This window comes from Lotus japonicus, chromosome 6, assembly GCF_012489685.1.
Source record: "Lotus japonicus ecotype B-129 chromosome 6, LjGifu_v1.2".
In the NCBI taxonomy this organism is placed as follows: Eukaryota; Viridiplantae; Streptophyta; class Magnoliopsida; order Fabales; family Fabaceae; genus Lotus; species Lotus japonicus.
This window is the reverse complement of record NC_080046.1, coordinates 46,095,238-46,167,326: the sequence shown is the minus strand read 5'-3', so window position 1 is coordinate 46,167,326 and position 72,089 is coordinate 46,095,238. Positions and strand designations below refer to the sequence as shown.

At 37.1% G+C, this 72,089-nt stretch overlaps 3 protein-coding genes, 1 long non-coding RNA gene and 1 pseudogene across 4 annotated transcripts; 3 read left to right on the top strand and 2 right to left on the bottom strand.

Annotated features, from left to right (window-relative positions):
- The first annotated feature begins 9,324 nt into the window (after positions 1–9,324).
- On the top strand, positions 9,325–11,691 carry LOC130726477 (GDSL esterase/lipase At4g10955-like; annotated as a pseudogene).
- Positions 11,692–16,574: 4,883 nt separating this feature from the next.
- On the bottom strand, positions 16,575–18,714 carry LOC130724422 (probable glycosyltransferase At3g07620). The gene is made up of 4 exons (XM_057575645.1): positions 18,235–18,714; positions 17,983–18,113; positions 17,506–17,863; positions 16,575–17,402 (listed from the first exon to the last, which is right to left on the bottom strand). Exons 1-4 carry the CDS (start codon positions 18,712–18,714, stop codon positions 16,734–16,736), a joined length of 1,638 nt encoding a protein of 545 aa, XP_057431628.1. The 3' UTR covers positions 16,575–16,733.
- Positions 18,715–45,344: 26,630 nt separating this feature from the next.
- LOC130723898 (uncharacterized) lies at positions 45,345–48,918 on the bottom strand. The gene is made up of 2 exons (XR_009014389.1): positions 48,779–48,918; positions 45,345–46,274 (listed from the first exon to the last, which is right to left on the bottom strand). It is a non-coding gene; the product is annotated as an uncharacterized LOC130723898 (long non-coding RNA).
- A 781-nt stretch (positions 48,919–49,699) lies between these two features.
- On the top strand, positions 49,700–52,165 carry LOC130723897 (geraniol 8-hydroxylase-like). The gene is made up of 2 exons (XM_057575042.1): positions 49,700–50,259; positions 51,481–52,165. Exons 1-2 carry the CDS (start codon positions 49,738–49,740, stop codon positions 52,090–52,092), a joined length of 1,134 nt encoding a protein of 377 aa, XP_057431025.1. The 5' UTR covers positions 49,700–49,737; the 3' UTR covers positions 52,093–52,165.
- Positions 52,166–54,765: 2,600 nt separating this feature from the next.
- Positions 54,766–55,790, top strand: LOC130725417 (protein FAR1-RELATED SEQUENCE 4-like). The gene is made up of 2 exons (XM_057576649.1): positions 54,766–54,771; positions 54,861–55,790. The coding sequence occupies exons 1-2, from the start codon at positions 54,766–54,768 to the stop codon at positions 55,788–55,790; spliced, it is 936 nt and encodes a 311-aa protein (XP_057432632.1).
- The last annotated feature ends 16,299 nt before the right edge of the window (positions 55,791–72,089 follow it).

Sequence of the window (72,089 nt, the reverse complement as noted above, 5' to 3'; positions counted from 1 at the left end):
ACATTTTTTATGAATGATCCATGGCTTTAGAAGATAAATAACTTACTTTATCTTGTCATAATATTTCCTTATGTTACTTGTCATGGTTTTCTTGTTTCAAACAACTGAATTTATAGTGCTGGTCTAATCGTTCTTCAAATGGTAAGTATCAAATAGTATTGAAACTGATAGCAAGCTTCTATTTCTGTTATTCGAACTAATTGGTCAATTTCCATAATAAGTCCCCTTGATATTCCGTAAATTAATATTAGTAATTTCGAAGTTAAAATGAGTTTGGTAATGTATTACACCCTTAGATTTGATTGTGTTGATCTATTAAGAACTTCTATTTAATGAAAACCTTTCTACAGGTATGTCTAGATTTTCTACAACCCAACTGACTTTGCACTTAATCAACTCCGAAGTTTCTTTTGCAAAATGCAAATGGTGTGTCTATGTATCTATCTGTACATTCATGGTTTGTGTTTCTCATACCTTTGCAGTGTCAATAGTTTTTTTTCTTTTGCAATTCAGTGATCGGATTCTTAATTTCTTTGTCAATGCTGATATGCTTCTCGTTAGTTTTCTATTTGCTTACTAATATTCAGTTTATGTGCAGTAACTTAGCATCTCCGGCAACCCTCCAGACTTTATTTTCTATTCGTTTTCAGTAAGCTCTTCACTTCTTGCACTCGTTTCCATGCTCTAATCACACACGCACGGCGGCACGGGAGAGTTCAAGTTCAAGTTCTTCTTATTGAGAACCAGGTTTAGATAGCAAAAGAAAAGTAAACTGAATTGAGTTTTGTTACTGATATTCTAACCAAATACTAGAGGTGTCTCTTAATATATAGGTACTAGAGAGTGAGAGAAGCTAAATACAGGAACTAAAAAATCTAACTAAAAAATCAGTTACAAAGAGTAAACTGACTCATCAACTAACAGCTCGTAACATCCAGTTGACACTATAACTAACTAGCTCTATTCTCTAATAGTACCCCTCAAACTCAAGGTGGGAGAGAAAGAGTTTGTTGACCACATTGAGTTTGTCCCTTACAGCCTCATACCGAGTTGGAGATAGTGACTTAGTGAAAATATATGTCTAGGGTATGTGATGCAAACAGTGTATTGTTGAGAACCTTTTCTCGAAAGGAAGAACATGTCTAACTCCATGTGTTTTTTTGTTTGTTGGCTTCTTGGTAGTTTTATTGCACTTTTTCATCTTTGGGTAGTCCTTGTTGAGCTTTTCTTGATTGTCTTTGTGCTACCCATTGTTTTGTCATATGTTTGTTTTCTATTTTACCTCTGAAGTTTGTAAAGTGTTTGAAGGGACTCCATAAGACCACCTTTAATCTCACACTTCGTTACATCTTCAAGTGTGGTTTTCTTTTGAGAAAAGGTGGAAAAGAGATAAGAAGCGGAACAAAGTCATAAAAAGTATGATACAAGAGTGAGGGGCAGGTGAGTGAGAGGAAATTAAAAAGAAAAAAGTGAGATTCTCATGTTGAATATTCACTAGTTTGCCACTTTTTCCATTTATTTTATTTTCTCTTATTTTCTCCTTTTACAATTGTATTGTTTGTTATAGTACGTTTGTATTAGGAATTCTCATTGTAATTTTTCTTGCTAGATTGTATCTAGGATCAAATCTTTGTACTTTATAGTTCCTTTGTATTATGATATAGTTTTGTACTTTTCTTTTTCTCTCTTGTAAGAGGACTTTGGACATTCTTTTGGGATCATATGGTTGATCCCTACATGTTTGCTTTGTTTGTGTGTGGGTGAGTAAATACATTGGACATTGGTCCTCTAGGCTGAAATATTATTCTTTGCGATGTTTCTTTAGGGTTGATTTTGATTGTTTTTGTTTTTTGTATTTCCTTTGGCATTTTGTATGCTCTTGTGATGGCCAGTTTGTTTAGGAGCTATTCTTTTCTGTCTACTAGTCAAGCCATATTCATGGACTTGCAGCATCAAGTCCAAAAGTTGACCATGCATTTAGATGCAAAAGAAAAAGGTGACAATGGGAAAAATGAGAGATTGTTGAATATGCTTTAAAGCACATTATAAGACTCTTAAGAGATTATTAGCTACTATAATGGTTAGGATTGTTAGAAATCCTTAGTTAGAACCACACAACACCACAAAACCTTAGGCTTAAGGCAATGGGTGTGTGTGTTCTTTATTATATATGCACTTGTGCACTTGCTAATCTTGGCAATGTGGGACTTCTTTGAGTTACCACTTCATTATCTCTATTACTCCCCCTCAATTGGGACTCCAATTTTTTTTTTTTTTTTTGCCTGTGCCTTGAACTCCAGCGGGAACATCAGTGGTCGTCGGACTTGTGCTCCTTCGTCTGAGTCTGCCTTTCGACTTTCTTTGTCTGGGCTAGTACTCTAGCGGGAACATCGGAGTTCCTTGGACTTGTGCTCCTTCATCTGAGTCTGAGGTCTTGGCTTGCGCAAATGGGACTGCCATTTTTGCTTTTTTTTTTCAATCTTTTTTTTTTTTACTTTTTTTTTACGTTTTTTTTTTTTTTGAAAGCGGAAGTCATGGCTTGGATCAGACCAGCTCTGATACCATGTTATAAATCCTTAGTTAGAACCACACAACCCCACAAAACCTTAGGCTTAAGGCAATGGGTGTGTGTGTTCTTTATTATATATGCACTTGTGCACTTGCTAATCTTGGCAATGTGGGACTTCTTTGAGTTACCACTTCATTATCTCTATTATGTTAGAAATCCTTAGTTAGAACTACACAACACCACAAAACCTTAGGCTTAAGGCAATGGGTGTGTGTGTTCTTTATTATATATGCACTTGTGCACTTGCTAATCTTGGCAATGTGGGACTTCTTTGAGTTACCACTTCATTATCTCTATTACTCCCCCTCAATTGGGACTCCATTTTTTTTTTTTTGCCTGTGCCTTGCACTCCAGCGGGAACATCAGTGGCCGTCGGACTTGTGCTCCTTCGTCTGAGTCTGCCTTTCGACTTTCTTTGTCTGGGCTAGTACTCTAGCGGGAGCATCGGAGTTCCTTGGACTTGTGCTCCTTCGTCTGAGTCTGAGGCCTTGGCTTGCGCAAATGGGACTGCCATTTTTGCTTCTTTTTTTTTTTCGGATTTTTTTTACTTTTTTTTTTGTTTTTTTTTTTTTTTTGAAGCGGAAGTCATGGCTTGGATCAGACCAGCTCTGATACCATGTTAGAAATTAGGAGGCCTATACTCAACCACAAAAGCTAGCTCAAGAGTTGAGGTTTGCACTACCTTTATAAAGCTTATCTTGGCTCTATCTCTAGCCAATGTGGGACTTCTAACACACCCCCTCACGTCCAGGATTGAACAGACTGGAACGTGGGATCAACGGGTGGCCCAAATATGGGTGGTCTCCACAACAAAGGATCTAGGATAGGCTCTGATACCATGTTAGAAATCCTTAGTTAGAACCACACAACACCACAAAACCTTAGGCTTAAGGCAATGGGTGTGTGTGTTCTTTATTATATATGCACTTGTGCACTTGCTAATCTTGGCAATGTGGGACTTCTTTGAGTTACCACTTCATTATCTCTATTAAGGATAATCAAATAAAGAATATATTTCATACAAGATTCTAATTAGTGGGTACTCTTATTCCCTCATCAGTTGCTTTTGAGCAAAAATTATTCCCTCACTAGTATTAGTAGTTGCATAGTTGCACTAATTTAAAGCCATGACTTGTTTGGTAGTAATCAAGTCATATTTTCCTTGTCCATTGGAATTGTCTTGATGATGTCTTGTATAATGTTGTAGCCATGGAAGCAAGTCATGTCTTGCTTGGACATAAACCAAGTTATTCTTTTCTTTAATAAGACTTTAACCTTTTAGGTGTCTTTCACTAGTGAGGTTTGTATAGACATTAACCTTCTAAGGGAAAGAGGGAGGAATATAAGAAAAGTCTAATTAAGGGCATGAAAAAAATGATAAAAAGAAAGAGGAAGATACATTTGACCTCCTTGTGGAAAAAAAAGGGCAAACGTCCTACATGCTTTCGTGCATGAATTCTTACAAAGATACTTTGCCCATTTATGATAATTCTTTTCCCCAAGTATTTTACACATGTGCCCTTATCGTTACATAATATGCGGGCATCTATTGGACGCTTTTCTCATACTAGTGCCTCTTTAGCTCTTATTTCTTCATTTGATCTTATTAGTTGGATGAAACTTATATACTTTATTTTGAATTTATTTTCAATCCCTTAAACAAACACTACCTTGCTTACCAATATACCAACATCTTATTAGTATTTTTCTTTTAAATTTCATTTTTTCTTAGGGCTTCATTTGGATTGGGGGGAGGGGATGGAGTGGAGCGGAAGGGAGAGAGGGGGATGAAAGATCAATTGTTTGTGTAATTAAAAAAAGGATGGAATCAGATGGAAACCAATGGTATCAATTCCATTATGTTCCATTACTTCCCCCACTTTTGCTCCCTCCCAATTTGGGAGGAATGTAATGGAGCAAAAGAATTGATGTCTTATAAAATTATAAAAATACTACTATACCCCTCATTAATCCCTTACTCTCCCACGTTGAGAAAAAAACCCTCTCCCACGTTCTGATTTTCTGTTCCCACTGCTTTTTCTTTTTGGCTATCTGCTACGTTCTACTTACCTGCTAAGTTTGTTGCAGTTATTTAGTAATATTGGAGTATAAACAACCATAAGAAATGAACACGTAATTGTAAAATTGGGATGGATCTAAGTAAGAAAATAAGGGTGGCACAATTTCTACTCGGAAAAAAGAAAAGATGAGTGAAGAATTTTTTTTGAAATAGTGCAATTAATAGTTAATAATTTTATAGTAGGGGTAATATAGGAAAAAAGTAATAATAACTCGTACCACTCCATCCAACACCCAAACAATAGAGTGGTAATTTTCCTCCGCTCCATCATAAAATACTCAAACCAATGGAATAAGAATTTTACTCTGTTCCATTCCACTCCATTCCGTTCCTTCGTGTTCTATTCCGCTCCGTTCCATTATGTTCCATCAATCCAAACATAGCCTAGAATGTTATATTTTAAATTAGTCTAACATCCTAACTTGAATCAAACAACAACTAATCGAGTAGGTCAAGAACTCAATATTGAAAAAAAAATGAACCTTGAACCTGTACCAACGCAATTAACACGAACGTGTTTTTGTTAGTTTAGATTCATTTTACTCTTAAAAATCACTCTATGTTTGCCTCATGCATAACCGTCCCGTGGTAGCTTTAGTGCTTGTATATGGGTGGGTCTTATAAGCATACGACTCACCCAGTCCACCAGCCCATAGACATTGTGCTCGAAGTATGAGAGCAAAGATGTCTTTATATTCTTGTGCTAAATTCAAGTAACGTGAATACATGCTTTGAGGATAACCCTTTGCCTGGCGGTCACGACCAATACCCCAGAGTATCCATACATATAGATAGGATTCTTCTTTAGAATCAACTTTCACCCCGTTGTCGTGGCGCCTCTTCAGTCAATCTCTCGGTCTTACACTCTCATTTTCCTACACAAATTTTATGTAAACATCAATTAATTAAATTTAAATGATCAAGTTATACCTGCTAGTCGCCTCATGCCCTTCATTCAGGTTTCATATGTGAATCAATCGACAGATCCTTTCAACCCAAATGTCATCTTAATCGTTGACACATGCGACGCGAGCCCCGAGACTTTGCCATCATTAGCATTGATGGCAGTTACTTTATCATGTGTGACCTAAGGAATCACCTCGTTTGGTGAAACCCCATGGGTTACATGACGGTTCGCCCCCTTCTCGCTCTTTAATCCCTCTCTCTATAAAAGCCAAGTCATCTTCATTTCAAACCCGATTCCTTGACCGCCACGATAGTTTGTTTTCCTTTCTCCCCTGTCAAGCATGATTCATCACCGTCCTTTCTTCCCATCTCCAGTTTGTTTACTCCATCTTCTCTACTTTTCTTTCCATTTGAATCGTATGTTCATCTTTTCTTTCATCTGTTCATCTTCTTTTTCTTAAAACCCCCTAGAAACTTTCCTGAGATTTGACTGGTAGACTTAAATCAATGTCAGTCTATAAGGGGTCTCTCCGATGCTAGACTGCACTATTGTGTTATAAACGCACATAACTCTTGGTAATTCTTCAGCCCACAAAACCTTTGCCTAAGAGGAACATTTGTTTTAACTAGAACATGAAAGCTTTGCAAGTAAGGTTGTAGAAGCCTTGCTGTTATCAGCATAACCAATGAGACCTTTTCAATCTTCTGATATCGAATTTGAGAACCTAGATCTTTACTTTAGATAATCTTCTTGACTTGAACCTTGTATATGATATGATTTTAAGGATTCTTTTATTCCATTATTTTCTTCAATAAATAATCTTTCATATAGGCTTGATAGTCTTATGTGAATGAACTTGGCTCATCGTCACAGAATAAATCCTTTATATGACTTTGAGTGCTTATGGTTGCTTTGTATGATAGATATTGTAGCTTGTATCTTCATCTGTATGACATGTGATATTTCGTACCTATTATCGATTAAGATTTTGAGTGACTCGTTAGCTTTTATAACTTTGCCTTCTGTCATCATTAAAACTAATAACAAGGCTTTTTCCATAACAAATATTTCATGTAGCTCAATATTGTAATTGTGTTTATAAATAATTTTCAAACAATATGAAACATTGTACATATAATAGGCTAGTTGTGGAGCCACCCTGGGTTTTGGTCGTGACTGCCAGTGGAAGGGTTATCTCCATAACGAGTCATCTAAGGGAGTGTTGGGTTCATTGAGACTTGAGACAATTTAGGCAGACTTTTCCCTCATGCTTCGGGCACGGTGACTTGTGGGCTTTGTCATTTCTTGTGGACTGGGTGACACACTTTGGGATTAAGGTACGCGAGACCGCCGAGTACAGAGTAAAGACGCACTTCGTTCTCATGATTCGAACTTGACGTCTTGCGAGCATCTGGACTTAAGGCGGCGAGTCCTCCAGTTGACTTGCGCCTTATGGAAACTCTTGCAGCACGAAGGGTCTAGCCTGTCAAAGTCTAAAACGCGCTCCGTCTTCATGGTTCAGATTTGGCGTCTTGCAGGCATGTGGATCGGTCTCGCCTTAAGTTGGTCGGCTTAACCTGCACGAGAAAGGGCTAACGTCTTAGGCAGGTCCACCTCTTAGGACTTAAGGTTGAATCCTAGCGAGTTGGGCTAATCTTGACTAAAGGCCCATTAAGCTGTTGTAAGGCCCATGATGTAATAGACTTGGGTTAGGGTCATTGCTCCTCTATAAAAGGAAAGACCCCATTCATAATAAGGGAAGTTCTCTATTCAGCTAAACCATGGTTGCTGCACAAATCCTAGGATCTCTAGGTCCATGTAAGAACAGTTGTAAATATTGTTTATTTTATTCAATATTACCTTTTATAATATATATTTATTTTAAAATACTAATATTTAATTTATAACAACAATACTAGTTCAATTACAGTTGAACAAGTGAACATTGAATTAGTGGCCTCACCGATTTGATCAGTAGTCCGACTTTAATAACCTTAATGCATTATTAACTAACGTGTGACGCAATACGTAATCACTCAAACTTGGAATTTCCAACGGAATATACTAAAGGTGCAATAGGAACTAGAAGTCTATGAAATTAACGATAAATCAAAAGTAAATCAATAGTTACATGTTTAAGGGTTAAATATGTTTGGGGTTCCTAAATTTTAGCGAGAAATTTGTTTTCGTCCCTGAACTAAAATTTCGTGGCTTTCCATCCCTTAACTTGTAAAACCGTTTGGTTTTCGTCCTTTTACCGGATTGGGAGCTGAGTTGGAACTAGTGGTCCTTTTTAAGGTTGGATGGTAAGAGTGCGGTGGAAGAAGAAAAGAGAGGGTTTGAGATGGGATTGGTGGGGGTGGGCATTTGGAGAAGGAGATGGAGAGTCTGAACAAACCTAAATTTCTAATTATTTATTTTTAATAAGTTTTTAGTTTTAGTCCCTTTGTATCTTACAATGTAATTATTTATTTACTTACATGCTGGCATGCTAACCTAATTTTACAAGTTAAAGGATGATGGAAAACCACGAAATTTTAGTTCGGGGACGAAAACCAATTTCTTGTATAGTTCAGGGATGAAAACCAATTTCTCGCTATAGGTCAGGGACCCCAAATTTATTTAACCCTATGTTTTTCTAATACACTTCAAGAACCGATTCTTAGGCTGGTCTTAAGCCAACCATTGCTTTCAATGAAGCTAAAACTTGTCATCCAATTAATTGTTGATAAACCCAATTTCCCAGTCCATTTGATTCGCTGGGAAGAGCTAGAACCTGGTCCAAAATTGTTATACTTTGCGAATGTTGTGTGACCCCTGTAAAATTAAAATTATTCATATAGATCAAAATCTGAATACCCAAGTAAGCAAATAAAACAAAATGATAAAAATATAAAAAATGAAAGCTAAAATATTCGCATACTTGTATATCTGAAGGAATTTAAATTGGTTTTATGCGTTTTCTAGTTTTGAAAGAAATAGAAACTATTTGTCTTCATATTTTCTTTGGTGTTGGAGCATGGTCAACTTTATTAACAATGCAATAGGAATGTATGTGAGGAAGAAAATAAAAGGAAGGGAAGAAATTGGTTTCAATGTACTTTATTGGAAAAGTAAATCTTCTGAGCATTCTACGGGGAGTGCCTCCCCCGTCCCCATCCCCGCGTCTCTTTCATGTCCCCATCCCCACTCCCCATCCCCGTGGCGGGGTGAATTTTCTCCCCATCCCCAATCCTCACCTCCCCACGGGTCCCCGCAGATCTCCATGGGGACCATTAACACAACATTAAAAATAAAATAAAACTAAATTAAATATAAAAATACTTAAATTTCCACGTGGACTACAAATAGTTAAATATGAAAATCACAAATGAGAATGGAACATGTCAAGTTCTATGAAAATATATAATGAAGTTCAAATAACATTTAATTTACTATTAAGGGTATTATTGATTTTTTACCTATGTATACAGGGCGGATATTTATCTCGGGGGAATTTTTGTCCCCATCCCCATCCCCATAGGGAAAAATTCCCCAAGATCGGGGCCCAAACGGGGCAGTTCCCACGGGAATCCCCATATGCAGGTAGAAATTGTCATCCCTAATTCTATGTGGAGAACCTGTTTGGATACATACTCATTAGAATTTTAGAATTTATCTACTAAAAAAACATTATAAGCTAACCAATTTTTTTACTAATCCACCATAATGACATTATAAATCCTCATGGAGTAAGTTTAACAAAATGCCTAAACTTACAGTTCAAGTGTTTATATTGCATATTGTAGGTTAAGTTTTTACAGATTAGTAAAATATATTATGATAAGTTGTGCCAGTTCCATCGATAACACAATTCTCACTGATTCTCATGGGGTGAATTATCAATGCTCTGACTCTGATTCATTTTTTACGTTGATAGCATAATGGGGTTTCGGATTTGAGCAACTAGTTGCAAAGTTGGTCAACTGGGGATACAGGGTATTTGAATTTAGGGTTTCTGGATGAAGGAGGTGACATGAAATTAAGAAGATATATAGCTAGATGTACCAACTGGGTTTTGTTAATTGTGGATAATCTTTGGTTTGTTGCTAGGATCTTAGAGATATAAATGATAGAATTAGATGGTGGCTTCATTTACTGGTTTGTGATCATCTATATTAGGCAACAACGTTGGACCGGACCCCCTTTGTGTTTTAGTTATTTATTGAATAATTTTGGTGGCTGTATTGAAATTGAAGTATGAACTATAATTGATATGCATCTTCTTTGTAAGTTCCTTATGTATTAATCATTTATTTGCCTTGTGTGCTGTCAATCACAGACCCCTTTTTCTGGGTTTTGATTGGAAGGTTTAATTTTGGTAATTCTTGATTTGGTATATTTATATGCTGGAATCTCCATTCTGATAGCCAAATTCTTAGTTGTTTTAATTATTATGCAATTGGAATTGAATTTCGGGAATCCTGATTTCCTGATTAACAGCATTTCCTTAAATATTGACAAATGATATAAGCCAATATGATTCTGGTCTACTAGGATGTCTTGGATAGGGGTGGGAAAATATGATTTTTAATTAGTTTTGTGATCTGAAACTTCAGTATGACAAAATGCTTTAAAGATACTGATTAATCATTTCTAATGATATAGAACACCCCTATAATCATGGATCTTGTATTGTTTTGAACTTCGCTACCCATTTCTTTTCTTAATATTAACATAAACCTTCTCAGGAACCCGGATGTGTAAATATAGATATGCAAGTATTTTTTATAAAATTTCTCGCAAGAGTGCCTTATTCTTGATTTGTGTATCATGGCTGTTCGTCATACATTCTTCCAATGTAAGTGTACTAATATAAAAAACTATTTTGTTATATGCAGGAAGGATGCAAATTATAAGAGAACAGTCATTGCTTGCTTCATACAGGCAGTGTACTTGCTTGAACTTGACAGACAAGAGAACAAAACACAAGAAAATGCTCTGGCCCCAAATTGGTGGATTCCCTTCAAGTACAAGCTCACACAAACACTGATTGATGAACGAGACCTAGTGGTGCTAATGAGACCTAGTACTGCGGCAATGGCTGACTTAGTACTAATGAGACCTAGTGGTGCCCCCAGAGCTGTCTGTCTTAGCACTGAGGGGAACATTGCTCAAAAGCCCTACAATGCAAAGAGACATTGAAGATGACCTTCGGTTCCTTGCTTGGGAAAGCTTGAAGGGCTCTGTGAGGTTCAAAGTAGGGCATTCATTAGGAGCTGGTTTTGCTTTTCAAGTGGGAAAGGCATTAGCAAAAGAAGGTGTTTATGTGGAGACACATTTGTTCAATCCACCTTCTGTTTCAATAGCTATGAGTCTCAGAAATATTGGAGAAAAGGCTGAGTTAGCTTGGAAGAGAGTTAAGTCCATGCTTCCTTCAAGTAGAGAAGAAGCTGCTCATGACAGCATTGATGGAGACAACAAGAGTTTGAAGAGTTGGATACCGCGACTACCGAGCTTGAAGAATCCTGGTTTTGGAGTGGGAAAATGGGTGCCTCATCTGTATGTAAACAACAGTGACTATATTTGTTGCTCTTATACCGACACTGAGAGCACCTCAGGAGGAAAAGATGATGGTGACAAGGAGAATATTGGTCCCGCAAATAGTCAAGTTGCTGCGAAGCTGTTTGTTGTCACCAAGGAAAAGCAGAAGTTTCATGAAGCTCATGGCCTGGAACAATGGTGGTCAGGTGATGCACCTCTTCAGCAGGCTATCCATAGTGGCAAACTCATAAGCAGGCAGCTTAAGTCTTTATATACCAGTGGTGCTCCTTCCCAAGTACTGCAGGGAAAGCCTCGGTAACAATGGAGTCATGGCATGTTTGGATCAGTTTTTCGTTACTCATAATTCTGGCATCTGGAAGTTACTCACGGAAGCTTCTCCACAGAATTGATTTTGACTTCAGAATCGATTGTAAAACGATTGTCGAACATGCACTTACTCCTCTTGTTTGCAAAATCAGTGTGCTGATTCTTGATTTTTACTTTTGCTTGTGTTGATATCTAGTTATACCTTTGGTTTTTTTCTCATTTTTTCGAGCAAATTGTATCAATTTTTGACATTATAATATATAAAGTGATTCTTTTGTGATTTCACTTTTAGTGTCTCAAACACAACCCTTATTGTTACTTCCTAATTAGCTTCTCATGTCTATTGCTTCGGCAACCAGCAAATGACATTGAGTTCTGATTCCTACTATCAAATGTAAAGAATTTTGAATTTTCCTTTAACAATGACATGACAGAGACCGATGAACAATTATAAAAAACTTGTCTCATTAACACAACGATTTTTATCCTAGTTTTACATCTTTTAATCTTTTCGATGACAAATTAGTTCAATTCCTGCACAATATATGTTTCTTCAATCATGAGTAATACTCTTCTATCACAAAATCAGACTTGGTGCAGTTCTCTATTTCTTCTACTCTACTTGAATCCTATGGTTTTGACATCTCCATCAATTTCCTTGTCATTTTGTAGGCAAACATGCATGCAACTTGTGATATGATATTTTCTCTTAATTTCCCTCTAAACACACTGCTAAAATAGTAGTACTATTTGCAGCCTACTTATTCTTCAATTTGTTTGTATCATTAGTTAACTTAAAAGCAGATTCATCTCAATCTATATGAAAAGTTTCATTCCCTGTTTTCCTCAAAGTTTCTTCCACCATGAGCTCTTCTATCACAAAATCAGACTTGGTGTATTTCTTCTACTCTACTTGAATCCTATGGTTTTGACATCTCCATCAATTTCCTTGTCATTTTGTAAGCAAACATGCAACTTGTGATATGATATTTTATCTTAATTTCCCTCTAAACACACTGCTAAAATAGTAGTACTATTTTCAGCATACTTATTCTTCAATTTGTTTGTATCGTTAGTTAACTTAAAAACACATTCATCTTAATCTATATGAAAAGTTTCAATCCTTTCGCCCGTGAGCACATGTGCTAATAGGTATCCAAACGGGGCAGTCCCCACGGGGATCCCCATATGCAGGTAGAAATTGTCATCCCTAATCCAAACATACCCTAAAAAATAAATATGATATGTTCTTTTCGTGGGTCCTCTTTTATTGGCCACATTTAGAACATACACTTCTACACGTATTCGAAGGTAATGGAAGTCAATTTATGAAGCTAATTGTAGAAGTAGAAATTGTAAAAAAATATCATAGCATAAACTCTTAAGTGTTTGCTGGCCTCTTGGAGGCAGGGGAGAAGACAAGACAAAGGAAAATGTATACAAGGTAGAAGGACTTTGTAGGCACGATATCAATGATAAAATTATTTTCCTGCTATCTACCTCATTTAGTTTATTTGGAGACTAAATTAAATCAACGTTTACAATATATAAAGTACTAAAGAGTGTGACATCATAATAAACAAGTTATTTATCATCTCCACATAGCTCCAATTATTAAGATAGCTCCAATTAAGACATCATTATTTTTAAAAAAAAAAGTTGCTTTCACTTTTGATTGATAGACCAAGAGTGCTGATTTCACTTTTTTTCTTCATGAGATAGCCAAATTTGGCTTTTCTATACAAGTTAAAAGTGTGTTTTGATGTGTTCTGAAGATAAGACTAGTATGATTTTACATTGGCTTCAACCAAACGTGAACGGAGCATGAGATTCTCTTCACGTTTCCCACTCTAAATTTTCAATCACACATCCAAAGACCAGCAAACCAACGTTGAGATAAAATTCTAAACACACATTGAGTGCGTCTTATGTTTCAAATCACGTTAGACCTTAAAATCATGTTAACTGCAACTTAAAGCTTCTCTAGTAACATGCTTTAGAGCGTGGATTCAACATACTTCCAAACATGCACTAAATGTGTATGGTAGTTATCTCAACCCTAAATCTAGCATTGGAATGATAAATTTCACAGAATCAAACATAGCCATATATATTTGATGAGACTCCAAGTTAATATACATTTTAAGATGTGAGGTAATATTGAAAAGTACCATTATATTTTGTATGCAGTATGTTAGTAATGAATCTACTCCTGTTCAAGAGAATAAAATTGTGAGCACACAATGATGGAAAAGCTTTTAAAGCTTTTGGCTAGATGAAAATGGTTACAACTTACATCTATAAGGTTCAATAGAATCATATGAAACTAGTCATTTTCTTTGTTTTAAACTATTACAGAGGTGACATGAATTAAGAGTGACAATTGTGAGAAGTCAAACATTGTCTTTATGTTTGCTAAATTTCATCTCCTAAACATCATTTTGAGAAAATAGAGAGACAATCACCAGTGCAATGTCCTTCTTTGTTAGCAGAAAGATGGAACACATTGCTCAATAAGCAACCAGGACAAAGCATTAACATTTAGGCTCTCTGAAGATTAGTCCATGGGAAACAAAATCAACTACCAATTTTAGAAAGCAAAATCTTTTGTAGCAATAAACACAAAGACCTTCTATACATCTATACAGTATATACAAAAGAATACTTATACACATTGGAGCTAATACACATTCTGCTACACATTATACATCACATGAACACGAAACGTAAATGAAGAAACAACATCGTGCTTTGGATACACAGTGGAAAACCGCAGTGCACAGTCACATAAGCTAAATGAAGTTGCTTTTGTTCACCGTGATTTTGGCTCACTATGATGTTCCACTGTGCATCCAAACACGCAGGATATCATTGATGGTCTACCATAAAAGATAGACATGTCTTTATAGCAGTCCTGATAACTCATAGTCGAATATACTGATCTCAGGCTGCGCCATCTGTTCATAACAACAGTTGTAGAAGAATGGATCTAGTTGTGGTTCAACATCAAAAAGTAGTGACTCAAGATTCTGATATGCCAACATTTGATCTAGATTACTTTGGTTGGTCACTGAGTCTTGGAAGACCAAATCATCTAAACATAACTGGTCACAAACTTGGTTAAACTCTTCATTCATCAATTCAGCATAATAGCATGACTCAGATGAGTTATTGCTTGTTGCTTCAGTGGAAACTGAAGCATCAACACTACTTTCAGGGCTCCTCTGAAACTCTGTTCCAATAAGGGGGAAATTGTGAACCATGTTTTGTTGTTCCAAAGGAGGTGGAGACAAAGTGGTTGAGCTTCCATTTCCAGTTAGCTCTTGAACTAGATTCTTGAAGCTTGAGCTGTCAGTGATGTAGACTTTAGGCCTTAAAACCTTGATCAAGCTGTTGAACTTTTGTTTCTCATCCTTAGATATCTTCACCGAGGCTTGGTTTACTACCTTCTTTCCCATTTTTTTGATGATTTCTATGTGTTTACACAACTGGCACTTTGTAATCTACTCCCACATCCAAGGATACAAGGAGAGCTAATGTATAAATATTCATTAGAAGTAGAAGAAGATATATGTGACTATGTGAGGGAGTGGATAATGAAACCAATTAAGGTATAAAGTACTAGATGCTGAAAATGATATTGATTCATTTTTTTAAAGAAAGCTTGTTTTATTAGGAGTTCTTTCCTACCAATCTACCTCTCAAATGTTTTTAAATATGTTAATTCTCTCTCTACATGTCCCTTTTGAAGCATGACTAACCATCAAAGGAAAATATGCTGAGTTTTGTATCTACATGGAGATGTGGATGTTGGTCACTTTAGTGTATATTTGGTTTGACATTGATGCAAATACAAACGTGATTTCATGTATCTTTAGGTATCAATGGACAATTTAAAATTTGTCATTTTGAGTTTTAACATGAATCGGAAAACAAGATTTTTCCATGTTAAGTTCAACTTAAATTCAACGGAAATCCAAACATAAACTCAATCAGATGGTTTTCAAGAATAAAAATTACTAGTCATAACAGGAGATGTTGATGTAGAAGGGCATTGAGGGCACGCAGCTTAATATTCTAGCAACATGATTTATTAATTAGTATACTTTGTAGTATCTGTGCAGTGACATAATCAGACACAAAGAAAAAATTAGATATATAGAATGAGGCTAATTACTGAGATCATTGAGGTATTAATTATTACACCCAAATCTCATTTCTGAATTGCCTTTTGCCAAATTACATCAATGAATTCAAATCATTATCCTAAATGTTGTTGTTAACTAGTTCATTTGAGTATGGAGCATCCATATCTGAGGTCTTTCAAACCTTCTAATAGATAGCTAAGGATAGTTTGCAAGAATTCTTTTATTTGTTTTGTTGTTTATTTTCATTTATACTCAAAATTGAGTGCACTCTCACCGATGGAAATAAGTGGTTTCAAATGTTACATGCTTGACTCTCCTTAAATAATGCTTCAGGATTGAGTATGGAAATAACTTCCACTGATCAAGTTAGCCCCATCAGAATGTAGATATTCCCGGTTTACCAGCTGTGATAGGAAAAAACTGAGTGCACCCTCATCTACTGTTTGGTTTTTCTATAAAATATTATGGTGGAATTGATTGCTTTTAATGCACAAATCAGTTTGAAAACGAAACATTCTTTCAATGTGTATTCATTACGCTGTATGAATGCTCTCGCACACCATGTCATTGTCATGCTGTCATATTAAAATCTGTAATTTTGGCATTGGCTGTCGATGGTGCAACTGAAAGGCACTCCTAACTGCATATGCCTAACATCAAGTGGAGACTATTTAGCATCCTCAACATTCAATCATTTAAGTAAAACAATAATTAAGCAATAGGGATTTTGACGTTTAGACTTTAGACCACATAAAAACCATAGCTTGAGCCACCTTCTCTTTATGATGTTGTGTCTTTCCTTGATTCTGGCGGCCCAAATGACTACTAGGCCCAAGGGCCAAGTTATGAGCATAATATTCATGTATAACTTCCATACCAAGGTTAGCTATATAGAACCAGAATGGATGATTTTATGTCTCTTACAGGTACTTCTTTCCAAAGGGAGACCTATTATTCAAATATTGGGGTAAACTAACTATGAGTTGGGATATTAATGAATTCTATAGAAGAGTTATTTATTGGAACAATAAGTTTATCAATCTATTGACAACAAGTAGATTTACGCCGAGAAAATTAGTAATGTGACCAGAAAAATTGGTACAAGAAGCCGTCGATACACTTCTCTAAAGAAGAAGAAGATAAAAAAAGCTATGAATCTATTCCTACCATATATCCATGTTATCTACCCGTGGCAGAGAAGACTCTATTGTACCATATAGAATGAAGTATCATGTGAAATACATCATACTTGACAGGGACGTGCTTATGCCAAAGGAAATGCTGTTGTACCTTTTTCACCCTCTTGAGCATTGTAAGATACCTCTTATCAGGGATAGAAAGTAGTATATTTTTCAAATTTGGAATGTCCTTCTCCAAAACAATAACAGCAAAGGACTCCCAATTCAAAACCTCAAAAAAGGGTGGCACAAAATCATCAGATATAATAACTGGAACACACTCAAAGGAAATGGCTTCCACAACTCGCGGACTGTTCACCTCATACCCTTTGGCACAAATGCAGTACTTGCTGCTCTTCATGTACTCAATGTAGTTCCTGTTTCCCTGAACCTTTGGCAATTTCCCAAAGATTTTCATGTCAGGATCTTTATTCTCCCAGTGTTGCAGCAATATCGGCCTCACATAACCGTGCATTCTCCCCGCGAAGAAGGCCAGTGTTGTCCTCTGTGTAGGTGGATATCCACCAATGTCCCTAGCAGGGTGCGAAGCAGTGTGGACCAACGTTTCAGGAAGTGATACGTCCTTACCAAACACAAAACCTTGTTTCACATCAGCATTGCACAGGGCCCTTATGCAGTTAGATAGGCGCTCCTTTGTTTCTGCTGGGACCTGCAGAGTGACGGATTCAGAAATTTTATGTAATGGGGGCAATATATGGCAGAGACATATATGTTACCTTATATATCGTTCAATGTGAGACTTCTTTACGTACCCAATCATGGCATCCAACAAGGAAATGATCAGCACCTCCAGTTCGGTTCCAGAAAGGATGTTTCCGGGAAATCCGGTCGACGTAATCATGAAGATATTGAACCATGATGTCAAAACTATGTGATTCTTCTCCCTTTACATACAAAGTTTGCAATAGCCTACGAGAACTGAAAGGTAAGTAAAAGAGGTGAGCCTTGTTTGGGTCTTGAGTTGCAAATGTTTGATAATCAGCTTCCATATGCCTCATGAACCATCCCTCAGAAGCATATATTCCTGTCAGAGATGGTGAATGCAATATGGGTTTATCTCCTTCTCTGTACACATACACTTTGAGAGTCTCTTCCATTAATTCATAGCTCCTGCAGCAAATTAATTAGCTAGAGACTAGTCAGTTACATGACATTGAATTGGAAAATTCACGCTAAGGTGATATATATTTATGTGAGTCCTGTCCTGTTTTTAACTAACTAGCTAGTACCTCTTGAACATGGAAACATTTTGATAAATGGGAGCATAAAGATCTGGATCATTCTCTATGATTGGAGCATTTTCAATCTCTAATCTGGCCTGCACTAACTCTTGATCAACAGCTGAAAACCACCTTGGCCTCTAAAAACAAATCAACAACATAACACATACAAGACTATCAAAATTAAAGGCCAAAATCTCCTATATATTCAATGTAATAATGAATTATATATGATCTTTAATTCCACACTTAGTCACATACCATAGAACGATTGGAAGCATGAGTTTGAAGCAATAACTTGGTCATTTCAGATACAGATGTGACCTTAGAAGGCTCTTTGTCATCATTTGTTGATAACACTGCAGAAGTGGTCTCATTTGTTGCAGGACTAGAAGGTGGAGGAGTTAAATGTGCTGGTGCCTTTTCAGGTGTAATGTTTATTGCTCCAGAACCATTTGTCAAATTACTAAAACCTGTCCTAGTAATGTTATCAGACTCATCAAATAGTATAGATTTGTTTGGTAGGCTTCCAATTGTTGTTGCATTGCTAACAATTTCCAATTTAGGTGATGGAGATGTAGATGTTGGTATCTTATCCGCAGAGAATAGAGAGAGTACAGCATTACCATATGGAATTATCTCAAGATACTGAAAAGTAATGATCACAGCAAAAGTAAAACCAATAAGCCATAGTAATCTCTTTGTTTCCAGATGAAACAAGGACAAAAATTCTTGACCCATATGTGAACACGGGCATAGAGCTAATTTGTTGGAAAGAAAATGTCAAGTCTATTGAAAATTGAAATCATTGATTTGTTTCTGATGAAGAGAAAATTACGTAATCTATTTATAGTATAGTGCATAATGTCATTATAAATTAGAAGCTTCATCCTGTGCTCTTTAATGATTCAAATCACAAAGCATACTCTTCTCCTGGATTACTAGAGAGAAAAATTAATATTGTTTCTCATGTGAGGTAAGTTCTCCTATATAGTTAGTATACTATCCTATTTAGGCAGAGATGCTGTAATTTTTTCCATTTAGTAAAAATATTTTTCTATTGTTACTCTGTTAGCCTGGTTTTCCCCTTTATTTTGAGGGATTTTTCACATAAATATTGGATCTCAATTCCTACTCTTATTTAAATTTTCTTCCGTTTAGAGTTTATGCTTTGCACTATCATCAACTCATGTACTGCCTATCCAAAAAACAAAATCAACTCGTGTACCAAATAATATTTTTAATTAGAAATAATGAAAATTATATCGCTTATAACGCCTTAAACACAATTTACATTAGTTACATGATATCTATATCTATATATATACGAAAATAATGTTTCCTTCTAGAAGCCTATGCCACATGGCACCCCCAAATTCTTCCAATTTCCCTCCAAGAAAAAAAAAGACATCCCACTTTTTTGTTACAACATATTTCATCTCTCACCTATTTAATTTCATTTATTATTCATAATTCCTTATCCTATATGATACACTTGAATGTATATTTTTAAATATTATATTTTTGAAAGTTTTTTTTTTTTTTTGAAAACGAAAGGTATATTATTAATAAAGCCTAAGCCAAAATGAGCTAAAGGCAAGAACCAAGTACAAACTGAATCTGATAAGACTAAAGCATGAAAATACATCTTGAGCTGTGCTAAAAACCTTCCACTACCCCACAGAATGACGAAACGAAAACCCAAGAGAGAGCTTCATTAAAACCTTACTTGGAAAAACCCAGTGGGATAAAAATCAAGCAAGGAAAAAGAGTACCACAATCTTGGGGAAGTCATTCTGCACTAACAAGAATTTGGTCGATCCGCCTAGACCTTGAACATTCCAGGTTAGTCATGGTCCTGACATGTCAGTTTAGATGAGGATGATTTTGTCGAATTTGAGCCTCTAAGCCTCGAAGCATCAGCGCTTCCGAGCCTCTCGGTTTCAACCCCAACTGTTTACCAAGTAACCAAGTTCTCTGAGCCCGTGTCGACACTCCATCCTCCCCTTGCACTGGTTCTAAATAATCCGCTGGTAAAGGTTTAGGTTTATTCTTGCTGCCTTTTGGACGCCCACGCTGCGAACTTTTTTTAGAGGAATTTGTTTTTGGTGATTGTTCCAATCCCGGCGACACAGAAACGGGTGAAGTTTCACAACCGGGGGAGCTTGCAGGTTGGATTCGATTCTGAACTGGTGTCATATGAAGGGATTCATCACGCATGAGAGAAGAAGTAGAAACTTTCTTTCTAACTATCTGATTAGGCGTCGTATGAACGAACTCGCTGCAAGTTTCATGTTGCTTCAGAGAAATTGAACTTGAAACGGGACCCACTAGGCTCAAAAACGAATTTTGATTAATAACTTGTGGTGGCAAACATGTCCTAGTCCCTGGGAGCTGATTATTTGGTCGTGGGTCCCTGCAATCAAAATTAAAATGCCAAGGATAATTGTTGTTTTGAATCAAATCTTTGGAATTAAAGGAAAAACCCGTAACTGAATATCTCTTCTCCTGATTTTGAATGTTTTTATCCATGATTTGTTTATCTTTGCTCAATATTTCATCAGCTTTTAAATTCTCCATCCATCCCTCAATCTCCTCCAAAGAATAGCCTGCATCAATGATATCACGTAACTGTTCCTTTTGTTTCGCCATAGAATTGAGTGCAGCCATTAACGACAATGAATTTGAATTTGAATTTGGCCCGATTCCTTCTTCTCCGGCTGGTTGTTCTTCACGGCCACCTCCTCTGGTGAGATACCGTCGCCGCCTTGCACCGCTACAATTCTTGCGTCTCCGCCGCTCCTCAAACCCTCCAAACCGCCATCCCTGTAAATTTCATCTACTTCGTCAGGATCAATAGTTGTTGCCGAGCCAAGATCCTTGTTATCATCTTCTTGAGCTTCATCTTCCTGTACCTCATCATCTGCTTCAACCTCCTCCTCTTCAGAATTATACACCTTTACCGGAGTGGACGGCATATCCTCAACTACGCCATAGTCATGTGCTTCCACATCCTTCTCAACCAGGATTATAAAGGATGTGCCCCCAACATCAACAGCCATCGTGAAACAATGTAAAAGTGGATGGTTCATGCGAACTAACACTCGAGCGAAATCCGCGCGATGTCGTAGCACAGTTGGAGTGTCGGCTAAAACAAACGTTCCTAACTTGTTTCCTATTGCAGCGAAGAAAGCTTCGTTCCATAAGCCCAACGGAACTTGCCATAAGCGAATCCAGACAAAGTGCGACGTGCCGAACGTAAACACAGAACATGGTTTTACATCCGTAAGCAACTGTTCCAGGAAGAAAGCACATTCTGTGATAGTGCTGTCCATCTCTTCCTTATTTTCAAACTCCAATATCACTTCACTAGCTCCAAGCGGGATTAATCTGAAATTGAACAAGCCAATTTGACTAAACTCCTCCTGTAGAATCTCAACTGGCTTAAGTGAAAGTGTGCGAGCCTGAGCACACCTTTGAACCCACGTTTCATCCATGTCTGTTGCAAGAAATTGTAATTGACTTGATTCTTTTTTCCCAGAAGGCCAATCTGTTTCATGCTGTTTCTGAGCTACAACATCTTGGTTATTCGCTATATTTTCCTCCTTCAAATTCCAGCCACGAATTTCATATTGATGCTTCCCTGGCGGCGGAACTCTATCAGTTTGAAGAGTTCTTTGGAATCTCGCTTTTTGAACTACCAAATAGTTTCCTTCAAGTCTCAGTCCATTGAACTTACGTATTGCTGCTCTGGCTTCATCATCACAAGTAAAACGGACAAATCCGAATCGAAAGCGACGATGGGGTTTCTTTTTTTGCTGAATAAAAACCTCACGTAATCTTCCTGCTTTCGCAAATATTGCTCTCAATTTTGCATGAGTAATCCTATCTCCCAATCCATCAACAAAAATTGAAAAGGATCCTGGTAGCAGATTTAAACGCTGCTGGTTATTTCCTTGGCTTTGGGAACGTCGAAACTGGTACCGTAGTGAAGCAGATTTGGAACCTTCCCCTTGGATATGCGCCGGTGAGATCTGCCTTTGCTGAACTCGTTCATTGTTTCTTCTAGTCTCGCAACTGCGCTCTGCCAATAACACATCCCTATAGGTTCTTCGTCCATGAAACCTTTCACTCCAGTATCTTCCTTGCTCCAAGTTCGTGCCACCGGGCCTCCGCTGGTGATTGTTGTTCTGCATAGGAAGCCGCCATTCATTGGACTGCCGTGAATGGCGACGGAGCTCTGGCCACCACCGGCTGCCCCAACGCCACCTATCCGGCGGCTCCACTCTCCTAGGGTGGAAAACCCTAGCAGAGCCCATTGGAACATATATATTTTTGAAAGTTTGTGACAATTCAAGTAATATTACGAAATCTATTTCAAAAAAAAATGATTATTTCGAAATCTTTTTCTCACTTTTTAAATTTTAAATATAAAATTACTTGAAATTATTTTAAAAATAAATTATTTTAAAAATAAATCTAACATTAGTTTTTTTTATTACAAATTAAAAAATATAATACACAACAAAAATTGGAATCCTTTGTTTGTTCAACTCCAACAGCAATGTTGATAATAAATATTGAAACTTTTAATTTAAACTATCATTATTTCCTAGAGTACCGCTATATGGTACGAAGATTTCCAAGCACGAGACGCACGACTGACTGCTCCACTTTTTTAAAATATTTTATGTTAAAGGCTGAGATGAAATGAATGCAAAGACAAAATTACCCTTTCCAACCTAATTCCTTCTCCCATCATCAACAAAGCCGCTTCACCTCTCTCACTGCTCCATGAACACCGACCTCCGTCACCAACCTCCTTTCTGGATCTGCCGATAGCCTCTTCCCCATCCTTAACCCATCAAGCTCTTTTTCCTTCTCAGAGCCAAACAACACTGTTATTAATCTTTCATGAGGTAGTTAAACAAATCAATTTTGGTTTGAAAGTTCTTTTCTTCTTCTACAACTGGGTGATACAGACGATTATGAATCTATGAAAATAACTTTTTACACTTTTTACTTTCAGAGCTGTGAAAGCTAAAGAACTTGACTGCCTTTGTTTTTCTTGATAGAATTGCAAAGGAAGGAATCAATTGCATCTAGAAATTATGATTTTATTGGAAAAATCAAGGAAAAGGAAAAATTGAGAAAGAAGCTTGTGAATCTCAGGATGTCAAAGCAAGTTCCGTTTTATATTGATTTTTTGTTATTTAAGAAAATTTAAAAAAGAAACAGATTGTACATTCTTGTGCGTTCTCGTGGGGGAGACCCTCGTTGTAACACCCCGATTTCGGTGGCGTCACTTTAGTAACCAAAAAGAAAGTTTAAGCGGAAAAACGTGAATATATTTTTTCTTTGATAATAATAGAACCAAAGGCTGAAAGAAGTGAAACTCGACAACGAAAGATAACGGAACTAATATATAATAATAAATACAGCCCCCGCTGTAGTACCAAACCTTGTCACGAGTAACCTCCAGTGACGGAAAGTAAAGAAAGTAACGCCCGTAGGCAAAATGTACCATCCAAAAGAAAGGTCAAGTGTTCGCAACACTATCCCTCAAAAATGAGAATAAGTTAGCCCAAACGGCCTAAAAGAAGACCTCCTAAGTCCAACCAACTCTCTGTGATCCCCGTAGAGGAACCACACAAAAACTAATAGGTGGGAAACTACCCTGTCCCCAAGGAAACAAATGATGTTCAGAGCTAAGACTCTACTCCTACACTAATCCTATCTCGAGGAGTTCACACCAGCACTAAAACCTACATGCTAGCATGATCGTCGTCTGAATCTGAATCCAGAACGACCAAGTCTATGTACACTACCCGTCCTCCTCTCGCAACCGCGATGCGCTCCTGTTCCAGCATCTCAACCCTAGTTCCCCCCGAAGGGTGAACCATCGTGAATCAGTCCGCCATGGACATCTGACAAAGGGCGTAGTCCGCCAAAGCACACACAGAAGACGCGAGGGTCAACTCCAAAGAATTATGTAAATAATAAATCCAATAGATACAGATAGAGATAGCTACTTAGGCTTATAAGTTAGAGATAGCATCCTAGGGTTGTACAGTTCACAATGAATATAAAAGACGATAATAACAATTAACATGCATCAGATAAGATTAACAATTATCAATCACACTCAGCAACTAAGTCAGTATGCATGTTGCATGAAATGCAATGCTGGTTAACAAATGCATTCCGGAACGGATGGGCACTAACGAGTCAATCCTAGCACCAGCAACGGTGGGACCATTTCCGCTCGCGTGTCTCTTACACCACACAAAGTGTAGTCAGATCAGCAGTGAACCCGAAGGTCTGCCATTTCCGTCTGCTACTAAGAATCACCGTAGTGTTCTTACGTGGAAATCCGGGTCTTATGACCATTTTGGAATCCACTGAGGTCCGGTATCACGCCGTGTATTAACCTCAAAATGTGTGCATGAATGCAAAGTGATTAGTCAAACAACGTCTCCGACCTCACTCGACACGTCGCCACGTGTTCTAACTAACCTATTGTCTCTAAAAAGAATACCCTAAGGTAAAAGTCGATTCTGCGACAAAATACAATTAATCGTAAAAAGAGTGCAAACACTCACGATAACTCTTCGAGTCATCAATGCTCTCACGAAGTCTCACGCTTCAGTGGAGTCTTACACATTCACAAAGTCTCACGCTTCAGTGAAGTTTTATGCTTTCACGGGGTCTCACGCCCCAGTGAATTTACACACTTGCACGAAGTCTCACGCTTCAATGAAGTTTCATGCTGTTCACGAGGTCTCACGCCTCAGTGAAGATCCATGCTTTCCACGAGGTCTCACGCCTCAGTGAAGATTCACGCTTTCACAAGGTCTCACGCCTCAGTGAAGCTTCTCGGCTCATCCCTTGGATGGCTAAACAAACTGCTCAAAGAGCGAAGGAGTATCAACATACTCATAAACTTATTAGTTTTCTCAACTCTTGGACTCGACGACACTTCTCATTTTCAAAACTTAATGTTCGAGCCCTAAACTTTCGTCTGAGTCTTTTATCATTATATTAAGGGTTTTGAGGTTGTTTAATACATTATGGAGGTTCATTATGAAATTGTTTTAAGTTTCGTCTCTAATCCTATTAGTGTCCAAGATCCTATAATTCCAATGATTCCCTGGAGAAGGTCTCAAAACAAATGGTCCATCATCACCCAAGTAATGGCCCGAGAAGTTCCCAGGTAAGCTGGCCGGGCATAATGCCTCATTAAAAGCCCTTCTTGCCTTAGACAGAACAACCCAAGTTCTTACGTGAATTCAAATGGGGTTTTTCCAATATCATTTTCAAACTCAATTTTCCTTTGAGAAGGTCTCGATCCATAAAACAATAATAGGGTACGAACCTCGGCCCGTCCCATCAAACTTCCCCAACATCTCAAAATAAAATCGGCATGACATGCCCGTTATCCTCACTCTGAAGCATAACAGATATAGGTGTAATAGCATAGTTAAGTTAGCACAGTCCAACAATCATAGCACATATATTAACACATCCTAGATTAACCATGTAGCACTTAGCATATAGAGCAGATATCACACATCCTAAATTAACCATTTAGCACATGGCATATGATTCAAACTCAAAAGAACAGTCAGTAGATGAATAATCTACATTGTCAGCCGAAGCCTCAGAAAACATTTTTCCAGTCAAACACAAACAAGTGCATAAACAGTAAATCAAGTCGAATTCGTCGACACCTAAAGCATTAACTAATAGTTCAGTGAGTAGCCCTCACCTGTAGATTCTCCAGGGTTCTCTTCAAACGCTCCTTCACAATCCTCTTTTCCTGCTCCAAGTGTTCCTCCAAACGAATCTTTGAGCAAACGAAGCGAAGGTCAATCAAAACAAGTCAATTCGGTCAATACAACACTAACTAGCGTTAGACAAAGCTTAAGAAGCTTCAGAGTACAATATTTAAGCATGGATAGACGACAGAACCTCGTTCGCTAAAACGAGCATAACTCGAGCTACAGAACTCGGAATGACACGAAACCAGCGCCAAAATTTCGACAATCGAAAGAGCTACGCAATGGCTCAGGTCATAGAGACCCAAAATTATTTTTGGACACGGTACCCAAGCAAATAGGTTTCGGCCACTATGGAAAATAGGGTTTTCGAACTTTTTCTTCGATCTAAATCAATTCCTAGGTATTCTTAGGCGATATCTAGGCCAGGGAAACTCTCAGAAAAATTATCGGGTCGAAAACTGTCGCAGAGGTATTTTGGTCATTATTTTCAGCTCAGAATTTCAAAATCAGAGTTTCGAAAACAAATTAGATGGGGTTGATACTAACGAGGATTATGACGACTAATCTTACTAACGCTAAGCTCAGTCGAGGGTTTTAAGCCCAAAGGTTGGAACTTTAGCCAAAAATGGGTATTATGAGCATAATTGAAACTCGGCGGCATTTCGGCGAGAATCGGCGAAATGTAATCCGCTAAACATGCTCAGGGGCACGCAGGGAATAAGTTTAGATAAAAAGATGAAGTTATCTAGATAGTTTTGCAAAAACCTCAAAACTAAGAGTACAGAAAAGTATAGAGAAAAGCGGCAGAATTTACTATCAGAAGTAAGGAAAAGCGTCAGTACCTTGAGGTCTATGCGTAGCAACGAACTATGGAACGATCAGGCAAGAATCGGCGAAAAACTCTTCTCCTCCTTCTCCTCTTGTGGCCGTGGGTTTGGGTGGGTGTGTTAGTGAGTTTTTTTGTTTCAAGCTTCAACATATATATAGGGAATGAAATGGAAGATATTTATCAAGGATCGGATAAGTATGAATAGATATTTATCAAAGATTGGATAAGGATGAATAGATATTTTGAGAAGATATTTTGTGAAGATATTTTTGAAAAGATATTTTGTAAACCGGTACAGATTTGTTTAGATATCGGAGGATTTAGCTCATAGAGTTAAGATAAAAATATGAGAGTGATTCCGATTCTTTCCTACTGATTCCATCGTATTTTAGACACGATATTCTCCCCGCCGAATCTTCTAATTCTTCAAATAAATATCGGTATGATTTTTGGTTTTCGAGGCTTGTGTTTAATGCTATATATAGAGGTTGGAAAAACGCGGGAAAATGAAAGTTTCGTGATTCCGATTTTTCCGGCTTCATTCTCCGTGAATTCTAAGATAGGTTTTGGCGACATAATACCAAAACTCAAAAGAGGTTTCCTTGTATTTTAGGTGACTAACGCAAAATCGGTGTAAAACTATTTTACCCGATAAGTTACTTTTTGCAGTGGATGTCGGAAGAGAAAACTTCCTTCTGAAGAAAGATGAGAAACATCAAGAGAAATGGGTGTACGCGTGTGGAATCTTCATTTGAAGCTCCGAATAGAAAAAGTCTTCATCGTCGGTTGGTTCTAGGGTTTTTGAACTATCAGGGTTTTAGTTTCGGCAAACTTCCGATGATTGGAATCGGACGTTCGTAGATCCTAGAGTTTCGCCTCGAAACGCTTGTTATATATGGATTAAGAGAAGTTCTAACATTTCTCTGAAGATTTTTGGAATTAGTTTCCATCGTGACTTTAAGTGGAAAATAGCTATTTACCAGGGTTTCTGCCCTAGGTTTAAGCGTATATCGATCGTGCTATACCTTTTATTGACTTTGATGCAATCCTTAGACTTTTCCTGAACTTTCTCCTTCATAAATTTATTTCATCCGATAAACTCTTGTTCAGGTTTTTCCTTCACGATACATCAAGCCTAATCGTAAATGGAAATCTCTTCCACTTATTCTAAGCTTAAAAACTTGGGTCTTACACTCGTGCCTAATAGCATTTTCCTATTTCCTAACCTATAATTTATGTCTTTAACATGTTTTTAAAAAATATATTTAAATTTTTTAAAAAATATATTGGAAGGAAATATTATATTAATTTTACATTTGAAATTTAACTTTCTTCATTATAATAATTGTTGAAAATCTAATTAATATTATTGGTTGTTGGTTTACTTAGATGAGAAAATGAATGTTTTCAAATCAAATAAATATTTTTTTTCCAGCATCATGATTTTTTGGTAAATTGGAAAATAAGCATCATGTTTTTATTAAGTTTGATTTATTCTTCCGAAATTTTAATCTATATTAAACATTTTATCCTTATAATTGTTATTAGTGACTCTAATTAATATTTAAAGTCAATGGATATAATTAATTACCTTTTTTAAATTCAAAAATGAAAAAAAATCAATTTTTTAAGAATTTTGCTTTTTTTTTTGCTAAAACTTCTACAAATCAAACAAATAATTTATATGTGAGACACACATCATTAATAAACATTTCATTACTAAACAAATTTCCAAGGATTTTTCCATTAGCGGACCTTATTATCCTATTTGATCCAAAAAGCTAGAGCATATTCTGGAATTTTTTCTCCAAGAAATGGAATATTCCAAAAATCTATATATATGTGAAAATAAGGTTTATTCTAGAAGATCTATAACACATGGCACCTCCATATTCATCCATTTTCTCTCCAAGAAAAAAATATTCATTCTACTTTTTTGTCACAACATACAATCATGACTCACCCTATTTAATATCATTTAATGTAATTCCAATTTTTATGTAACCTTTATTTAAAAGTTCAAAAATATTTTAAATCCTTTTTAATTGAATTATCACAACAATTAATGTTTTAATTTTTTAATATTTAATATTTAATTTCGATTTTTTATATAACCTTTACTTTGAATTATATTTGAAAACATTACAAATATGATAAGAAAAATTAAATTCGAAGATAAAAAATAATAATCACAAATCGGAAAAAATACTTCTTAATTTAATTTTCAACGTAATTATTATTTTAATTTTTCATCTGTTTCGAAAGTACAGATTTTCAATATTTAATATTGATTTTAATTTCAATTTTTAATGTAACCTTTACTAGGAATTTTATTTGAAAATATATCTAATATAATAAAAAAAATTGAATTCTAAAATAGAACAAAAATAATAAAAAATCATAAAATAAAATTAATTTAAATCCTTTTTAATTTAATTTTCAACGTAAATGTTATTTCAATTTTTCAATCTATATTTATATATATATGAAAAGAAGGTTTTCTTCTAGAAGACCTATGCCACATGTCTCCTCTTAAGTAATTCATTTTCCTTCCAAAACAAAAAAATATATTTCCACTTTTTTGTCACATTAATTGCTAAGTTTAATATAGGTAAAATATTTATTAAGAATAAAACATAAGTAATACTTATAAAAACTATCAAAGTAAGGATATAATTCCAAATAATATTATTTTCTTCCCCTCCATATTTTCGAAAACATGATACAATACATGAACATCTCTAAACCTATTTCATTTCATCCATTATTAAAAATTCATAATTAGATTTAAACTTTTTGAAAATAATCAATTCTGATTAAAAAAAATTAAATTTTTATTTTCCCTGAAATTATTTTTTAAGATAAATCAAATATTTTAAAAAAATATTACAAATTTGAAAATACGATTCATAAAAATAATTGCAATCCCTTTATTTTAATTATCAATATTCTAAATAGTTATAATAAATATTCGTAATTATTTCAAATAGAAATAAATATTGGATGTTTTAATTTTTATTTTTCTAAAATTCATTTATTTGTTTTTCTTTAATATTATGGTTAAAATGATTTTAAAATATAAATTAATTTTTTTGAAATTCGAATTTCCTTTACTATAGTAATCGTTTAAAATCTAATTATTACTAGATTAGTTGTAAAATGAGTGTGATGAGCAAATAATTTTTTGAAAATAAAATAAATATATTTTTTAAAAATTTTTAGCATCATTTTTCTTTTTCTTTTTTAAGTTTTCAAAAAATTTGCAATTGAATAAATATTCCTATTTTAGATACTACAATTTTGATTTCTTATAATTGAAATTAATGGCTCTAATTAATTCCTACAATTAATGAGTATAATTAATTGTCTTTTGAAATTCAATTTTTAAAAACCTTGATGCTCAAGAATTGATAATTTATTGGAACAATGAAATAATTTGTAAGAAATAACGAAAAAATTTAATTAAATTAGACAAGATTAATTAAAGAATTGAAATTTCAACATTTTCAAAATTAAATTGTTAGAACATTTAATACAAATAATTTTGTTGATATTTTTAATTTCTGATTAATTTTTCACTGACCAATAATGAATATTTTATTTTAGAAAAAAATTAAGCATAAATAAATCAAAATATTTCAGCATCATTTTGTGCATACCTCCTCGAAAACAAGGTAAAGACTTTCATTTTCCTCCATTTCCTATTCAACTTATATTTCTTCCTCCCATCTTTGGAATTTCTTATGAAAAAAACTCATCATGTTTTTCTCTCCGTTCGTCTGCTCCATGGTAAGTATTTTCAGCTTTCTTCCATATTTTTCATACTCCTCTCTTTTCTCCCTTTCATTTTTCTGTTTCTCAATTCTTTATTCAATTTCATGTTAAGCAACTTTCACCTTCAATTTTTCTTTCATTTGAAACAACTATAGAGAAAAATAATTTATCAATCATGTGCTAGGTAATGCTTTAATTTTATCTTAATGCAAAAATAATTAATTTTGCTATACATGTGCATTGGTTAGAGAATTCATTTGCTCTTTTGAGACATTTCTCACATTATTTATTTAATCTATAACATTTTGATATAATTTAATTAATGAATCCTTAGAACATTTAATACAAATAATTTTGTTGATATGTTTAATTTCTGATTAATTTTTCATTGACCAATAATGAGTATTTTATTTTAGGAAAAAATTAAACATTAATAAATCAAAATATTTCAGCATCCTTTTGTGCATACCTCCTCGAAAACAAGGCAAGGACTTTCATTTTCCTCCATTTCCTATTCATCTTATACTTCTTCCTCCCATCTTTGAAATTTCTTATGAAAAAAACCCATCCTGTTTTTTTCTCCGTTCGTCTACTCCATGGTAAGTATTTTCAACTTTCTTCCATATTTTTCATACCCCTCTATTTCCTCCCTTTCATTTTTCTGCTTCTCAATTTTTTATTCAATTTCATGATAAGGAACTTTCACCTTCAATTTTTCTTTCATTTGAAACAACTATAGAGAAAAATAATTTATCAATCGTTTCGGTTTTATAATTTAATTACCCAATTTTTTTTTTCAAATCCGATCCAATTTTTATCGGTTTGGATTGGATTGGATTTCAGTTTTTCAAAGAAAGTAAAAATCTTGAAATACATAACAAAATAGAAAATAAAATCATAAAACAAGAAGCATTGTAAAAGTTACAGAGACAAGATATCATGCTTAACACTAACATCAATACTGTAAGAAATGAATTATGTACGCACTGATATGTTTCACTTTCGCTGAATGAAAAGAAGACATATGTCTCCTAACTTGGAAAATGTTAAACACATTACTGTAAAGGTTTGGGTATACATGGAATAAAATATTATAAGTATGGTTAAATGGGTAATTATGTATGTCAAAATTTAAATAAATAAATACTTTCGGTTTGGTTTGGATCGGTACGATTTAGAACATTATGGGAACTGAAAACCAATCCGATCCATTAGCGTAAATATTGGTTTTTGCTATTTTCGGTTTTTCAGTTTTTGGTTTTTTTGGATCGATTTGAGCGGTTTTAATTGGTTTGGTTCGGTTATGAACACCCCTATTTCATGATCCTATTATTTACTTATTCATCCATTTTTTATTCACCATCATATATTGTTTCACCCCTTTTTTAAATCATGAAGGGGAAAGACGAACATCCTTCAATTTATCTGCTTGGATTGATAAAATGAATTTTTCCTCCATCGTCCCTGGTAGGCGGTGGTTACCAAAGGTATGATCAAAGAGCGCCAAGGACAAAAAAGAGGAACGAGTTCAAACTTAAAAATAATAGTCACATGAGAGTTTATTCAAAAATAAGAGAAGCCTCTGGATCTAAATAATTTTCGTAAATTATCTATTATTTTGGTTTATTTAATCTGGCGATTTTCTCCTATGATTTGATTTGAGTTTTATTAGAAGTGGGGTTTCATTTTGTTGTTACATGTTTTTTTTTTGTCCTTTAGCCACCGGTCACCACGGGGGAAAAGAGCCTCACGTGACTAATCTGGCTCGGGATACGGTAGTAATGTCCCTGAACACAAATGTATTATATTTTTCCTTAGAGGGGATCGAACCCGGACCAAAAGCCTAGGCGAAATCCCTTAAGGAAATGCACATTCACCAAACATTTTGAATCAAAATATTTATATTATTATTAGTGTTATTGCTGTTATAAATAGAAACATTGATATGAAAAATAATCAATCAAATATTAATAATTAAACATGTATAAAAAAATTAAAATACTGATTTAATGCATATATAAAAATTTGAGTGAATTTAAGTCTTATAATTTAAAATATTTAATTTTTTTCATATTAAAAATTTATAAGTAAAAAGTTGTGGTAGATTAATACATAATTTTCACTATTAAGAACATATAGTTGAAACAATTGTTAAAATATATTTACTAAAAAGATACAAAACATAATATTACATGAAATTTAAATTGTAAATAACAAAAGTCACCCGTGCAGGGCGCACGGGTAATCCCGCTAGTTTTTTTAATAAAAATAATGTGTAGTAGTAATTTTCAACCTAAGTTATATACATTTTTTGTAAATAAAATCAGGGTATGTGCACGTATTCTTTGTCAAAATAGATCCTATGCATTGGAATTCTCTCCAATCTCTGTAGCGTGACTCGGATTTTTTGTTATTTGATGTAATCCGGGATTTTCAGTCATTTGATAAAGATTCAATGACTCAGATTTAAAGAATTTACTATATACTTACTTTAAAAAAATACTACATACTTAAAATAATTTCATTAAATCAGAATCGTCTAATTTGATCGGAGTGCTATAAATCCATAACTTTAATGAATTCAGGACTCCTTGAATATGACTAAAAGGAATTCCTTTATAGCATAACTAGTGTGATGACCCAATTTTAGGTTGTTCAGCTTTTTTTTATATATGAATTAATTAATTTAAATTCATTTAATTGAATTGAGATAGTATGTATTTTTTTTTGTTGTTGAAGAAATCGTGATATTATATATCTTACATGTTAGTTATGTTGTTTATTAGTAAAAAAAGAAAAGTAAATACATGTTTCTTCAATACAATAAACGTTAATTTTCCTATGCACCAAAAGACATACAATAAACATTACAAAAAACTTCCTTATACACTACATCCAAGGTAGAAGTATGTATGTTTCTTACATCATACGATATACAAATTGTAAGACCCCTCTTTGGTCGTACTCTATAGAGCATGGGCGGATTTAGCGCCCGGCTTGCCTGGGCACTTGCCCAGGTTCCATGGCAAAAAATAATTTTTTTATTTGGGTTGCAGAGGGAAAAAAATGGGTTTATTGTTGGTTCAACCTGGGCAGAAAACAAATGATGACAGTGATTTTTTTTTATCTTCAATTGTCCAAATGGAAGGAGGAGAAATCATAGGAGAAGAAAGCTAAAGACACACTAATTGTCACTTTGCAGTGGAAGGGATTGTGTGAGCCTCTTTGCTTGTAGCAAATTCATCTTCCTCCCCTCAACCCCACTAATCTCAATTCTCCACTTCTCCCACACCCGCTCCTCTTTCATGCATGACCAGAGGCCCTCTTTTCTACCGCTGTGAAAACCCCCCACCGAGAACTTGCAGATATCGTCATCATCTTCCCCATTCTCCATTCTTCCTCATCTTCTTTCTCTACTTTTTGTTTCTCTCTTAGTTTAGATCTGATGTTCCCACATAGTAGTGTGGTGAGCATGTGAGATGAACATTCTAGAGTAGATATTTTCATCTTTTCTATTATTTACTTTATTGTTTACTCTCCAGACACGTGCAAGCCTTAAAAGTAGTCTTGGACAGCTAGTGATTAGCATACTAAAGGCCTAAATGAGTAAATGCAATAAAAATACTAAATGATTAAACTCTCGGTTAACCTTTTACTAAATCTGCATCATTCTTATCTCAAGTATATGATATATAGTTTCAAAAAAAAGTATATAATATATAATTTTGTAATGTGATAAAACTCTCTCCGACATTCCTCTACTGCACAACATCTTCAAATTTTTAAAGTAAAGTTTAAGTTTAAGTTAAATTATATATACAACCGATTCTGTATACCCTTCGTACAACATCTTTACAAATCGCCTACCGCGTAACATGTACCGGAGCGTATGGTGAACCTGGTAACTATGGACTATAACTATATGTTTGGGTTGAGTGTTTCATTGAGAATGAGACATATTTACCACTACAATAGGCTATTCACGCGGTAACAGCGTAATGCCCGCAACCGCGACGACAACCGCAATTTAAACCATGGATCAGACGTCAGATGTGGGTCGTTAAGCTTAGGATGAACTTTGCCCAGGCTCCATAAAATTCCTGGTTCCGCCACTGCTATAGAGTGCTATGTACAACTAACCGTGAAGAAGAGAAAGAGGAGAATATACAAATTTTAAGACCTGTCTTTGATTTTACTCTAGAGAGTCATACGTACAACTGACTATGAAGAAGAGAAAGAGGAGAATGCTACGTACAACTTCTAAATTACTTTACTAATGAATTTATTAAAATAACTGACTATAAATTTGTTTAACTACTTCCACCAACGGTGAAAAAAGGTAATATCATGTGATCCAACTATAATCCATCAATTTGGCATGACATACTTAAATTTGAACTTAAAAATACTTCAATAATGTTCTCATCATATTCATTATCATTGTAGTTTCTTACATCAAATTCATAGGTGTAATTTTATTGCTTTAGCAAGACAATCACTCTCTCGACTTGTATAAGGCTCATAGACTCAAAAGGTTCTCTGGGGTTCAAAAGGCTCATAGATTATGTCCAAGCATTTGCCTCGTCCCATTTCTCCATTTGAAATCATATGTATAAAGTTAAAAGAATAAGCATGATGGGATGCAAGAATTTTGGAGTCTAAAAATTCCATTTTGGAATTTTTTTTGAAAATCTACATAAATTATATGAAAAATTGTATGTGTTAGTTTTGTCAGGAAAAATATTTTCATGTAAAATGGATCTCCCGTTGAAATTTTTTACCTTTAAAATTTGTACAAAAATAACAGTAGATTATGTTGCTTATGTTGATTGATAAATTTATTTTCAATTTAAATGATTATTTAATCAATGAATATTTATTTTCCTAACCATTTTTTTCTTTATGCTTTTCTACTTTTAGTTCATGAAAGTGAAAATTTTATTTTTTTCACTTCTAGAATTTCTCGTGGGTGGTGAAGAGAGTGATGGTGTAGAAAATAAAAATGAAAAGCTTGCAAATTAAAAGAAGAGCATCATTTAAGGGAAGATGGGTACACCACACTACTTCTTCAACCCTTCACAGTCTCCATCTAATCACCGTCTTCTCTTCCACGCTCCCATATCTGGAGAACCACTTTTCATATCACCACCCATCAAGAACATTACCCAACTATATCCTTTTATTTCAATTCAAAATAAACATGAATCAAATATGACGATGATAAGGGGGACCATGTTTATCATTATATAGTTTTAGGGAGAAGTAGAGAAGCATAGAAAGGGATTAATGCAAATTATTGGTTTTTATTTTCCTCACCAAGGTCCGCATTGGGAGGAAAAATAATAATGTTACAAAATTAGTAAAATATTAAAAGTTATATGAAATATTCATGAAAAAGGAACAATAAATAATTAAATATGATTTTTGTATTAATGAAAAATGAAAGTATCATCCAGCTATAGCAAGAGAAAGAGGCGCATCGCCAATAAATGGCTCTTTTCTATTAGCTTGCTCCAATATCTTTATTACAATTGCTCTTTGTTGGCAGGAAATGTTGATTTGAAGAGTTGAGCTTTGTTGAACACAAATTTTGTTGCTTCTAAGCTAGAAATCTTCACTCAAGGACAGCCCATAATGTAGGAATTAAACATAGATTGATACTTATGGGGAAAAAAAATTCACACTTTAAACCAAGTACAATAAATAATACATGTGCTAAAACTCTGCTTTGTGGGACTCAAACACTTGATCATTAATTTCCATGAACTAATTTGAAAAGATTAATGAGAGTCAAAAGAATCAAGATGAGCCTTCCTGTGTAGATATAGTATGAAAGGTATTTCTACCCTCCAAAGTAAGCCAAGAAGGTTGAACTCCTTTTGTTAAAAGAGACAGCAGAATCATGCAGCTCACTATAAGCAACAGTATGTGAAGAGTATAAACCTCATCCTAAAAACTATTGCAACATCCTAACAACCAGCAAAATATAAATACTTAAAAGCAGTAAGCTAAGCATATTATGTACAATCTCTTTTACCCTAAAACTGTATCAATAATTATATCGAATTGAACCAAGTCAAATATCGTCCAATTGCTCAAAATACCATGTCTGACACTCATTAATTACAAAAGCTCTTAGGTGCATTTCTGGCATCAACATGGCCATATACCAAAGATAGAAAGCTCCATATGTTGATGTCAGCAGATAACTCAAATTTAGGTGGCCTCAATGAAAATCCAACCCGAATTAACGGCAAGCAACACAGAAAGCACAAAACCATCCTAAAAAATGTAATATGAGCTAAAGCAAACCAATATAATAAAGTGAAATCATGAATCTTATCATTGAAAACAATATTCTCTATTATTCTATCGAAAGGAACTGTATTTTTATTTTATAAATAAGTAAAATCTAAGTAGAAGTATCATCCGCGTCATCCTTTGGTATTTGATCACAATGAAAAAAAAAATTCCCTCCCATTCTTCCTTTTACACTTTGTTACTATGAAAAACATCCACTTAAATAGTACACAATGCTCAAGAAGAAAATCACCTATATTTCTGTCAATTACTCTTATGTTGCTTTGAACTACACATGTGACTGGTGTTTTAGCTTTCACCTCACACTTTTCTTTAGTACCTAATACCAGCTGCAATTCCAAATGCATCTGCGTAAATGTCCCTGAAGCCACAATCCCGACACATATAACTATAAAGGGTTGTCGAGGCTTCCAGATATCTTACTCTTCCCAGAGATTTCTTGTCTGTGCTCCGATTTGGGTGGTGATGCGGGGGAAGGAGAAGGGTTTTCTGATGTCATTGTTGGTAGGTTGGCGTTGGATTTGGCTCGGGAGGAGTATTGGCACAGAGACGGTTTAGTTGTTGATGAGGCGGTGGACGCGGATGTAGCTCAGTGGGGTGTTGCAAATTTTTCAGACGTGTGCGGATTTTGGGAGAATGGCTTGTCTTTTCTTCTCCGTGGCCTCTCGGCTGGGAGATGGGAATGAAACCTCTCTTCTGGTCTTCGCTTAAGATTGCCTCCTGCTCCCTCTCTTCTGTCGGTGTCTTTGGCTTCTTGGAGTTTGGCGGCTATGAGGTCTTTCCCTCTCTTGCTTCTGCCTCCGGCTGGTTGGTGTGATGGTTGTTGGGTTAGCCCCAAGCCTGTCTTATCCGTCTCCTCAGATTCTGGTTCAGTTGCTGTTGGGACCCCTGCTCTTCAGGAGTTCTTGCTGGCTATGCCAGAGCCTCTTCCTCCCCCGGCTGTGCCCTTTGCTAGGGGGGCGGAGGGCGCTGGCTCTGTGTCTGTCGAGGACTTGTCTGCTGTGGATCCTGCTCTGCAGCCCCGTCGGCGTGGGCGTCCCAAAAGGATTCCCCCTTCCTGCGTGAGTGCTGCTCAGCCTCTGGCTTGCGTGGAGGTGCGGGATGATGTTGAGGGCTTGTCTCTCTTGGCAGCGTCGGCTTCTCTTCCGGCGAGCGGTGGCCCGTACTTCACGCGGTCGAAAAAGACGTGGCTTCTCAGCAAAGTCTTGGGGCTTGAGTTTGAGGGATACGACCTTGAGGCTATTCGAGGTTTGGAAAAGGTGTACGAGGATCATTTCAATGCTTGATCTTTTCAAGGCTTGATCTGTGTAGTTTCCGGGCTATATTTTGGGCTTCCTAGGGTGTGCTGTTGGTTTTTCCTTTGCTGTCCGGATTGGTTTTTAACCCGGTTTTGTTCCTTTTCTCGGCCTAGTGGGTTCTCTTTTGATCGTTGAGATAACTCGTTTTTTTTTTTGGGTTATCTTTTCTCCCTAAGGGTGCTGTCCTTAGGGGTTTTTTGTGGATATTAATAGATATTCCTTCATCTTTCAAAAAAAAACTATAAAATGAGCTTAAGCTTTCACTCAAAAGTTCAAATACATGTAGTTGTGAATGTTAATTTTTTTCTCTCACCCGTGATAACATGTACCTTTATTTGATACCCTACAATGTCATAATATGCTAAATAAACAATTAGCCTAGATTTAGAAGTGTATTGCGAAACACTATTTGATGCATCTATTATAATAGAGAATAATTCTCTCAAACTCATTCTCATTTAAGCAACTTGAGAAAGAATTCCTAATCAGTCCCTTTTCCAGTAAACTTTAGAGTGGAAGGTAACTAAAGGATATTTCCTATGGGGAGTCTTTCGCCATAAAAATACAGATTAAGTTGTTTAAAGACTACCTAACATGGAGCCTGATGATGTCGATGTTGTTATGATTGGAGGAAGGATGTGGTTGGAAAGATTGAATGGGTTTGAGAGAAACCGAGGTGTACCATGTACAAAATGGATGTTCCACCAGGAATTGAAAGCATATATATGTAAGAAGTGTTCATTGTAAAACTTCAGTCAATGAAGTAAATAGTGGAAAATAGTGTTCTAACAGCTAAATTTTGGGAGACTCTCTGGACGTAGAAGTGTACAAACTTGGAAATATGAGGCTTCACAACTTAAATTAGATCATGATTGATATACACTAAAATGGACAAAAATTTAAGTTATCTTAGGTACAACTATGAACATTTATCTACGACTCTGTAGAATTTCCTTTGAATATATTAGAAAAAGAATAAAATATGCTCAAAAAAACAATTGTATTCAAACTGAGAAGCTCATCTTACCTCTTAAATCAACTTCGTCCTCATACCCGCCACACCTCACGCCGAAGTCTCCCACCACCGCCTGAATCCATAATCATCTCCGAAAACACCTGCACTTAAATAAGTCATTCTACAATTTAACAAATTTAAATAGATACAGATCTCTCATAATGTTTTTTGGACTCGTAGCCTTCTCATCCTTTAATTTTTCTTTGGCACAGTCTAGTCTCTGGCTCTCTGCACTTACTGTTTTCTACAGCAATACATTCTGCTTTTAAACGGGCTATGCTATGAGATATCACATTAATGTAACAATCAGTATATTATATATTTATCAACTCAATCAATAAGAAAAATCATACCTTCCATTAAAGAATAAGTAAAATTTTCTTTCAAAAAAAAAAAGTAAAATTTAATTGCAACATCAAGAATTGGAAAACTCTAATAAGGCTAATTTCATTCACAGATCAATACAAATGTTGCAATTTCGATACAATAGATTCAAGATATTACCTTGTTTTTCATTGACTTTGCTTCCTCCTCCTACCACATAAATTAAACAGTCATAAAAAAAATGAAACTCATAATAGAAGCAATGAACAACACCGTATTAATAAACTCATTTCAGAAAGATAAAATATGATAAGACCAAATAGGGGAAGAAAACCGTGGAGATTGAGAACAAAACAGAAGATATGGGGTTGCAATTTACTTTAAAGCTGATCGTATTTTGAAGTTGTTGCATAATCAATTTTGCATTTGAATTTTGAACTCAAATTTGAACTTGAATTGTAGGTCATGGATATTTTTGGCTAATCATAATTTTCGCAACAAAAATAATGCAAATTAAAATCATATGCTTCTTTTCGAAGCTGCTAGACTTCCTTTCTTTCAAGTACCAATCATGAATTTTACTATCTTGCATTCATAGATAAATCTTTTTAATACAAATCTCTAATAATTATACCTCTTATTGGCCAATATGCTTCTCATTTCAAAAAAATGTATATGCTTCTTTTTTGAGTTTTAATTTGTTTGAACGGTTAATTGAAAAAAAATCATATATCTTTCGAGTTCAAAAACAAAATATAGTATATAGTATATGTTCATCAATTTTTTTTATTGTGATACATTCATCAAATTTTTTTTTGAAGATTTAAAAAAATTCTCAAATTATAAGCGATCTTTAGATGTTTAAGACAACTTGTTCATGATCTATATCAATAATTTTACAGCACTCATACAAAAACTAAACTCATCTTAATCATCTTCATATATAGAGTCACTTTCAAAAAAAAAATCTTCATATATAGAGCCTATTAAACTAGTTTCAAAAAAAGAACAAAGAGAATCAAAATTAGTTTACATTCAAAGTCATGGTCCATGATTCATATTAACTCTGTCAATGACCTTGCATATCAAGCATTTCATCCATAAGTATAATGAATTCAGGACTCCTTGAATATGACTAAAAGGAATTCCTTTATAGCATAATAGCAACCATTGATCTATATTTTAAATGGTTTAGATTTATTTAAGTAATAAATTAAGTGGCTATTAAAATATTTCAAATGATTGTTTATATGGGCGCAGTCGATTAAGTGCCGCTATTTAGCGTTGGACACAACAAATGTTAATGGCAGGTGAGCCGTCGCTAAGTAGTATCGGTCTGATCAACTCTACCCTTAAATATTAGAACACAACTTCAAAACGTCGCTTTGTGTTGACTTAACGAACGCCACAATGACGTAAATTAGCATCGGTGTGGAACTCACACTAATATTTTACTCTACCACAGATTTTTCTTAAGTCCGGCCCTCGTTCATATTATATATGATCATGTTAAAAGTATACAAATAAGAAGAAAAGTGACGTTTCTTCGAAAGGGACAAAGGTAAACAAGAAAATTAATAGAAACGTATAGGGAAACAAATGTCTTCAAAACTTGTTGCAAATGAAATGAAGATAAACATCCCAGAAAGAGTTTTTTTGTTGCAAGTTATTCCGAGATTTAAAAATGGAAATTAGATCATATATTATAGATACTCTGCCTTCACCTGTCTGAAAAAGTAGCTTTGGAAAAGTGATAAAACAGAACACCACCAGACTGATCAAGGTAACTATATAAGGAGTAAGGACTATAGTTAATTAAGATCATACATATATAAATTAAACTCAAGAGTTTTATTGACTATGATCTGGTACCAAAAATAATGAACAAATAATTAAATAAATGAATATGAAGTTCACATACATATACAATAATAACTTAATAATATATAATAATTGATCAGAAATTGCAGCCACAGCAGAGGTAGAAGAAGCAAAGAGTGGAGACAAGTACAACACCCTCTACCACAGAGACAATCTTGAAAACGACGGTGTCCATGATGGTTGTATGCAGATGAAGTCGTTTCAAAGACAACCTCCTCCGTGGCCACAAGTATTCCTTGCTAAACCTCTTCAAGGACAACCAGCTTGTCTTCCTCTCCATCATATGATGAAACCTTCTCAAATACTACTCACCTTAATTTCTCTCTCAGTAAATTTGCTTTGGTTTGGTCGTTTTTTGGTTTAATATATCGAGAAAGAGAGTGTGTGGTGTTTTATATATATACATGTAGAAAGTGAAGGAATATGATATGGTAGTGCCTTGGACGCTTCAATGAAAAGAGTGTTTGCTGGCTCTGGCTGGCCTAAGATTACACGTAAAAACACCACTTTTGATCTGGACTGGTACACCTGCAGATTCCTAATGTTTTTCATACCAATAATAAATTTAGAAATCAGAAAACATCATTTCTAAATTTCTTTATACCACCTGGTGGTTTATTCATGTGGTACATATTTAATTATCTTTGGATAAAACTTTGGGTTCGAGTCTTGTGAATGGAAAAACATCCATAGAAAAAGTTAGCCAAACCATGATGTATGTTATTGGAAAAATGGATGACCAACGCCAACTTGAACATTATCAAGTCGACACCAGAGGCAATTGCAGTGTTGTTCATTGTTCGATTCCATTTGATTTTGTTTTGTTGGTTTTGAAGGTATGGGGACCAACGGTTAGGACAAGGAAGATAGTTGAAAAGATAGTTCGTTCTTCATTGATTGATGGAACTAACCAAACAAGTCTGGGCCGGGTACATGAAATTTAGTTCAGCGCCCCATCAAGATGAGGACTAACCTCACAAATTTTTAATGTACTAAATTTTAAATTCTATTAAAATTTTGAATCAATTGATTTTAATGTTTTTGTTCTGTGATGGAATGTGGCAGGTAGGATCATATATAGGAGGTAGCTAGAAAAATTGATAACATATTCTCCTTTCGATCATTCTTTCCGAGTTTGATTTGTTGTGGAAAAAAATTTATTTGATGTATTCGGTCGAATGTGAATATTTGATTCAAGCTTTGATTGAGATTTAAAGCTTTGTTTTATAACAGCTTTTGAGAAATTGTTTATTTGAGGTCATGCCCTGTGAAATGTGATATTTCAGTTTTTTCAAATATCACACTCTAGGTTTGCTTTTGGGTGATATTTAAGCTTAACTAACCCCCCTTATTTCCAACTCTAGGAGGTATGGCTCAATCTTTGTCGCATTGGGGAAAATTGGTTCGGCCAATAAGAATTTGGTGGATTCTTCACCAAAGGGAAAACTTTGCCATTTTTCAATATTGACCAATGGAGCTGCTTTAAAAGGGTCTTGAAGGTGGGGCCCTCCTTGAGACACCAAGAGAGGCTCTTGACTATTCAAACAAGAACTTGAAGAGCAAATATATATGAACTATAAATTTACAAAAAGCTCTTCAAACGAGACACTTTAGTTCTGTGGGAAAGGGTAGAATAGAAAGAAACGGAACAGAACACCTCTTAAAAAATTTATACGGTAAAAAATGTCCTTAATTTATATTTGAAATATTTTATATTCAAATAGTTTAAAATCTCTTCTGAAAATCACTTATTATATTTGTTTAGAAACTTAAATAAATTTATGCTTTACAAAAAGATCATTTAAAATGTAATCAATTAGTTTTTCAAAAAATCACATGCATTTTTTAAGGGATGACAAAAGAGACTACTTGAGTACATTTGTTTCAGCTTATTTTAAGAAAAATCATTTTTTCATTTAAAAATTATTTTTATATTTGTTTCAGCTTTTCAAAAAATTATTATTTAAAAAAAAATGAAAGTGGATTATTTGGAAAAAGCTACTTTAGTGTGTGTCTGTTTCAGCTTATTTAGAAAAATCACATTTTTCAATTAAAATATCATTTTTATGTTTTTTTTTCAACTTTTGAAAAAATTATTATTATACAAAAAGTTGAAAGAATATTATTTGAAAAAACTACTTTAGATAATTATAAGCATGAGACAGATGAATTAAATTTTGTTCACAATCCAATATAAGTGGAAATGAAATTGAGAGAAGAGAGATGAGAAGAAAATTTTCAAATGACTCAAATGTATGATTTTATATTATATTCTAACACGCAAGACTAAGCTGTTGGGTAAGAAATCGACTCAAATGAATAATTTTATATTATATTCTAATATGCCCTCACATTGACTAAACATAAACATAATAGAAAGAGGTTGGTTAAATGTGGCCATGTTTCTATTTGAAATCTAATAAACATAAACAAAAATTTTCAGTGAAATATTTCGTATGAGGAAGAGAAATATAATATATACTCAAAAGAATGAAAAATTTATGGTGAAATTATGTCATTCGGGAATAGTAATATTTTTTTTAGAGAATGAAATTAGAAAAAATAGACTATATTTATTTGTTTTTAAGTTAAGGGTGAAAAGCTCATTTAGGATGAACAATTTACATGATAATTCTTAAAATTAATAAATTTTTTATTATTTCAGTACATTTTACATAATTTTTGAATGAGTAAATATATATAAATAATTAAAATTTAATAGGGAAAGTATGTTACACGAGGAGGAGAAAATCAATCGATACATATGCTAAAAGATCACACAGGAAGAAATATTTTACGTAAAAATATTTTCATGTAAAAATTAATAGGAAAAAATTTAATATAGTTTTAGCATTTTTATCATAATCCAAAAAAAAAAATTAAAAGCGTACAAATATATAAAATTTTAAAAATTAGCTAATGAAAATATGTCGTAGATTAAAATTTTAAAATGTTTCCTCTAGTCATCTAATAAATTTTATTTTAGTTTTTATAATTACGATAGATATTTTCACAACAAATATGTTGTCTGGTCCGGAAAAACAAATAAAACTGATAGCTATGTTTCAATTGTTGGTCCACAACATAATAGATCCTAATATATGTATTTTTTTCTAAACAAAATTTTTTTGTACCTCACATGTGTATAAATTGGTGTATGATTACAAAATACTATTGAGTTTCACAATTTATATTTTGAAAATATCTTCATTATTGTTATGATTGTTTTCCTTTTTAGTATCTCAACTTTTTCATAATCAAAATACTGATTGATATCTCAAATACAGTAGCAAATTTTGTTGCATGGGTAAAAATTTATAGGACAAAAAGTTTTCATGGGAAAAACATTTTAACATAAAAATGCTTTCATGTTAAATCTAATAAGATAATAAAATTTCATGAGTTAAGTACATTTTCATTTAAATCTAATCAAGAAAGGGTTTCAATTTATGTGTTTTTGACCACTTTCCTTTTGTTGTTATTTTTTTTTAAATAATCAAGGAAATGATGATGAATTAAATACGATTGCCAAATTCTCCGTGCATTATGCACGGGTAAAAAACACTAGTTCCAACAAAAGGAATATTACTACTGTTTCCTTGTTAAGGAATTAGGTGAGTAAGGAACAAAATCCGGCTAGCCCAAAATCAATTTCAGTACTCTTTTATTCCTTTACTATTGATTATTGAGTATTAGAATTAGGGAGATCTAACTCAACCTAAAAGTTAGTTTAACAGTTGATGATTGCTCTACCTTTTATAAACACTTATTAATTTGGTCACATCTTGTCAATGTGAGACTTCTAACACACCACCTCACGCCCAGGGCTAGACATCTAAAGCGTGAGTGAGTGTGTTAGAAGTCTCACATTAGCTAGAGATATGGCCAAAAATGTATTTATAGAAGGTAGAACAACCATTAACTCTTGAACTAACTTCTGAGTTGAGTTAAAACTCCCTAATTTTAATATTGAGAGCTCTTTCACCCACCCAAAGTCCTCCGAAATATATAAAGCCATCTCCACTGAAAGCACCTATCTGTAAGGAAGGAAATGGAATGTCGCATGAAAATTGAGCATTGCACGAGGCTTTTCTTTTGTTAGATATTGCAGGTTTTCTTTTTGGTAGATTTAGAAATACTCTACCAGGTACACTACAACACATTCAATAGTATTCTTAATTAAGTGTTGAGAAGTTCAACATTGACAAATTATTAAACCGAGATGACCGTAATATATGAGAAGAGTCACCTCTTGATCTTGCTTTTCAGGTAGAGTTAGACCTCACAAATTCTAATATCACTTTATTTGATGGATTCAGGTGGATCAAAACATGAAGTTCCTAAGTTGTATGCTCCAGCTCCTTGCGTTGACATTCACCCTTACACAAGCTTTGTATTCAAGAGTATTCAGAGGCAGCACAAAACCAAAGTACAAGCTTCCACCAGGACCTGACCCTCTCCCCATAATTGGAAACCTTCTTGCACTTGGCGAAATGCCTCACCAATCCTTGGCCAACCTGGCCAAGGTTCACGGCCCCATCATGACCCTAAAGCTTGGTCAAGTAACCACCATAGTTGTCTCTTCACCTGACCTTGCCAAAGAGGTGCTCCTAACCCATGATCACTCCTTGTCTGACCGAGCCACTTCTGAAGCAGTTCAAGTTCATGACAACCACAAATACAGCATGGCCTTTATGCCTGTGTCGCCTCGCAGGCGAGTGTAACGCCTCGAATTTCAAGGGGTTACGGTAACAATCTGATAAGGTGAATATGCAATATTTTCCAAAAGAATGTATAAACACGAGTATATTTTTTTCTTTTCAAATGTATTTCCAAAACATGTCATGCATACTCCCAACTACAAAGGGATTTACATCAAGCCTTGAACAAGGCGAGTACCCGAAACCCCAAATATAAATTTCTAAAATCGTTATGCCAGCTTAAACCAATAACTGTTAGCTCTCTAACTCAAGGCTTTAACTCTACACCCGACTCTATTCTTCAAGTCTTCCACAGTTCTTCAAGTTCTCCTCTCCGACTCGTACGAAGGTCAAGCTCCATCGAAGATTCTCCATCGCCTAATAGCGTTAAGCGCCCAAACAATAAGTAGCAAACAGAAAGGGTTAACTCCATGCAATTACCACGTATAAAAGAGAAAAGCATGTTATTCAAATCTAATACATGCCATGGTAAGTAAGCTACCAATTTAATTCAGGATAGATGACAACTCACCCTATCGATCATGAAATCGAATCATATATTTAACAGAATTAAACATATCAGCATATCAGCAAAATTAACGATATGGTTTTAAAACAAATACCAACAAAACTTAACAACATAAACTAACTCAGGAATCAATAACTTAACAGCATAGGTTAATTCAGATAACAATAACTTCAACAACATAACATCAAATAAGATATCATCAATCCTCAACAATATAACAACAAATCAGATATCAATGATCCTCAACAATATAACATCAAATCAGATATCGACAATCCTCAACAATATCAATCAAACAATAACGTCTCGCAAGACGGGACAGTCCTGAGAAAATATCCACTCCACTGTCACTAAGTAACGCCTCGAAGGACGGGATAGTCATGTGAAAATATCCACTCCACTACCATTTGATAACGTCTCGCAAGACGGGACAATCCTGTGAAAATATCCACTCCACTGTCACTAAGTAACGCCTCAAAAGACAGGATAGTCATGTGAAAATATTCACTCCACTACCACTAAGTAACGCCCTGAAAGACGGGATAGTCATGTGAAAATATCCACTCCACTACCACTTGATAACGCCTCGAAAGACGGGACAGTCATGTGAAAATATCCACTCCACCGCCACTTCAAGCAAGTCAAAATATCTCATCCAACTCAGTAATCACTCAAACAACAATCTCAAATTCAATAATCAAATCAGCATAATCACATGTTATTCATAATCACAACATTCGCACAAACACATCAAGCTCTATTGACGATGACACAATAATTCAGTGCTATAAAACATAATCATGTCCTATCCACTAGAAAGCAATAATGACAGAAATCAGTAAACGGCTGAAGCCTCTCAGAAAACGGAGACACACGTCTCAATAAGTTCACTCAGCTGAAGCCTCCAGAAAACATTTTCCCAGTTCAGTACAACAGTCATAATCAAATGCCAATCAAACTTAAACATCTTCATCTCAAACGCATGCAGTGTGATAAAAACATGCAAGACTCAAAGACGCGCTAAATCGAGTTACCCTTACCTTAGCCAATTCCCTTCCTAAACTGCAACTACAATCCAATCACATCCTTGCTTTCCGGTGCCGGCTCGCTTCCTTTTTAGTTCTTTGGTTTCGTCGCCAAGCGATCCCGTTGTCCGTACCCTTCATAAGTACATATGCTAAACCTTAGCCTCTAAGATCATATCTAAAGTTTCAAAATAAGTTTAGCTAATCATTCTAACTCACTTAGGTTAATGCATATGCTTTATGTTTCAAGGACTAAAGTCCAAAGAGAAGATATTTGCGAGTTAAAGAACGGTCCTTCAAAAGCCCATTAGGAAAACAACTCCTCAACTTTTAAGTAATTCAACCCTAGTCCCTTGACAAACACATAATCACGCAAAGGTCCTCATCTAAGAGTAAGTTCTTTTTCAACCCTCAATCTTTAATAAATTTATCAAACAAACCCCAAAACTTTTAAAACTCAAGTTTAACCCAAAACTCTTCAACCTCTTGTGTCTTAAGTCCAAAGTTTTCCCACAATAAACTTTTAGTCCTCAAACTTAACTTAGGATTTTCATTAAAGAAAAACAAGTTCAGAAGTAATTTTCCAAACCCAAAGCACGTACCATAGTCTCGGCCACACCTACATAACCATGTACAAATTTTCCTTTTTCGCCAAATCTATTTCAAAGCTATTTTTAGCACTTAAAACAACTAATTAAGGCTTAAAACAAAATCCTTAAAACCCCAAAACCACTTAACTCAAAGAAAACAACTTTTTAGAAAACTTAATACATTAACATGAAACTCTACTCAAGCACAACAACCTTTGTAAAGAGATTAGTAAAACATACTACGTTAGAAATATATATTTACTTCAGCCAATTAGCAGTAGAAAGAGTTTCAAATATACTTTATATTAAAGTAGACTCTTGAGGCTTTCTAAAAAGTGGTCATATACCTAAAACGGATAAAAAATGAGAGAGTTATGCAGTTTTCAAGTTGGAGAACCGAAACAGGAAATTGTCCCCTGCAGGTTCTGTTAGTGACGGAAAAACAGAGCTTTGTGACGGAAAAACTGATGTTTGTGACGGAATTCATAACAGAACGTGGTTTTGAAATTTCCAACATGTTCTCAGCACCATAACACTATCTCAAACACCAGATAAATTTTGAAATCAAATATACAGACATACTAATCAAGAAATTAAGGCTTTTACCAAGGAAAATGAGAAGATGATGGTGAAGGAGCTTAAATCCCTATTTCATGAAATGATCAGATCTTGTTCTAAGAATTTTGAAGCATGTAAATGAAGTTTATCAATCAGAGATAGCAAAGAAAAAGGTTTTACCACATGAGGAAGTAAAGTGGCATGGTGATGGTGTCTCCTTGTCATGATATGGATGATGAAGCTTGATTAATGGGGCTGTACGTGTTCCTTGTGGTGCTGGCCTCCTCGTGGTGGCCTCTTGGCTGGACATAACAGCCATGGTGAGGAGGAAAACGTGAAGGTGGTGGCTCATGTGGTGAGTGTGGGTGCTGCAACGTGATGGGAAGAAGGAAAAAAAAGAGGAAGATGGTGCTGCAATCATGCAACTAAGGAAGAGGAAGAAGTGGGTTTTAGTCAGGGGAAAGTAAGAAGAAAGTGATGTTGAGGAGAACGTGAGGATGCTGCAGAAAATGAAAAAGTGAAGGGAATATAAAAATGGAGAGGAACGTGAATTGCAAGTGGGAGAACAAGTGGTGAGATATTTGTTAAAGATATTTTAAGATATTTTGATAAGATATTTTTAAAACCGTACGAATCGATTTAAACATCGAATGATTTAACTCATAGAGTTAAGAGAAAAATATAAGGATGATATATTACTATATAAAAAATTATGAGGAACTCTATGGAATAATGGAATATAAATTTGAATCACTTTGAGCAAAATAAAATGATCAATGAACAAGAAAATTAGTAAGAACTGAGCTAAAGAATAATTGTGAGACAATTAGAACAAATATGACGTTGTCATATTATGCATCTAGCTAAGTATAAATGATAAGAAAATGACAATATTACTTATCATCATTTGAGAGGAAAAGACAACTGTCAGATAGCTAACGGAGCGTTGAATTGAGCTTATTGAATAAAACAAAAGTTATGGTTTATTAAAAATAAGAAGACTAATAATATTATCATTTAAATAATTTCCTTGATTCGTAATTAAAATCAAGTCAGAAAAGTAACTTAAAAATAATATAATATAAACACACAATTAATTTACATAACGAATATAAATAAATAATCTAGTTATTTAATTCATGGTCTTACAGCGAACACTGAGGAAAATATGCAACAACGTGTTGTTCTCACCCAAGAGTCTTGACACGAGCCAAGACCTCAGACGTGAGAAGCTGCAAGAACTCCTCCACGATATCCACCACTGCAGCCTTGAAGGTGAAGCAGTGGGTATCGGAAAAGTGGCTTTCAAGAGTGCTATAAATATGTTGTCAAACACTTTTTTCTCTTTGGATTTGGCTCGCTCTGCAGGTTCAGCTGAAGATTTCAAGGAGCTGGTGATGAGTATCATGGAGGATTTAGGGAAGCCGAACTTGGCTGATTTCTTCCCTGTGCTGAAGAGTGTTGATCCGCAGGGTTTCAAGAGTCGAATATCTCATTCTACTGGGAAGATCATTGATATCTTTAATTGTTTGGTTAATCAACGCTTGAAGATTCGGGATGTCCAAGGCTTTGACACGAATAAGGACATGTTAAATACCTTGCTCAATATTGCTCAAGGGAATAACGAAATGAAAGGAACCCAAATTGAACATTTATCTCTGGTATATGTTCTTTGCCCCCTATTTTTTTAATTTCAATTCCCTTTTTCATTAATAGAACAAGATCCTCCACCCGGCAATATCCGTATCTTACTAATGAAATTGTGACATGTTAATTGACATGATATAATTTTATAAGTAATGATTCATTCCCACTTCACATCACAAATCATATCTGCAATTTCTCTCTTTTCTCTTCTTTACCTAGGATGGACGTGAAAATGGAATGTCAAGAGAACATTATTCTATTTTTTTTGATTGAGACCGGAAATGAGACAACATACCAGGGTTGTCTAAACGACGATGAACTAATCATATTTAAAATAAGTGGGTTAGAACTTTCATATTTTATTTCTTAATTAATTTACTAATAATTATATTGATCCACTAGGGTGAGGTTAAGTAATCCCCATAGGTCATTTATCTTACAGACCTCATTCTTCATTAGTCCCTATTTATATAATATAAATATAGGTTTTTTTGGATAGTGAGCTAAGAAAATATGGTTACTTTCATTAACACCAGAAGTTTAATTTGTACTAAGTCTAAGGGAGGAACCCTAAAATGAAGGAGTGTTGGTGGACCAATCACAGCTAAAACTGGGTTAGAATTTTCATATTTTATTAACTAATTTATTTATTAATAATCTTATTTGTTCTATAGGATGAGGTTAAGTAACTTTTATGGGTCATTTAACCAACCTCTTACAAACTTCATCCTTCAATATTAGTCCCCATTTATATAATATAAGTTTGAGATGTTTTTGGACGGTGAAGAATAAAATGCTTTTGGTTTCATTGACACCAGAAGTACAATTTATGCTAAGTGAGGAACTCAAAAATGAAGGTTTTGACACACTCCATTTATGGTTAAAATTGTTTCCTCTTGTAGTACTAATAACTAGTCAGAATATGATATAAGGTTTTGAAATACTCCATTTTTTTATTTCATCTCATCATCAACTGAATTCTATTCCTATTTCTCTTTTCTTTTTATATCTATCACTCATTTATCTCTCTTTTATTCCAATCTCTCCCTTAACATGGGTGTATTAACAAAGCTTTTTACTGCTATAGTAGTTTTGCTCTATGATGTTATATAGATTATGACCTGTGTTGTGTAATTTTCTAATATATAGTTTATGAACATTGAATTTCAATTACCCATTTTGAAGTAGTGTAATGATTGATTTTTTTTTTGTGCTCAATGATTGTGACTTAATAGACTCTATTTGTTGCTGGAACGGAAACAATTACAACTATGCTAGAATGGGCAATGGCAGAACTACTCCAAAATGAAAAGGCAATGTCAAAAGCAAAACAAGAGATGAAGAAAATCATTGGCAAAGGTAAACCCGTTGAGGAATCAGATATTGCTAGGCTTCCTTATTTACAAGCAGTGATAAAGGAAACCTTCCGTTTGCACCCTCCAGTCCCATTTTTAATCCCTCGGAAGGCCAATGCAAACGTGGAAATTTGTGGCTACACAATCCCCAAAGATGCACATGTTCTATTCAATGTGTGGGCTATTGGAAGAAACTCAAGCATTTGGGAAAATGCAAATTTGTTTTCACCAGAAAGGTTCTTAAGCTCTGAAATTGATATCAAAGGTCACCATTATGAGCTTACACCATTTGGTGCTGGGCGGCGAATTTGTCCTGGAGTACCATTAGCTATGAGGACATTGTATTTGATGTTGGGTTCACTAATTAACTGTTTCAATTGGAAACTTGAAGATGGAGTGACAATAGATGATATGAACATGGAAGACAAATTTGGCATAACCTTAGTAAAGGCGCAACCAGTGAGAGTCATTCCAGAGAAAATAAACAATTAGAAAAGTCCAAAAATTAAGTTTCAGATTGTGGAATAAAGTTATGATTGGAGTGTATTGGTCATTTCCTCTAGTACTCAATGTTTTTTATGAATCTTTTATTTATTTGAAAGGTTCCTATCTAAATATATACTAGTATATTACCCTGTCTTGCGAGAATTTTAAATTATATGTAAGTTTCATTATGTTTATAAAGAATTTGTGTGTTTTATTCTGCAATTATTTTGTAAATTTTATGTATTTTGTCACAACTGTTTTTATTTAGTCTTGGTTGTAGTCAGTGTTTTAAAACTCGGCTCGGTCATCGACTCGGTTGGGGTACCGAGTCACTGAGTCATTGGTCGGACCAGTGGGTCACTGGTTCGATTGCTTGACTCGGTATATATTAAAAAATATAAAAAATGTCAAATTCAATATAAAAGTAATATATAAATAATAAAATGCGTCTCTTATCAATAACATTCGGATGGTGCAGTGGTTAGTCTTCCTCCATATATCCTCTATTGCATGTGTTCGAACCTTGCTGGCACCCTTTTTAAACACGTTTTTTCCTATTATATACAACATGTGTTTCTACTGGATTAAAAAAACACAATTTGAAAGGCTGATAACTCCTAGGCAATTTGAAAGGCTGATAACTCCTAGGCAGGTGTACCTATTCGTTAAGTAGTAATAAATTATCGAACTCAAGGATTGCGGTCGTCTAAAACAATTTAACCTATTAAATAACTAAAAAGACTAAGTAAAAAGGTTTTGGGGATGAATAATTGATGTAAAAGAACTTAATTAATTGCAAAGTAAAGTGAAAAACAAGTACGTAGTATTGAAAACAATCAAAAGGGGAAGTACCTGGGGTAGGATTTCTTCAATCTCACTTATGTTCTTAATAGGCTAATTAACTCATGAATTTCCTAACTTATTTATGGTGCTTGCCTAAGTTTCTACGTGATAATCTCTTAACTACGCATAACTTCCAATTAAACTGCTAACACTAATCTCTTAGTTCCTAGACGAATTTAATTAGAGAATTAAAACACTTAGTTACTAGCCAACACAATTAGAAGTTACCCTTATCTCTAAGGCGTAGGCGTTCCTAATCAATTCTTCACCGGATCCCTATTTTCTACCGATTTCTCAATCGCATACAAAATAGCAAAGTTAATCTTCATGCATAAAGATTCAAATATAAAAGATGAGAAATTCATAAATAAAACTAGGATTCATGAGTCAAAAACTAAATCAAAACATAAGGTCAAGAGAATCAAACCAGACACCCCAAGTACCTACGGAGGTTTAGCCAAGCATGGCTTCCATGATCAAATAAATTATTGAAATAAAAAAAGTTCTTCAAAAAGCTCAAAGTGATGCTAGGGTTCACTCCAAGAAGAAGGCTCAAAAGCTGCTCTGAATATATAGTAAAATGCATGAAATAATCATGGAGTGACCTAAAATAACCAAAATATCCTAAATAATATATCAAAATGCATGGAAATAAACTAGAAAAATAGCTTGAACACCCGAGTCATCAAAGGCCCAATATGTTAATTAATTACTAGACAACTCGAAATGGGCTTCCATATATGGCCCATCATCCACAAATTAATAAAAAAAATTAAAAAACGAAAAATGGGTGACTCGCCGGTTCAATTAAAAAACCGGCCGAGTCACCGGTTCGATCATTAAACCGGCCGGTTCAAAACGGTTCCGGCCGAGTGACATGCAGAACCGATCTGAAGTAAGGCTCGGACCGGTCAGGTCACCGAGTCCCGGTCCAACCGGTCGGACCGGCCGGTCCGAGCCGAGTCTTAAAACACTGGTTGTAGTGAATGATCCTAATATGTTTATTTAAATTTTTAAAATTATTAAGTTCTTTTGTAAAAAAAGAGAGGTCAATATTGTCGAAGTTGATGTTGCAAAGTACGATGTTTTAGGGTCAATTTGTCGACGGTGTCATTTTAAGTTCTTTTGTAAACTATGGAATATGTGCTTTGTAGATTGAATAAATGAAGCAAGATGAATTATAATAGACATTCATTTAAAATAATGAATCCTTCAAAAAGTGTAATGCGACGCTAAATCTTTTAAAATTTAAAGGTAGTTAGAAGGGGAAATCTAATATGCACAAAGAAACTTTTGTGTAACTTTGCACAAGGGTTATCTCACCCCCCATGGGGGGGTTTCCCGGTATTTAGAATTATTTATTTTTAAAAATAAAATAATCCCACATTTTCCCCACCAGTTTTGGAATATATAGTTTGGCCCTTTTATTATTTTTGATTTTGCCCCGTAGCTGTGGTAATTCTATGTTTAGTTAAACAGTAAAATGAATGTTACCGTTCATTAGAAAATTTAAAGCAGAGTTTTATTAAATCTTTGTTTGGTCATGATTGGTCATTAGTGCATTTAATCACCCCAACCGTAAAATCTTTGTCTGCTAATTAGTGGATTTAATGAATTTCATGTCACTTGGGTTCATAAGCTTAGATTTGAGATCCTGAGAGATTTAGGGTTCGTGCGGTTCAGAAGCGGCGTATTTCCCCTTTTCTCTGTGGTGTCTCTGTGTGGTATCTCCCCTTAGCTCTGAATCGGGTTCTTCAATTTTAGCCTCCTATTTCTCTTACCTGATTGATGACGTCTGAGTCGGTAGAGTCTCGTTCAAACTCTCGAAGTGAACCGATGGAGGTATGTTTTTTATGGGTATCAATTTCCATAATTTCATCCCATTCCTAGTTTCTGGAACCATATTTTGAGCTCGATTTGATTTTTTTCAGGAAGTACAACAGATGATACCAGGGATTGAAGAAATTGATGTGCTCGACTCGTGTTCGAATGAAGATGTTCAAGATAAGCAGGAGAAAGAGCTGGATCGCGTAGAAGAAGAGGATGAAGATTGTTCTTGCTCAGTCGATGAAGATGGTTTTGGCTCAATCGATGAAGATGGTTCTGGCTCAGAGGAAGAAGGAGATGGTTCTGGCTTAGAAGAAGTGGAAGGAGATAGTGATGGAGAAGAAGAAGAAGAAGAAGAGGAAGGAGATGGGGAGGGCGAAGAAGGTGACCATGGTGAAGAGATTGTTGAAATTCCAATCAATGGTGTAGAAGACATGAGCGGAGTCAATTTTAAGGAGTTAACAGTGAATGAACTAATTGGATTTCACTTTCCGAATCGCGAGGTGGGATTCCTGTTCTACAGTTGGTATGCAAGGATGCATGGTTTTGCTGCTCGTAAGTCCAGGACATTCAAAAACACAAAGGGTGATGTTATTCAACAGTCATTTGTGTGTTTTAGGGAAGGTAAAAGGAAAGAGACTTATGGAGATTGTTTGAAGCGGAAGTGTTTTCCTAGAAAAGAAACAAGATGTGGTTGCCATGCGCATTTGCAGTTGCACATTGACATTGAAGACAAACGATGGTATGTTAGATCTATTTATGATGAACACAATCACAAGCTGGTTGATCTTAGTTTGGTCGGTTTGTTACCTTCACATAGGAGGATGAATGAGGGTGATATCTTGCAAATGAACAACATGACCAAAGTAGGTGTTAGTACTCCACTATCATATGGTGTTTTTGCCAATCAGATGGGTGGGTATGAAAATGTCCCATTTAGTAAGAACAATATGTATTTCCAGCAAGATAAGCAATGGAGGAAAGATGTTGTTGATGCTAGAGGTGTGCTTAGCTACTTACGTTTGTTGAAATAGTCTGATCCCAACATGTTTTGGCGTCACACTGCTGATGAGGATGGAAGGCTTGACAAACTGTTTTGGTGTGATGGATGCAGCAAGGCCAACTATTCGATATTTGGGGATGTTTTGGCATTTGACGCAACATACAAGAAGAATAAATATAGGCGTCCGTTGGTGATTTTTTCCGGTGTGAATCATCATAATCAGACTATTGTCTTTGCTTCTGCTCTAGTGTCAAATGAGAAAGAAGAGACTTATGTTTGGTTGCTTGAATAGTTCATGACAGCTATGAATGGAAAAGCACCAATTTCTGTAATCACTGATGGTCATTTGCCAATGAAGCACGCTATCCAGAAAGTGTTCCCGAGAGCGTATCATAGGTTATGTGCATGGCATCTTTTGAGGAATGCTAACAGCAATGTTCCAGATCCTAATTTTATTTCAAAGCTTACTAGGTGTATGCTATGGGATTTTGAAATTGGAGAGTTTGAGGAAAAGTGGACTGAGATGGTTGCTGATTGTGGACTAGAAGACAATGAGTGGGTTAGGGACTTGTATAAGAGGAAGAATATGTGGGCGGCTGCTTATATGCGGGGTGATTTTTTTGGAGGATTTAGGACTACATCAAGAGTGGAGGGCCTACATGCACAAGTTGGTAAGTTTGTTAACTCTTGGAACAACCTTACGGATTTTATGCATAATTTTAACCGGTACCTTAGTTATCAACGTTTTAGAGAGCTTGAAGCTGATTTCGCCTCCCTTCACGGTGATCATGTACCATGGACTGGGCGAGCCCCTAGAGGGGCAACGCCCAGCATGTATCCCGCCCTGAGGCGGGGCCCTGACCTTCAGATGGGCCTTGATCTCGGAGGCCCAATTGGCCCAATAGGTAGTACCCAAGCTCTATAAATAGGAGGTAGTTATCAATTGTAAAGGACTTTTGGCTCATTTGATAAAATAACACATGAAATTCAGCATTCTCTCTCGTACTCTCTCTCCCTAGCACAATCTCTCTACCCTTTGGTACTATACCTTCCCTCAATGTTCATTCCCAGAACATTTGTCCTTCCCTCAATGTTCATTCCCAGAACATTTGGCGCCGTCTGTGGGGAATCGAAAACTTTCTACTCCCATTCACGTGGATTGATTGTGCATGAAGTTACCTCTGATTGTGATTAGGCAATTCTCTGGTTTTCTGATTTTGATTCTGTGACTAGTGTTGGTTCTCCGATCGAGTTTGCATCGTTTCTGGTTTGGATGGAGACTCGACGCAGGAGGCAGCATCATTCACCAATGCGACAGCGGATTTCGCCGCCTCGGCGGCCTCATCGTGTGGACCTGGATTCTCCGGTACGAACGACAGGAGTACAGTCGCCTTCTCCTCTTCCATCACCACCACCTCCTCCATCGCCTTCACAGGTGGGATCTCTGGAGCGCTCACCAGAGAATTCACCTGCTCCGGAGCAACAGCCGGCGGTGACACAGGAGCAATGGCGCCATTTGATGCGCAGTATTGGCAACATCCAGCAGCGGAATGAGCATCTACAGGCTCAGTTAGATTTCTACCGTCGCGAGCAGCGAGATGATGGAAGCAGAGAAGCAGACTCCGTGGCTGAGTTCCGTCCGTTCTCGGAAGATGTTGAGAATGTGGTGATTCCGGATAACATGAAAACGTTAGTTCTGGATTCTTACAGCGGAGATTCCGATCCGAAAGATCATCTTCTGTATTTTAATACGAAGATGGTGATAATTGCGGCGTCAGATGCGGTGAAGTGCAGGATGTTTCCATCGACGTTCAAATCGACGGCGATGGCGTGGTTCACAACTTTGCCGCGTGGATCGATTTCAAATTTCAGAGACTTCTCATCCAAGTTTCTAGTGCAATTCTCGGCAAATAAGAATCAGCCGGTGACAATCAATGACCTATACAATATTCGCCAGCAGGAAGGGGAGTCACTGAAAGAGTACATGGCAAGGTATAGCGCGGCGTCGGTAAAGGTAGAGGACGAGGAGCCTCGAGCTTGTGCTTTAGCATTTAAAAACGGTTTGCTGCCGGGAGGGTTGAACAGCAAATTGACGCGTAAGCCGGCGCGCTCGATGGGAGAGATGCGTGCTCGTGCCAGCACTTATATTCTCGACGAGGAGGACGACGCTTTCAAAAGAAAGCGCGCGAAGTTGGAAAAGGGCGACACGTCGCCCAAGCGCGTGAAAAAAGATAGGAGCGGCGAAGATAAGGGGGAAGGCAAACAGCAGAGGCCGGGTAAGGGGAAGTCGGTATTCAAACCGACCAAGGAACAGTTGTATCCACGGCGCGATGATTATGAACAACGTCGGCCTTGGCAATCTAAGTCTCATCGCCAGCGGGAGGAAACTGATATGGTGATGAACACAGATGTATCGGATACGCTCCGAGGGGCAAGCGACGCAAATCTAGTGGATGAGCCGGAGGCCCCAAAGTATCAGCCACGGGACGCCAATCCCAAGAAGTGGTGCGAGTTCCACCAGTCCGCCGGGCATGATACGGATGACTGTTGGACTTTGCAGCGGGAGATTGACAAGTTGATTCGGGCGGGATATCAAGGAAATCGTCAAGGCCAGTGGCGCAATGGAGGCGATCAAAACAAAGCGCACAAGCGGGAAGAGGAGCGAGCGGACACTAAGGGCAAGAAAAAACAAGAATCAGCGGCTATCGCCACAAAAGGGGCTGATGACACGTTCGCTCGACACTCAGGACCGCCCGTCGGGACCATCAACACCATCGCCGGGGGATTTGGCGGCGGTGGCGACACTCACGCGGCGCGTAAACGCCATGTTCGTGCCGTAAATTCCGTTCATGAGGTCGCTTTTGGATTCGTACACCCTGACATAACAATCTCGATGGCGGACTTTGAGGGGATAAAGCCTCATAAGGACGACCCGATTGTGGTGCAGTTAAGGATGAACAGTTTCAACATTAGAAGGGTACTCCTGGATCAGGGTAGTTCGGCTGATATTATCTATGGTGATGCATTTGACAAGTTGGGACTAACTGACAATGATCTAACTCCATACGCGGGAACCTTGGTAGGTTTCGCGGGGGAGCAAGTAATGGTGCGGGGATACATTGATCTAGACACAATATTTGGGGAAGACGAGTGTGCTAGGGTTTTGAAGGTAAGGTATCTGGTTCTCCAGGTGGTAGCATCCTACAATGTCATCATTGGGCGAAATACGTTGAATCGCCTTTGTGCTGTAATTTCGACAGCCCACTTGGCGGTCAAGTATCCGCTAAGCAGTGGAAAGGTGGGAAAGCTGAAAGTGGACCAGAAGATGGCGAGGGAGTGTTACAATAATTGCCTTAACTTGTACGGCAAGAAGAGTGCGTTGGTTGGTCATAGATGTTATGAAATCGAAGCTTCGGATGAAAATCTCGATTAGGAGGTGAGCAAATTCTGGCGAGCACGTTTGCTTTGGCGAGCTAGTGTTGTTGGCGATGGAGTTCGACGGCGAGAGAATGTCGTTGGCGTTGGAATCTAGCAAGCACGTTTTACTCCGGCGGCGGAATTCTGGTGGGCACGTTTTATTTTGGCCATGGAAGTTTGGCGAGTAAAGCGTTGCTATGGTTAAGATCGCTGGCCAACAAATTTTTCCAATTCCTTCAAACTTTTCCTCCGTCTTTCATTTGATTCCCTTCTCAGTTGTTGTATTTCCTAATTTTCTTATTTTGAAGTTGGTATTAAAAGTTATATTGTCTTCACTGGTTTTGATTCAGATAGAGAGGAGCAAATCGGATCAAAGAGAAAGAGCGGGTGAATTGGGGCACACCATTAAAGTTTTGTGAAACTTGGAAGATTTCCATAAGCGGTTTGTTATTGGGTGGGACAAGCTCCTGATGGCGCGATTTAGTTACAAAGTGAAACAAGTTTCACGATGAACTAAATTAGCCCCGGAAAAGCCCACGTAACAACCGGATTCATTGGCGATGTGTGGGGTACAAATTGCCCATTCTACTGAGCACCGCTTTGGTAATCCAACTGGCCATTGGAACCCAAAGCACTTTGCGTCCCGAAATGGGACGATCACACCAAGGGTGGCGACCTACCGCTAGGGTGGTGACCTCATGCCAAAGGGTGGCGACCAAACGCTATGGGTAGCGACCTACCGCAAAATGGTGGCGACCTACCGCAAGAGGGTCGCGACCTACCGCAAGAGGGTTGCGACCTACCGCCAAAAATGAGGGTAGCGACCTACCGCAAAATAGTGGCGAGCAAGTCAAACTAATTTCTTATAAGGCTAAAGCAAGATGGTGATGACGATGCGGCGGCGACTAAAAAATGTTTGGCGGAAGCATTCCAACATGATTTACAAAATATCCAACGGCGATATAAAAAGCTATGGCGAAGGGTTGCTTAAACATAGACGAATGGCGGAAAAGTACACTACAAGGTGACAGTAAAAGCTAAAGTAATGTTAAAATTACATTATTCATTGTTTTCTTTCTCCTGTTCTTCTTCAGTCGCTGTCCAGAGGTTTTGGTCAATCAGGGGAGGATCGTCGGGACCAACCAGTCCTGCGGTGGTTATCTCTTTCATTACTCCCATGGCGCTAAAGTCAAAGTTCGGGTACAAATGTTGGGCCTGATCTTTGGCGAGGTAGAAACCGCGCTCGCGGTTGTCAAGGGCGATGTCAGCGGCTTGTTCCCTCGCCTCAATGGCTTTGGCCTTCTCAGTCGCCAGCTCGTCCTCTAGACTTTTGATCTTTGTTAGTTGGGAAGCAATCTCAGCATCTTTCGTGGCGAGGGCCTCGGCGTGGGTTTCGGTTGCTTTCTTCATCTCCTCGGATGTAGCCTGCATCACCGCCTCCATGTCAGATTTCGCCAAGGCCAAGGACTCCGCAGACTTTTTCTCTTGCTCCGCCAACGCTTTTTTCACTAACTCCAGCTCAGCGCACAGAACGGCAAGCTCTGACTCCTTAGCAATCAGCGCCTCGCCTCGGGCGATCAAGTCCTTCTCAGCTTGCTCTTTCTCCTTCTTGCAAGCTTGAAGGCTTGCATCAAGCTCATCTGCTTCTTCCTTCATCAGCGCCAGCTGATCCTCCAGCTCGCCGATTTTAATCCCCGCCGTGCCAATCATCTTGTCGGCATAGACTTTATCTTTTCCTGCCTGCGTCGCTAGTTTGTCGAAACGCTTTTCCCAAGCAGCGGCGGCTTCTTGATGCTTAGCACTTTCGGCCTTCAACCGCTCAGCTTCAATGTTGGCGGCATTGAACTTCTCAAACGTGTGAGCAAATATGCATCCAGCGCGTAGGAGGCAAGCAAGAGTCTCCTCCTTGGTGTCATTCAGGCCCCGACTTAGAACTTCTTTTTCTATGACGTCACGGTTGAGACCAGCAAGTAAGAATTCTGAGGGTTCAACGGCGTTGGGGAGCATATTATAATAGCTTGAAGAACCGACCTCGGGAGCAGGGGCTTGTTCAATTTGAGCCGCTTCAGAGGTAGTGGCAGCGCCAGGACAGGATTTTTCCCCTTGATGAGGCGGGGAAGGCATGGAGCCCGCATCACGTGTTGAGGGCGGGCTAAGAGGCGCCTCTTGGCGAGGGGGAGACATTGGGGTTTCATTTTCTTTTTCCTTCTCTCCAATAGGAGTGTCGGAAGACGCAGCAGCTTTTGTGGCGTTAACGCCGGCGGAGGCGGCTGTGGCGCCAACAGAAGACTCAGCGGCAACAGCAGCGGTCGCACCGGCGGAGGCAGGAGTAGAAGCTGGTACGGCGGTTGGCTCGGTGGCTGCGGCGACGGAGGCTTCAGCGACATTTTTGCCTTTAGGCGCAGCAGCAGTGGTGGGCTGAGCGCCAGGGTTGGATGTGCCGGCGCCGGAGGAGGTTTTGGCCAATCTTCTCCTCTTGGGAGCTTTGGTGCTCTCGGCTTGGTTCTCAGCACCGCCCCGTTTTTTCGCGTCGCCCTCAGTGTTGAATTTTGGGGAAAAGCGAGCCATTCTCCTCTCGCGGGCCTTCAGGAGCTCGGCGTTCGTGAAATTCATATCTTCTGTAACAATAAAAAAAAACGATCAGTGACAACATAGGAGTCGAGAAGGGAAATGTCAATAATAAAAGTGAGCTATGGGCAACCTAAATATTTGGGAGTTCTTGAGAGGTCAGCGCCCTCAAGGACTGTTGTGCAGTCAAGGATGGGAAGTGGGGCAAGGAGATTAAGAAAGGCTTTATCGTTGGCGGACAAGGATTCCTCTGAAGGATCGGTGATCCCGTTGGGCTTCTCCGTCCAGTAAAGAGGAAAGAGGGCGGTCCCGTCTCTGAGGGTGAATGCCTCTGGGTAGGCGGGATGAACCGCCACACGGAAGTACTTTCGTGCGAAGGAGGACTTCGCGTTACTTTTGTGAGGATGCAAACACTTCCGGCCGGCCCGGGCCTTCAAGGAAATCCATCCTTTGTTTTTGATGGACTTGGGGTCGACGTCGTAAAGGTAGAAGAAACTGGTGGGGGATGGGGCGATGCCGACAGCGGCGCTTAGGATTTCAAAACATCGAATGAAAGCCCAGGCGTTAGGGTGGAGTTGACAGGGAGCCGCGTTGATGTCGCGGAGGACGGTTTGGACAAAGGGCGAGAAAGGAAGCCTGATTCCAAGCTCGCTAAACATGTATTCGTACGCAAAGAAAAAATGGGATCTCTTTACGTCGCCGTCTGGCTTGTGGAGCCAGGGGCGATCCCCGGGACTGCAAACCCAGATCCTGAGTTTGGCGTTAAACTCATCGTCATTGGACAAGCCACCCAGGGAGTTCACGAATTGCACAATGGGATCACTGTCTTGGAAGATGGAAGGTTGATCTATAGCCTCGTGTTTGGGGGCTACTTGGACTGGAAGGGGCAGAGTGGCGTAGGTTTTTAGGCGGTGAGCTGGGATCTCCGGAACCTCTAAACGGAGGCCGCCGGCAGCGGTGGAGTCAGGGTCGCTTTCGGAGGAGGAAGAAGAGTGATTAGGGGAGGTAGGGTTTGAAGCCATTTTTAGAAGACAGTGAAGTGAAAGAAAGGAAAAGATAAGTATGTGTGCGATGTAAAGATAAGGACAGTGGGACTCACCGGAGTAGGATGTGAAGAGTGGGTAGCGGAAAGGGTGATAAGCGACGGCTCCGGAGCGGAAGTGGGCAGAAGGAGTTTGGTAAGCGATTAGGGAAGTGAAGAGGGGTCTCGGAAAGGGATGATAGTGGGGAAGAAGGGTTTTTATAGGAGAAGGGGAGAAGCTGGAAGGGTGACGCGTGTTGGACGCGTGTGGAAGGTTGGAAGTCATGATGGTTTTGGGGAGGTGGGTCGCGTGCAAAGGGGAGTTACTGCGCACGATGGGACGGTTATGAAAGGTGAAGTGACGGTTCCGGAGAAAGAGGGAAATTGATGTAACCAACACATCACGTGGGGCAGCCACGTGAGGCAGATAGAAATTTGAAAGGGTTTTAAAATAAGGGAAAGCGCGGAAAGCCTCGCCACTATAAGGATCAAACGCCATCGCCTGACGATTGACACCAACAACGATTGAATGATCGGCACATGACCCATGCCTGCCACCTTTCCCGCCGGCGAGCGATCATGCACCTGCCCCAACTTATCACCAATACAAAGTAGTCGTTCTCGCCGCTTGTGGACTTGTGGACTTGCCAGCTTGGTTTGCTCGTCAAGTCGGTGGACTGGGTAACTGAAAATGCTAGTTTCCTTTTGCTCACGCCATGTTGGCGATATAGTTAGCTTCTCTTTTCTCAAGCCATGTTGGCAGTGTAGATTCTGGTGTACAATAAGACATGTAACAGCATTTAAAAGACACCCTTAGCTCTCGTACCTCGAGCTCGGTGTCTTGTGGACTAGTGGACTGGGCGAGCCCCTAGAGGGGCAACGCCCAGCATGTATCCCGCCCTGAGGCGGGGCCCTGACCTTCAGATGGGCCTTGATCTCGGAGGCCCAATTGGCCCAATAGGTAGTACCCAAGCTCTATAAATAGGAGGTAGTTATCAATTGTAAAGGACTTTTGGCTCATTTGATAAAATAACACATGAAATTCAGCATTCTCTCTCGTACTCTCTCTCCCTAGCACAATCTCTCTACCCTTTGGTACTATACCTTCCCTCAATGTTCATTCCCAGAACATTTGTCCTTCCCTCAATGTTCATTCCCAGAACATACCACATGTAACACCCCGATTTCGGTGGCGTCACTTTAGTAACCAAAAAGAAACTTAAAGCGGAAAACGTGAATTTTTTTTTTTGATAACAGAACCAAAGACTTAAAGAAATAAACTCTCAACGAAAGATAACAGAACTAATATATAATATAAATGCAGCCCCCGCTGTAAGTAGCAAACCTCGTCACGAGTAACCTCCAGTGACGGAAAGTAGAAAAGTGTAACGCCCGTAGGCAAAATGTACAATCCCAAAAGGATAGGTCAAGTGTCAGCAACACAAGCCCTCAAAAGTAAGAATAAGTCAGAGCTATGACACTAACACCCAACCTTAGTAGACTCTAAACACCCATCCCCTATACTTCCATCATCGACTCTCATCTGGTCATGCATGAAGTCCGGGTCCATGTCGAAGGCTCAGTAGTAGTCATTTCGCTCCGGGTCTTCCCCGTACGACGAAGCATCACGAAACAGTCCGTCAACGGCATCTGACAAAAAGGGCATACATAGCCCCCCAAACACAGGTAGCACGTGCAAGGGTCAACTTACGGAAGACAGTATAGAGAATACGATACAACAAGTAGAGTATAAAAGGGTATATATATATGTTGTATATACACATAAAAGTTCTGCATTGTCTACCCTAAGGTTTAAACATAGCATGTTATCAAATCTCTAGTACAATTCAATCATCAAAGCACATAACAATATTTATCAACATCTACTCATTAAAACACATAACGATGTTTATCAACTTCAACTCCTCTAAATCCCAACGAATATAATTAGAGTGCATGATTCGTCAATGCCACGTCAATCCCGACGATTCCGGAAGAGATAGGCTGGGCACGATCGAGTCGGTCCTAACACTGGCATTGTGTCGACCATAATCCCTCGAGTGTCACTTACAACCTTGACATAGCCAGATCAGTCCTAACCCTGCGGGTCGACTTTTCCCTCCGCTATGCCCGACAATCAACAGGTCGATCCTAACCTCACGGTCGATCATATCCCCCGTCGATGTCCGAATTACCTGAAGGTATAAACTGTACCCGAAGGCATAAACTGTACCCGAAGGCATAAACTGTACCCGAAGGCATATAGATATACTGTACCCGAAGGTATATACTGTACCCGAAGGCATATAGATATACTGTACCCGAAGGTATATACTGTACCCGAAGGCATATAGATATACTGTACCCGAAGGTATATACTGTACCCGAAGGCATAAACTGTACCCGAAGGCATATAGATATACTATACCCGAAGGTATATACTGTACCCGAAGGTATATACTGTACCCGAAGGCATATAGATATACTGTACCCGAAGGTATATACTGTACCCGAAGGCATAAACTGTACCCGAAGGCATATACTGTACCCGAAGGTATATACTGTAACTCATGATGATCTCCAAATCATCCGACTCATCTCAATCCGATGGTCAAAACTGCTCCTCGAGCAAAGAGTATCAACATACTCGGAAACTATCAATTTCCCGGCTTATCCCTCGGATAGCCCAACAAACCCCGCTGCTCCAATAGCACAAGAGTATCAACATACTCAAAACTTCTCAACTTCCTCAACACTTGGATCCGACGACACTTCTCGTTTTCCAAAAACTAAGATTTGCATCCAAAGCTTCCTTTCGAGCTTATTATCTTTATTTAAAGATTTAGAGGTTGTTTAATGTCTTATGAGTTTTCTTTACTAAATGATATCCTTTTAGTCTTATCGCAAATCCTATAAGTTCTCGGGATCTCCTAATCCCCAAATGACTCCAGAGAATGTCTCGATCCATAAACACCATAATAAGGCCCGAATCTCATTCGCCCTATCAAACTTTCTCAAAACTCTCAAAATAAAATCGGTATGACCTGCCCGCTATTCTCACTACTCGGAAACTCAGATTTCATTGCAAATGCATAATTAACTCAGCACAAACAACCAACATGTCAAATCAACATATTATGCAATAACCACATAGCACTTAGCATATAAAGCATGCATCACACATCCTAAATTACACACATAGCACTTAACATGAAATTCACTCTCAAAAACATTCAGTAGATGAATCATCTACATTGTCAGCCGAAGCCTCAGAAAACTTTTCCCAATCAAAACACAAACAAGAGCATAAACAGTAAATCAATGTCGAAAGCATCGACACCTAAAGCATTAGCTAGTAAGGTAAGTTGCCCTTACCTCTAGTTACTCCAGCGTTCTCCTCAAACGTTCCTTCACAATGAGCTCCTTAATCTTCAGGAAATTCTTCAAAAGAACCTTTAGAGTAAAACCACAGAATTCCATCAAAGACTATCAGAAATTCAGTAATCAATACTCACTAAGGTTACACGAAGTAGTATATACTCCGAGGTACGATAATCTAGCGCGAAAGGACAAGTTTTTGAAAAAGAAGTTTTCCTCCTCCTCCTCTATAGCTCTCGGCCACTATTCACAAATAGGAGGGTCGATTTTTCTTCGATCAAACTTGGTTCCTATGCTATCATTAGCCGTAACTAAGGGTATTCTAAACTCGGAAAAATTATCGGATCAAAAACTGTCGCAGGGGTATTTTGGTCATTATTTTTAGCTCAGAAATTCAAAACTGAAATTTCAAAAAGCAAATTGGATGGGGACGTCACCAACAACGTTTATGACAACTAATCCTACTAGCACTAAGCTAAGGCGATAGTTTTCAGCCCAAAGGACGAAGCTTTGCCCCAAAATGGGTATTTTCACCAGAATTGAAACTCGACGGTAGTTTTTCGAGAATCGGCGGAGTATTATTAGCTAAACATACTCAGAAGAATGTAGGGAAGATGTTTAGAATCAAAAATGAGATATTCAGGATAGTTTTGCAAAAACCTCAAAACTATGAGCACATAAATACCTAGAGAAAAGCTATGGAAAAAGCGATCAGAGGTAAGGAAAAGCATCAGTACCTCGAGGCCTACGCGTAGCAACGAACGGAACGACGATCGATCAAGAATTGGCAAAATCACTTTTCTTCCTTTTCCTCCTCTTGAAGCTACGGCCGTGTGTGTGTGTTGTGATTTTTTTGTTGTTTTTTTCTTTTTTCTTTCATATACTATATATAGGAAATGGAAAATGCGGAAAAATGAGAATTTCGCGATTCCGATTTTTCCTACTGATTCAAACGTATATTAGACACGATATTCTTCCCGTTGAATCTTCTAATTCTCCAAAGAAATATCAGTATGATTTTTGGTTTTCGAGGCTTGTTTTTAATGTGTACCGGCTTAAAATGCACTTTATGATTTTGACCTCGGATGCAGAAACTTCCTTCTGAAGAAAGATCTGGAACGTCGATTAGAGTGGGCGTACGCGGATGAAATCTTTATTTGATGCTCCGAATAGAAAAAGTCTTCATCGTCCGTTGATTTTAGGGTTTCTGAACTATCAGTGATTCGGTTTCGGCAAACTTCCGATGATTGGAATCGGACGTTCGTAGATCCTAGAGTTTCGCCTCGAAATGATTGTTATATATGGAAAAAGAGAAGTTCTAACATTTCTCTGAAGATTTTTGGACTAAATTCCTACAGTGTTCCAAGGGTGGAACATAGTTTGATTTTCTAAGGTTCTTGTCCTAGGTTTTAAAGCGAATATTATTCGTGCTATAACTTAAATCGACTTTGATACAATCCTTTGACTTTTCCTGAACTCCCTCCTTCATAATTTATTCCATTTAGTAAACTCTTGTTCAGGTTTTCCTTTCACGATACATTAACCCTAATCGTGAATAGGAAGTTTATTCACTTAGCATAAGCTTAAAACTTGGGTCTTACACCACAAACCCAATTGAGAAAACTAGAAAGGTCAGCGGCTAACTATTACACAAATAACATTTTCAAATTAGTTGCAAGAGGTCTTCACCGTTCGTTGGTACTAAGGGTCACTGTGTACAAGGAGACATCGACGTGCATGATTTACTTTGTGTCAAAGTATTGTATTTCTGGGAAGAAGTGGACTGTTTCTTGGTGGCGTTCAGGAATGGAATTTAAGTGCTCATGTTTGAGAATGGAATCACATGGTATTCCATGTGATCACATTCTGGTTGTGTTAACCTTTCTAGATTTGGTTGAAATACCAAAATCTCTAGTGCTGGTTAGGTGGACAAAATTTGCGAAGGAATCAATTGCTGCCTTTGGAACGCAACCACGACCATGGGACCCGTTGATTTTGTGCAGATTCTTTGCTTTGACTGAATGTTGTAGGCGTATGTCCAAGGCAGCTTGCATTAGTCCTGAAGCATTCACTGAGACAAAAGCTATTGTCTTGGCTCAATGCTTGAAGCTTGAAGGCAATAGGGAATCGGAGCCAAATGTGAATAATTCAAGTGAGCAGAATGAAGGTGAGGAAGGTGAAAGATATTTACAGAACCCACCAATGCCTAGTAGGATCCTAAATAGTGGTGCAATGAATGGAAGAGGAAGAGGGCGTCGTAGCAATCGCTGTGGTATTTGCGGAGTTGCAGGACACAATCGAACATCTTGCAATAGGCATACACAGTGAGGTATGTTGAACTTTTGCTTTGTAAGTTTTTAGTTCTGTTAATTCTACACCTGAGATTTTAGTGTATCCTCATATGCTCTGTACATATGCTCTGTACACTTGGTTCTAATTCAAAAAAAAAAATTCAGGGGTAATCTACGGATGACCGTGTATCCAGTACTTCAATGAGGATTTGATTATTGAGTGCGGTTGATGTGGAGGCGGTCCTATCCTGAGTAGTAGTAGTTGATCATATGTGTAATTCGGGTCCCCTCAAGTGTTATTGTAATTGTAGAAACCAGAAACCACTGTGTTGGTTTGCCTGTACTATGTGTTGTGCCCCTATGTTATGTTCTGAATTCATGTTATAGACTTGTGAAGTGTGTTACACTTGGGTATGTGTGGATTTGAATTTATGTTTAAACGTGTAATGTCTCGTACAGTTATGTTTAATCAGTGTTTAAGTTGATTTTCCATTATGATGAATACCTGAATTTGATGTTTGTTGTAGGAATCATGATTTATGTTTAATCATTGTTAATTGAGGTTCAAAAGTGTAATGTCTTGTACTGCATACATTGTTGAAAGTCATGCTAGTATGTCATCCATGGTTTGGCATGGTTTGTGTTATGAGTTGTGCTTGGTCTGCATAGTAGTGAGGCTGTTATATTTTAACCTCATTAGTAGGTAAAAGATACAAGATCTGGTACCAAGCACATTTGTTTATTTTATGGCTAACCTAGGTGGATGGGCGTACATTGCATAATACATAAACTGTAATTTAAGTATCTAACCCAGAAACTTAAGAATTGAATGTAGACATAGGATAAGAAGGTTGACTAAATCCACCCAAGTCTTTCATAATTAAACAACATTGTTCTACAATACTTTTTGCAAAATAAGAAAATGCGCATTCGCATTCTGGGTCAATGATTAGTACAAATGAAACCAACATTACTGGTCAAGGTTATCCAGCACAAAATACACAAAATACTTCATTCATAGAAGGACAAAAGTCATGGTAGGGCTTAGGAGCACTGATGAACTTAAGCAATCTGCCTCCTGATGAACTTCCAATATGAGTTGCTCTTCAGGATTACTGCAAGTCTTTCCTCATTGTGGTATCGGGTCAGCAGCTTGATAAGAGTATTCATCCTTGTTCTGTCTACGCTCAACTGTAAGAAATATAATAAACGATATTAGTAGTGAATAAAGGTTGAAGTTAATAATTGCTCAACAAGTTAAATGTTCTTACATCGCAAGTAATGAGTGGATTAAAGTCTGCTTCCATCTGAAGCCAATCCATCACATAAACTGCAGAGTTGTCACTGCATAAATTAACATGATTTCAATGAGGATGAAGAAGAGGTTTCACAAATGGCACTTAACATATCAGGGTATTCAAATTAATTGAATTAACATTGCATTTACCTTGTACCGCAGTTAGGTATTCCTGTTGGCTCTTTGATCTCCCATGTCTTGAACTTTGATGCAATATTTAGCAAATGATTCGAGTATGTGCCAGTGGTAACAATTTCTGATATGACAGCAGTCTTGCAGTAAATAGAAATTGGTCAATTTCAGGAAAGGCTTAAAGTTGTGGCATGAAGCTTAACATAAGGTTCCTTGGGACAGTAAATATAAAATATGTACCATAATTTTAATAGTCGCCTTCCTCTTCACGTTATCCATATGACCTACATAACTATCAAGGTGGTAGACAACTTCATCTTCAAGGTTGATCACCATAAAAAACCAATGCCCTTGTTCATCTCTAATTGGCACATACACCTAATTTATGTGTGGAGAGTTATTAATTAATAACTGATTGGATGATACGAGAATAACTAAGAGAAGGACATCTAAATTCTTATTGACATTCAAATAGACAAATTTGTAGATTTAATAATCTTACGTATTTAAGGTAGTCCATAGACTTCATCCAAATATCCGCATATGTAAAGCTAAGTTCACTAATTGTGTGGCCATCCAACACATCATCCTGTTTGTAATGCAAAAAAAATAGTCAAATCTAACTGTCCCCAAACTGTCTCACGTTTTCTATCATATATCCTGGATAATGTTCAACAAACATACCACGAAAGAGGGTGGTAATGCCCATACTGTCTGAAATGTGGCATGATGTTGGTTGTGTGTTGTTTTCATTGTCAACAAGGTCATTATCTGCATGACATGAGTATAATGTATGTCTCAGGGAATGAATAATAAATTAAAATATGGAGAAAGGTACCTCCACATGGGCAAAATCCAGTGTTACAATTTTATTAATACCTCAGGTGATATTTCCATCCTAGGGCAAAGGCAATGGAGTTCCAATCTGTTGACTTTCATATTTCCAATTCGAAGTAAGACTTCCCTGCGTAATTGATATTGTAGTAGCATCATCAGGTACAAGTTTGATGTAATGCAAGTAGTAGAAAATTAAAATGCTTACATGGAGTCAAGATCTGGATGAAAGACATAGCAAGCCAATATAACCTCAGACCTCAGTAATAGCATATCTCCGGTGGGCGGGAAATTGGAGAGGATACCCTTGACAAAATATTGGAAAGAATATGAAGTTAAAAAACAATAAAAGCAAACAGATTGAGGACACATCATGAACTTACAAAACAAGATCCATTAAAAATAACCTCTGGTAAAGTTTCTCCAGAGGGAGGTTGTGGAGACTTGATTACTCCAACGGGTGTCATTGGGGTATTCGCAGCCTGATTACTTTGATCTGGGCTACTAAAATGCTTCTTCCTGTTTGAACTAGTAGCATCTTCCTTCCGATATGCCCCTATCATGGCCTGTACATGCAACAAATGGGCAAATGTGCTTCAACACCTCCTTCAATTAACTCATAATAATTTAAAAGTAGTGAACAACAGCATGAGTTACCTGAGTAGGGCTAGGACATTGTGAAGTCTTAGCTGCCTTGGTACCCCATTTTAGTGGTGGTGTTCCGTCACCAATTTCCTCAACTTTGCAAGCAACATTCTCGGTTCCAACATTTTCATCAGCAGTACTAGAAAATGAATTTTTCTTTAACGACAAGAGCAAGAGTTGCATGTCTCCAAACCGTTTCTCCAGTGCCTCAATACTAGCTTTCATGGCCTACATATTAATCAACGAATTATTTTTTTTTGATCTCCATGAAAATGATATAATAAATATAATGCCCTACAAATCTGTACCATACCTTGTTCTGTAACAAGCTTTCGCCCACTACATTTGCAAGTGCCTTGAATGCAACATTAATTTGTTTGACTTCATGCTTCAAGTCAAGCTCCTCCACTGGGTTGAGATGCTCCATTTTGTCTTTACTGGTGTTTGCAGCCATTTGGGAAAAGGGTTTGAGTTGGGGCCTTTTAGTAGAGAGAGATTGGTAAACTGCAAAACACACTTGCACAAGAGTCAAAGTGAAGGGCCCCTCTAAAGTGAAGCCCCTTTTTTTATTTTCCATCAGTACCATATCTTCATATCTTCATGGTGGGGTCTTCGGTGGTACTTTCTTAACATGTGATGGGTACCTTTTCTGAAAGTGTACCCCACTTGGCTTTGACCTCACACTAGGGCTTGTCATTGTCATGTCGTAGTCGAGAAAGTCTGGCACGTGATAGACAACACTAGACT

Excerpts from the sequence above, each read along its gene's own strand:
- LOC130724422 (XM_057575645.1), bottom strand. The coding sequence starts at position 18,714 with ATGGGTCAAGAATTTTTGTCCTTGTTTCATCTGGAAACAAAGAGATTA. Across the intron at positions 17,864-17,982 it reads AATGTTTCCATGTTCAAGAG|GAGCTATGAATTAATGGAAG; the intron begins GTACTAGCTAGT and ends AATTTGCTGCAG. Across the intron at positions 17,403-17,505 it reads TTGTTGGATGCCATGATTGG|GTCCCAGCAGAAACAAAGGA; the intron begins GTACGTAAAGAA and ends GTCACTCTGCAG.
- LOC130723897 (XM_057575042.1), top strand. The coding sequence starts at position 49,738 with ATGGTCTTACAGCGAACACTGAGGAAAATATGCAACAACGTGTTGTTC. Across the intron at positions 50,260-51,480 it reads AAATTGAACATTTATCTCTG|ACTCTATTTGTTGCTGGAAC; the intron begins GTATATGTTCTT and ends GTGACTTAATAG.